The sequence below is a fragment of the Eretmochelys imbricata genome, chromosome 7 (genome assembly GCF_965152235.1).
Source record: "Eretmochelys imbricata isolate rEreImb1 chromosome 7, rEreImb1.hap1, whole genome shotgun sequence".
In the NCBI taxonomy this organism is placed as follows: Eukaryota; Metazoa; Chordata; order Testudines; family Cheloniidae; genus Eretmochelys; species Eretmochelys imbricata.
Window position 1 is genome coordinate 85,262,975 of NC_135578.1, and position 71,747 is coordinate 85,334,721.

Below are 71,747 nucleotides of genomic sequence, written 5' to 3' on the forward strand. Positions count from 1 at the left end.
GCTAATACCAGTGCAGCTTTGGCAATGGCAGTGTTGGCATAGACCAGCCACTAGTGCTTTGTCTCAAGAGTTTCAAGGATACACAGCATATAGCGGGGTGGGCAAACTATGGCTCATGGGCCACATCTGGCCCATCAGACCTTTTAATCCGGCCCTCAGATCCCGCTGGAGAGTGGGTTCGGGGGCTTGCCCCACTCCGTGCGGTTCCCAGGAAGCAGCCGGCATGACCCCCCCGCAGGCTCCTACGTAGTATGCGGAGGCACGGCCAGGCGGCTCTGCACACTGCCCCGTCCACAGGCGCTGCCCCCGCAGCTCCCATTGGCTGCAGTTCCTGGCCAATGGGAGCTGCAGGGGTAGTGCCTGCGGACGGGGCAGCGCACAGAGGCACCTGGCCGTGCCTCCGCATAGGAACCAGAGAGGGGACATGCTTCCGGGAGCTGCTTGAGGTAAAAGCTGCCTGGAGCCTGTGCCACCCGGAGCCCCCACCCCTGCACCCCAATCCCCCTCCCAACCCCTTGGTCTCAGCCTGGAGCCCCCTCCTGCACCCCAAACCGCTTATCCCCAGCTCCACCCCAGAGCCCCCATCCCCAGGCAGAGCCCTCACCCCCACACCCCCAACTCCCTGCCCCAGCCCAGAGCCCCCTCTCACACCTTGAACTCCTAATTCCTGGCCCCTCCCCAGAGCCCGCACCCCCAGCTGGAGCCTGCACCCCTACCCCAAATTTCATGAGCATTCATGGCCCATCATACAATTTCCATACCCGATGCCCTCAGGCCAAAAAGGTTGCCCATCCCTGTTATATAGGAAAGTCACAAGATAAAGCTGCATCGTATTTGAACAATTAACTTCAAGTGGAGAAAGATTAAATAAAAGCAACTGAAAACTTCAGCAAATGATTTCCTCCCAATTAGGAGTTTCCTGGTTTACCAGCATTCAGTAGTCAGGCCTCCACATCTGGTTTTAAGTGAACACATGAGAAGTGGAATGTGAGACCAAAGACACCCTAAGATTTAAAGGGCAAATATGACTTCTCTGTTGTTGTTTTGCAATCACATACAGGGGTGAGCTAGGTCCTGGATTATTTCTAGCAGAGGTACGTTAGAAATCCTGGATCTATGCACCACTGGCCTTTGACGTGTGGATCCAGTTTTGAATTTGGTGGCTTGGTCCAACCGCAAGGGCAGCTTTTCTTTAATAATTTTAATTTGGTTTTCTGTTAATTGGGTATGATAGCCTTTAACATTTATCTTTATAATAGTTATAGGTTTCAAAGTAGCAGCCGTGTTAGTCTGTATCCACAAAAAGAAAAGGAGGACTTGTGGCACCTTAGAGACTAACCAATTTATCTGAGCATAAGCTTTCGTGAGCTACAGCTCACTTCATCGGATGCATCTGATGAAGTGAGCTGTAGCTCACGAAAGCTTATGCTCAAATAAATTTGTTAGTCTCTAAGGTGCCACAAGTCCTCCTTTTCTTTTTACAATAGTTATAGTCCATCATTCTCTTGGACTATTTAATGTATTATTTATTAGCCAACTCAACTTTTTAGAACAAAACAAAAAACACACACAACTTTTATAAATTGCGGGGGCAGACACAAAAGAGGCAGCTGGAACACTGAAAGGGTATTTTGTACAATCAAGGCAACAACAACCTGGCAGTTTTTACGATGAGCCAGAAAGGGAGGGAGTTCAGGGAATTTAGGGCAGCTGTGAAATCAGACTCTCAGTCTAGCAAAACAGGATGATGTGAGCAAGGGGTGAGACAACATAGGGGAAGCCTCGCCCTGGACTCGCACTGATTGGCTTTTCTACTCCTCACCTGAGGCCTGATGTATGAGCGACACACAGTGCAATTCAGTGCAATCTCCATGCAGTGCAGGCTGCCTCTTTCATCACCCTCATTGCAGCAGACGCATACATTAACAACTGCCAGTTCTGCCAGCAGCCCATCCCCAGGCAGGAAACACGCGACTCATCCCACGGCTGCTGTACTTACAAACTGAATGCTTTGTGGTTTCCTTATAAGACATTCATCTCGCAGCTGCAGCTTATGTTAGTTCTCCACAAAGGTCCGGTAACTCATGTTAGTTCTCTATTGAATGCTGTAAAATGAAAGAGGCTCCTTCCTTGGGAGAGCCAAAGGTCACGGTGTGGTAATTTTAGAAATGGGAGACTAGGCAATGGGGACTGATGGGCTCAGGGAATTTGGAGTTGCCAAGATTTTTAACTTATTTCAAGAGATCACTCTCAAATTGTGAAGGAGAGTTGGGGCTGCTTTGGGGCTGTGTGTTATTCTGGGTTATGAGATTAGCACCGCCCCGTAGCTCTGCCTCTTTCCACCTTTCTCACAGTAAAGAAACAACAGTTCCTTTTTAAAAATCACTGTGGACTTGATTTCAGCCTGCAGATAGTCCCTCTAAAATTTCAGGCAGGCTGTGGAGTCCTCCGTGGTAGCTTGTTTTGTCCATCAGCTTTGGTATCTAAACTGGGTATAGCAGTCAAACATGGCTGCTTTCTTCAGCCTTCCTGGGGTCGCTCTAAGTTATGAGTGCAGAGGGGAAGAGAATAGGTCTGTCTCCTGGGTCTTCTCCCCAACAGTAGTCACTCCATATTCCACCTGCCACCCAGACCCTTAGCAGTCATGGCAGCCTGTAGGGGCAGGGAAGCAGTTTGATGTGAGGTGACTCTTCTGGCCTTGCATTTCCTCATCATTTTTGCCCAGTGTGCACCAAAGCCCTGTACGTCTGCTAATCTACTCCTTCTCAGGAGACCGGGACATTAGTAGGGACTGCAAGTTTCTGGGATAGGTCTCTAGAACTAGTAACTGTTTTGGCCAAACCAGGAAAGTTCTAATCGGAGACTGATAAAGGCACAGGAGACATTCTCCTCAAGGTTTCCACCTCAAATCCTGCCAGTATCAGAAATGATTGGGCTATCTGGTGGTCAATGGGACAGCAGTTTGTGAGACAACAATTCCAAACAGGCAGGTGTCACATCACAAAAGCACAACCAGTGGCACTAGTGAGTCCACTTGCTGGGTGTCCCAATAAAGAGGGCAAGTACTGAATGGCCTTAGAAAATAAAATCTTCCCTTATCCTTAGATATAGTCTGCCAACTGCCCCAACATCCAGGTGGTCAGAGTTGAAGCACATCAGGAGGACAGCCTGGGAGGGGCAGGGGGAAGCTTGATCTTTGGTGCCACGCTTACCTGTTCTGTACAGAGCTAGAGAGCTTCTATCTCCAGGTTGTTGATCCAGCATCTGTTACCAGCATTAAAGTCACCAGCCCATTTTAAAAGAAGGGGGATTCTTCAGGTACAATATACCAGAGCTTTCAGGTGTTAACAGTCCATGGATCACTTTACCATGTTTTAGGGAACCACTGCTTGTGTCAGGACATCCTAGTGTCATACACTGTCTCCCCAGTTAACCTCCTTAGGACACGAGTCAAAAACATGAATCACTGCTGCAGAAGAAGGGCACTGACCTAAGGAGACCTACATACTGTCCCCTAGTTGCCAAACTTGGACTTTCTTCGCTGCCATTTTCACGGATAGGACTAACATGATAGCTTCCTCCACAATCAGATCTGCTATTGGGTGGCAATTGGTAAGTCTGCCAAAAGCCAATCCAGGACAAGACCTTAGCTGAAGAGAGACATTTTCTTACAGCAATCAGGAGACTGCTGGCAACATTTGGTTGGGAGTGTAGAGAGCAGGACTGCAGGTCAAAAGCTCGGGGGTTTCCAAGCTGATATCCTCAGTCCAGGATAGAGCCAAAGATTTTAATCTTTAAATATTTTTCTTATCTGTCAAGTCAGGGAAACGCTCACCTGCTGTACCTCATAGGGATGTTATGAGGCCTAGTTAATTAACTGAGGCTTATAAAGAACTTTGAGATCTTTGGATATAAGTGCAAAGTATAATTTTTATAACTCTCACTGTTTGGATAGAGACTGCCTGAAATTAGCTGTGTGCACATTTATACCACATGCTTGGAGCAGGAGCCTTCTGTGGCAGGTGCTGTAGAAAGAGCTCAAATAGCAGACAGAACAAGTTACAGAAGAAAACAGGATTCCAAAAGAGAAAATACGTAAATAATCCACTTGTGAAGTCACCTCAAAGGGGAGGGGAGAGGAAGGTACACATTTTTCTTCAAAATCCGTGGGTGGTTCTGCAAAGACCCAATCCTGCTCTCACTGTACTCACTTGTGAAACTCCCATTGCCTTCAGTGAGAGCAGGAAGCCTAGATCAAATATACACTCAGCTAGGTTAGAGCAAATGCTACACTCTCCCAGACTTTCCTGAAAGTATCTGCAATGTTGGAACCCTGGCTGGGCTGAGGGCAGGGGAGCCGGGAGAGGGAGGTTTTACAACGGATGCATTTATTTATTCTGGATTTGCCTGACAAATGTGAGCTGTACGTCACTGAGCAACTGTTACGAAAAGCCAATGATGCATTCCGTTTTCTAGACACTCTCCAGACAGCTCGGTGCTGAGTCATCTGTGAACGTGCTTGCAGATGACAGGAACTCGTGATGTAATGTTAGTCAAAGATTTTATCATAACCTACATCCTTAAAACCCCCCCTCTGAGCAGCAGTTTGTGGGACTGTGGAGCATACAGTTTGTCACATGCACAATGGGGCTGGGAACTGACACAGACGCAGCAGAGCTCAGACCTGCTGAATCCTGCCAGAGCTAGTTCAGCAGTTATTTGACACCTTTCAAAAACAGTTGCTTATTTAGCCCAGTTGACAGCTGGTTTACAAGTGCTCATCTCATTGGCCTCTAGGATATCAATTAGGGTTTATCTGGTCTGCTAGACAAATTATGCATTTTCAATGGGGATTTACAGTTTTAAAAAGTAGGGAAAATCCTACCCACAGGTTGTCAGTTTCCATGGACAACCTAATAGAGGGAAACTGCCAATAGACACCTAGAAAACTGAAAATAATATTAAATGGAAAAAAAGAGCGTTTCACAACGGGGTCACTGGTTCCAATCTAGCAGAGGTTGATAGTCACTGAAAGCGGTTACCACCTGATAGCTGCTTGGTGGTTAATATGAGATGAGAGGATGACTGTCCAGTTTTTATCATTTAAGACTCATAGACACACCTGGTACCTGTCTTTACAGACACCCAAGACTGAACCACTCGTCACCTATAGAGATAGCCCCTCCAGTTCTGGGTTGAATCACATTGGTGGAAAATCGTTGACTTGGATACCTATTCTATGGCTAAAGGACTTCAGTCTCCAGGGTGGTTGATCCGGTAGCTTTCACCGACACTAAAGTCATCTTAATGAAAAACAATCACAAGTGCTCTGAGCCACGGGATGTGGCTGCTTCAGGAGAAAACGTGGTTAGCTGGGAGTCAGACTGTGCGCCACACTGAAACAGCCTATTTTTAGGCAAGACATTGGCCACTCCCTGGCAAGAGGAAAACAATCACTACAAGGATATTAGTGAATACTACACTACTGAAATTCTGAACAGGTGATCACGGAATAAGTTAATTCACTTGTGCCCTTTCATAGCTACTCCCCAGGAAGGCTTTCCAAGATCCCAGCCAGCGAACAATCCAGGGGCTGACAGTAGAGGATACCGCTTTGAATCTAGCCTGGCATACGGTAGTTTTTTATGGCATTCCAGTGTCAGGGAGGCACCAAGCACAGTGAGCTGTTCTGTCTGCTGAAGGCTATTAGGGTATCAAAGCCTATGTTTCCCTTAAATCTTGGAGTGTATTATACCTGTGCAGTCTGTTCGGGGATTGGTGATGTTGCTGTTCGTATGTCTCAGAATCTGAAAGACTAACTAGGGACAGCAATGGAGTAAACCAAGGCTGTGTCTCTGCTGCTGTACCCTTCCCTCCATTCAGAGTGCACTGAACTAGCAGAGCTTTTTAGAAACACAGTGGAAAAATGGCACGTATATTGCTCAAAATATAACAACTGTCCTCTGAACAGGGGATGGCTGGTATGCCCCATATGTGTGAAGTCACCTGGTAAAGGCTGATCTATGGCCATGTGGCTGTGTGGTCTCTACTTCAGAGTAACTGAGCACATCACAACCTCAGTGAGACTGATCTCCAGCGACCCTCCTCCTGCAACCTGAGAAATCATGCCTAATCAGGGGAGCCCCCTATTGCATATCAGCTCACTGTGACAATGCCATTAGTCTAGTAGAGGTAGACCAGCAGATAGATTGGTCTCAAATGCCACTAGTACAGTGATTGTTGTCCCTCGCTCCTGTTTTTCCTGGCGCCTCTTCCAGAACATTTTACCATAGCCCCTGAGCAGCGCTTGTCTAAGCCCTTCTTGCTTGGGCAGTATGTGTAAATAGACTGACAACACATTCATGCAGTGCATTTACACTGCGAGAGAAAGATTCAGCGTTCGTCGGATTGGTGAAGACATCATTCCAACAGAATTCTAGATTTGACTCTTTTGCTTTAAAACTAGAGCTCAAATTTTCAATCTTGACAGCTGCCCTCTGCCCCAGAGATAGCTACATTTCAGTGATGCTGTACGTACATCTGTAAAGTGCTTTAGGTCCTTCAGAATGAAGGGTTTAGTAAACTATATTCAGTCGCTCGTGTGGGATGTGATAATGTCTGAAGTTTTATCACATAAGGACTCTAGCTCAGTGATGAGCTGCCAAAATCTTAACAACGGGTTCCCTCCTCACCCCACAAGGGGGTCGTTGCCCACCCCCTCCCCTCCGGGACTCCTGCCCCATCTAACCCCCCTGCGTTCCTTGACGCCCCTCCCAGGACCCCTGCCCCATCCACCCCTGTCCTCTGACTGCCCCCAGAACCGGGCAGGAGGGTCTCATGGGCCACCATAGTGGGTGCCCACCCCACCCCTAAGAACCAGAGGGACCTGCTGGGGTGAGGTGGGAAGTCCCGGTGGTGCTTGCTGGGGCAGCTCCCAGGAAGCATCCGGCAGGTGTCTCTGGCTCCTAGGGGCGGGGGAGCGTAGCTGGGGGGGTTGGGGGGAGCAGGGGGAGCGGCCGCTTCCCCACTGATCACATCAAAAGTGGCGCCTTAGGTGCCGACTCCCTGGGTGCTCCGGGGCTGGAGCACCCACAGGGAAAATTGGTGGGTGCAGAGCCCCCACTGGCAGCTCCCCGCTCCGCGCCCGATCCCAGCGCACCTCCGCTCTGCCTCCACCTCCTCCCCTGAACCACCCCGCTCTGCTTCTCCGTGCCCCGCCCCCCCCGCTTCCCCCGAATCAGCTGTTCGGCGGGAAGCAGGGGAGGACTGAGAAGCAGGCCACGGCTTCTCACTCAGGCCGAGGGTGGTGGAGGTGAGCTGGGGCGGGGAGCAGTTCCCCTGCGGCCACCCCCCCACCCCCGGGTTACCTGCTGCGGTGCAGGCGGCTCTCCTCGCCCCCGCCCCCGCCCACCTCCGCCTCCCTGGGCCTGAGCGGGAAGCTGCTGCTTGTTTCTCAGCCCACCCCAGCTTCCCACCGAACAGCTGATTCGCGGGTGACCTGGGGCCGGGGGTGGGGAGCTGCCGGTGGGTGCTCTGCACCCACCAAATTTTCCCCTTGGGTGCTCCAGGACTGGAGCACCCATGGAGTCGGTGCCTAAGGCGCCACTTTTGGCCGGTTAAATTTAGAAGCCCTTTTAGAACCGGTTGTCCCTCGTGGAACAACCGGTTCTAAAAGGGCTTCTAAATTTAACAACTGGTTCTAGCAAACCGGTGTGAACCGGCTCCAGCTCACCACTGCTCTAGCTCCTGGGCCTGAAGGGCTGCAAAGGTGGAGTGCTCAGATCCTTGGAGAAGGAAGCACCTCGCCTCAGTCCATGGCAATTCCACTGGCCAAGTAAGGAGCAGCATTGATGGGTTCTGGATGCCCAGCCCTCTCCCTGGAGGCATGGGGCAGGAAGAAAGGTGAAAGAGCTGAGAAGGGCTTGAAAGACCCATGATGGGAAACCAGAAGCCAGTGGCCTCAGACATTGAGACATCCCCTGCCCCCTCACACACCTGACTATCTGGGGAGAGTGAGGAAGGGGAGGAGGGAAGAGAGAGGTCTTGCCTGACCTTAAAGAGAGCCAGGAGGAGGAGTGTGACCAGGCCAGAGGGTGGGGGGAAGTGGGGAGCAAGTCAGTCCCCCAAGTTTAGGAGATGAGAGACAGGTGAAATGCAACCTACCCCAACCTCAACGTGAGTCAGAGCCCCTTCGTTTGATCCATGACTTGTTGCAATTTTTCAGAATATTCCAGTTGAAGTAAGGTTGCTTTGCTCTACTCTCTCTCCCCTCTCGCCCTTGCTCCATAGGTAAACCATGGGTCATGAGGGCACCCAGCAGGTTCCATTTATGGATGAGCTCTATTAGCTCTAGAGAAGAGTGAGGAGTGTGTATGCAGCCACAGAGAGAGGGTGAAAGAAGGCAGAGCAGGCATCCTCCACCATGCACGCTCTCCATATTTGCCCAGACTCAAATAAATTGCTTCTGTGTCATCATTCCCCTTTATGCATTGTGTCAAATAATTAAATCTTGAGTTTCTGCTGCTTTATTTGTGACTTTGAGAAAGCTGCTCAGAAGGTGACCTGTCTTATGTTATTAATATAAAAAGTACTTCACCATTTGTACATTTGCTATGTCACCTCAGGCTAGGATCATGTCTTACACATTCAGAAAGGTCATACTGGGTCACTCCTGGAATGGGAGATGTTCAGGAAACATCTAGGTATTTCAGCACATGTGCTGGTGATTCATAAGGTGGCACTTTTCCCTCTGAGGCAGTGCTGAAGTAATGTCTCAACCTGCTGCTAAGGACACCATCTTTGAGATGGGTCAGAGGTCACATAAGCGCTTTCAATCATTAAAGATCCTATTTTTTCCGATTCGCACCAGTGGGGTGTTGACTCCAGATATCTAGCTAATTACTTCTAACTGCCTACATTCTTCCTGTAGGTGGTTCTTCCTTTCCTGTGTGAAGTGCTGATATAGTGTTGCTGTGGCTCACCCCAGAAGTGGCAGCATTTCAGAGATGGGTGATGAGTCATCTGTATCTGTGGCATACATACACAATACTCTGAGATTAAAGGCCCCAGATAAATATAAGATGTTTGCATGAAATATAACCTGACCTAAAACACTGCACACAAGAGTAGTTTAGAACCATAGAAATGTAGAATCAGAAGGGGCCTTGATAGGTCCCTTGCACTGAGGCAGGACTAAGTATTATCTAGACCATTCTTGACAGGTGTTTGTCTAACCTGCTCTTAAAATCCTCCAATGACAGAAATTCCCCACTCTCCCTAGGTAATTTGTTCCAGTGCTTAACCACCCTGACATTAGGAAGTTTTTCATAATGTCTAACCTCAATCTCCCTTGCAATTTAAGCCCATTACTTCATGTCCTGTCCTCAGTGGTTAAAGAGAACAATTTATCACTCTCCTCTTTATAACAACCTTCTATACACAGTGCTGGATTTCCAATTAGGCACAGTAGGCATGTGCCTAGGGGCGCTGCATTCTCTAAAACTCTCTAAAACTATGTGCAACACGAAGGTCAGCTGTAGGCGGGGTGGTGGGGAGGGGAGGATGGAAGATGCTATGCCTAGGGGCACAGAAGGTGTAAATCCGGCCCTGTTTATATACTTGAAGACTGTTATCATGGCACCTCTCAGTCTCTTCTTCAGACTAAACCAACCCAATTTTTTCAATCATTCCTTGTAGGTCATGTTTTCTAGACCTTTAATAATTTTTGTTGCTCTCCCCTGGCTTTTCTCCAATTTGTCCTCATCTTTTCTGAAGTGTGGTGCCCAGAACTGGACACAATTCTCCAGTTGAGGCCTTATTAGTGCTGAGTGAAGTAGAATTACTTGTTGTATATGGCTTACAACACTCTGCTAATAAATCCCAGAATGAAGTTACCGTTGCAAAAAAAGCTATTATATTGTTGACCCATATTTAGTTTGTGATCCACTATAACCCCCAGATTATTTTCTGCAGTACTCCTACCTAGGCAGTCATCTCCACCCATCTACAAGGCTTGTTACCTTGTCAAAGTAGGATATTAGGTTGATCACACAAACAAGAGCTTAGGAAGACATGGGGAATTTATTTCCCCCCTGTTGTACATGTGTCACGCCTGTGATTGTGATAGGATACCCTATAATTTGGAATGGTTTTCAGACACTTCGTTGCCAAGAACCAGACCCCCCAAAAGTGCACCAACTCATCTCAAAGGTATGGAGCGCATGAGTTCTAAGTGCTAAGCAGGATGGATTTGATCAGCATGCTCTACCATATTTGTTAACAAAGGCTTTCAAGTTTAAGGGTTTGGCTACATGGTTTCTTAGCACATGGCAAATCGGGGTATAAATCTACACTGCACTGACCTGCAACACACTAACTCAGCATGTGGACCCTGCTGCCACACACTAAAAGTTCTGTACTGTGTTTTGACTGACCAGTAGTAGAAGCCGCTGAACAAGAGCAGGAACAAGCAAAGGTGGAATAGGAGATCATCACTGACTGAAGGAATCAGCATCCCTCAGAGCACAAACTCAGCCAGGTTATTAAGGAATGGTGACGTGCATTCAGCCAAATCCAGGGAGATGCTGGCAGCATAAGCAGGGAGTGGGGAACGGCAGGTTGCCAACTCTGGTTGGATGGATTCCTGGAGGTTTAATCAGATGACAATCTTGAAAATCAAAGATTAATCTTTAATTCCTGGGGATTCCAAGAGAATCCTAGAGGGTCGGGCAACCCTATTTTTAGAGCCCTGTGTGGATAAAAAATTTGTATCCGCATCTGAGCCGTAATCTGCAAACATGGTCCGTGGATATCCACAGATTTGCGGGGCTCTACCTATTTTCCCCTCATACTCCCTCACTTGCTTCTTGAAATCCTATTCAACAAACAAAACAATTGAACACTTAGCCCTCATTAGAGACTGCATCAAACACCTCCAAGATTCACATGCTAGGTTTGAATTCTGTCTATGTTTTCTAATTTTGACCCATCGTATTTGACTATTAACTAGTTGATCCACACAAAACCCCTACTAGGGGGAGTGATTAAGAAAACTGAAGGCATCAACCTTCGTGAATTCTCTGGGATCAGCCTGGAGGAAACAGGGAGACACACGGCTTTGTTTTGTTATCCTATTCTGAGTAGGTGATTGTCAACGGCACCTCTCTGGTGCCTCCTCCCACCACCGGTGTACCCTGGAAAACTTGCAGGGGAAAACAAATGACGATGAGACAAAGAGTGTGGGGCTCCTGGTTCATTAGCTCTGCAGAGGCCCCACTGCTCCAACTGGAATTTGTATCTGCAGTTCCAATGCAATTTAAAACCAGTGTTCTGATCCCAGAGCCTGCCCAGCTGGGTTCACAAAGCACAGAGGCGGCATGACGCACTGTGGCATCTCCTGCTGCACTCTGATGTGTGTTTATTTCTTTACTTGCCTCTTTATGTGGAGCGGAGTGTAGGGGTGGAGCTGTTCCCAAAGCTTTCTGAGAAAGAAAGAACTAATGTGTCCCTGCTGCCAAGACACAAGACAAGAACAACGAGTTCTCACTGCTCTGAACAGTAGCTTAGTAATATTGTACAATGAGGTACCTATAGCAGGCAAACATATTCACAGCAATTATAACCAAACACATACACAGAAGGAGGTGGTGGAAAAGAGATGCACAATCCTCTTTGTCAGGGTTGAAAACAACACCTCCCTGGCCGCTGCTTTTAGTTCAGGAGTTGGTCAAATTACCCAACTGAAGGCTGTTTCCTGCATTGGCATCTTGCCAGGTGCCCTAGGGCAGCACGTGTGTCTTTAATAGGGAGAGAGGCATGATCTGCTAGAATGGTAATTCCCAGCATTCCTGCAGCGAGGTGCAGCGCACTGATACTACAGCTCCCAGCTTGTAGTTTTCTATCTTGATCAGAGTTGCCAGAGTACGGTGCTCCAATGGCCAACCTAGGTGAGTCCCATGGGACTTGACTGTCTTCTACTAGTCCCATGAAGAGTCAGCAGATAACAGAGCTATGGCAGTGTGAGGAGAAGCAGGCCTACTGGCTCTGTGAATGTCATGACCATATTGGAGATGAGGCCATGGGCCATTGCACTGAACAGCAGAGACTGCCCTTAAGTCTCAAACGTTATTAATAGTAAAACTCCTGTTTTGAGCCAACACAGTCCTATGAACTTTAAAGGAGGGAGCAAAAATGGTGGGCTTAGGGCCAAAACACAGAACCCAGACTCCTACCTCCAAGCCTACCAGTCTGTTATGGATGTTGTCACCTTAGGGAAACCACTTAATCTGTGTCTCAGTTTCCCATCTGCAAAATGGACCACTGCTCAGGCTGCTGAGAGAAAATAATTAGTGTTTAAAGAGTGCTTTAAGTTCCTTGTAATTCTTTATCCCCTGCATCCAAAATGTTTTTATGAAGACAAATTTTGGCTGCTTTAACTGTCAAAGGAATCGTCCTTCCTTCTCTCCCTGTATTGGAAGCATGACACAAACAGTTTGCTCTGAATTATGTCAGCCATATTTATAGATCCTTCTTAGAATTAAGATAATATTGAGGTCATGTAACATGATCCTAGCTTCAGGAAAAGAGAGCGATGGGCTTTGGTTGGATTGCTGTTTGTTGGCAGTAGTTCTTAGTGACTCTTGGCAATAAGAGAGCTGGGCTTGTGTGTAAATTCCTGACTCCTGATTCTGAGCGAGAGAAAGGAGATCAGGCAATTGTCAGAGGTGACTGAGCCAGAGCCTGGGTGCTATGCAACAAAAACATATTCCAAAGTTGCCAGTGCCATGTTTCTCATGGTCTATATTAGGCAGTTGCATTCATCTGACTTTCTGACCAGATGTCCATAGGTTGGGTTTTTTTAAACTGTGGCTACCTGTGGCTTTGAGGACAGCTGCTTCCTGCAGCTTACTGATATCAAAAGTCAACCTCTCAGGAACACATCAGGAGCGTCAGAGGCAGGGTCACCATGGGAGTCAAACAAGCAATGGAAATACATTGGATGGGTGGATTCAAAACTCAGGCAGCTCCCTTTGTTCCAAGGATTCAGAACAGCTATTGGAGTCAGCAGGGTGAGCTGCCAAGAGTTTGTTCTGTTTAAAGGAAACACAGTGTAGTACAAGATATTCTGCTCACTGCACCTACAGTGCAAGGAAAATTGAGTAATTACAGCTGTTTTATAAATGGGTCTTAATTAATCCTGTTACAGTTATATTTAACAATCTTGAAGGAAGATGCTATCTGACTCCCTAATAGTGGAAAATAGGACTCCAGGAATGCAGTTTCCACCTTTAAAGCAATCCACAATTTCTATATGAGCTTATCATGCAGCTTTGCAAGTCTGTTATTTCCAATGCATTTAAATGGGAGCTGCAGTCAATCAATAAAATGGCTGCTCTTAGACTCCAGTACCATTCGCAATGCTGGAGAGAGTGAACTAATAACAAGTATCCCTAAAACTTGCTTGGAATAGTATTTTGGCACTTCCATTCTTTAAGGTATTAGAGGCATTTTCCTTAGAATGTGGGTGGGTGGGAAGGTGTGCCTGCAAGAATTGGTCAGTGAACCTTTTCGGAAGGTACATGGTTTGGGCACTGGCACCCACTCTTCCAGTTATTAGTATTAGTCCTTGGACAGTGAAAACATGCACCACACAAATGGTAAATCTCTCTCTTGTTTTCCCAGGACTCCCACCTGCAGTTAGACTCCTGAGTCCTAGCAGGCAACCTGGAGCCTATGTACTATCAGAAATTGCAGCCCCTGCTATGGCACATGCAGGGCAAGGTCAGACAGCTCCTTATGTCCAGGTGGGACATTCCTCTTCCCTGTTATGGCCAGTGTTTACAATTCAATTGCTAAAACAAGTGTCCCCTCCCTCCAAAATATTGATTTGAATTGAGGGGGCTTAAGATTTCCGTATGAGCCAACAGGGCTCTTGCATTTAATCCCCCGTCATGAAGTTCCTTCTTGACCTACTGGGGCTCCATCCTGGCATAATTCCACTGGTCACTATACTGCAAGTCAGGAGACTGAAATCTGATAGCAGCTTTTCAGAATCCATTTCAGGAAGCAAACAGGGCTGTGTATGCATGTGTAGGGAGGGACTTTAAGGAACAGGAGAGGAGAGCTGAAAGCTGGACTAGATGGAAGACTGGCAATGGTGAATAGCCTGCAAGACAACAGAGAGCTGCTCTTACCAATAAGCGTACAGAGCTAGCAGCAGACCCTTTCCACCTGTTAATTATTTGTATGAGGGTAGCAACCAGAGGTCCCAATCAGGATGAGCTGAGGGCACTTATGCAGGGCACTGTAGGAACATGTTAAAATGTAAAGAGCCCAAAGGCTCAGGTGATTTTCAATTGCCTTCGTGTTCCCCTATTCCTTAGCCCAATACAGAACTGGACAATTCCTCCTAGAGGTGAGAATGTTACATTGAAGCCAAGTGAAAAAGAGTTGAGAGTTGATTTAGAGCAGTGGTTTGCAAACTTTTTGAACTGAGCCTCCCCCACCCTCCTTTGAATTACAATTTTTGGTTGTGCTCTCCCCAACCCAGAAAAAAACAGACACATGCAAAAGTATGCTTGTTAGCCTACTCATAAACCTAACAGAGACCTTAACACAACTTTAATTACATTACCTACACCTTTAAGTTTCAAATACACAGATACTTACCAAGGCTTTCTCAGCAATGGGCTGCTTCTACCTTGCAGCCAGGGTGCACTGCTAGGACAGAGCCACTATTTGCTCCTCCCTCCTCAGGTTTTCAGGGTGGGGGAAGGCGCATGCAACAGTCTCTGAAGGCGCAGCCAGTGCTGGAGCTGCTGGGAGTGGAAATCAGCAGAGCCATGGTGAATGTTGACATTGACCCACGGGCTGGTTGGCCCACTGAGGTCAGTCATGGGGTGCAGGGTTGGCCTAGGCCCTGCTGTGCGTAGCTAGCATAAGCCGCCTGGCCTTGCTGCTTGCCCCCCAGAACTTCCCTCCATGGCCCACTACGGGCGCATGCCCCCCAATTTGAAAACCTCCGATTTCGAGAGAATGGATGAAAAAGCACAAATGTGTTAAACAATTTGAAGTTTAAGGACAGGGTGGGAATTTTAGCCATCAAACATGACATTCCTTTAAAAGCCAGACTATCAATATAATTTTTAAAGATTGCTTATACAGCATCAGATGGTAGCAAAATAAGCCAGGCTTAAGTGGAACCCAGATGCTCCCTTCCACCTGGGAATTAAAATCACACCAATGAAGAGTAAAAAGACCATCTCTCAAGGACAAATACTGAGCGATTTTCTAAAACCTAAAAGGAACAAAACCCCACACAATGAAGTGTGGAGGCCCAACAAGTGCTCAGAATTCGGCAACCCTAGGCTTTCCTGGGAGAGTTGGTATTCCTGCTGCTGCAGCTTAGGGCTGCGTGGAGATCTGGAAAGAAGTGAGTTATAGTGGGGTTTGATGCAGATGACCACAGGGTTTCTGAGAGGACACTTGGCTCCTGTCCATACAGAAAGGCTTGGAGTGGGGGAAGGGCGGTAGGCAGTAAAGAATGACAAAGCCCAGAACAGAACTAAGAGCTCTGCAACAGCTGGCAAAAATCAGAGTCAGCACATTCTGCACCTACAGTGGGAAAGGCAAAAGGCAGCTAGATTCCTCACACAGGGTCCTAGCGGGAGCAGGGTTTACACCTGCTCAGTGCTTCAATCAGTCTTTCATTCGCTTGCCTGAGGCCTGGTCTGCACCCAGATTTAGTACCAGTGTAATTATTTCCATTTAAAAAAATAAAGAAAAGAAAGGAAAAGAAAAAAAGACACTTCCCTCCCCGCCTTCCAAATGAATTATGCCAGTAAAATACCTTGTGTAGATGCAGTTATATTGGTATAAAAGATGCCTTATTCCAACATATTTTATTCCTTTTCCATACAGGAATAAGCTATATCAGTAGAAGCACCCTTATACCAATATAAAACTGCCCACAGTAGGAGTGTACCGGTATACCTACATGGGGATCATTAAAGCAGTACACTGATGTGGTTAGACCAAGGGTTGGCAACCTTTCAGAAGTGGTGTGCCAAGTCTTCATTTATTCACTGTAATTTAAGGTTTCGTGTGCCAGTAATACAATTAAACGTTTTTAGAAAGTCTCTCTCTAAGTCTATATTATATAACTAACCTATTGTTGTATGTAAAGTAAATAAGGTTTTTAAAATGTTTAAGAAACTTCATTTAAAATCAAATTAAAATGCAGATCTTATCAGTTTAGTGTGATCCTTGCCCTTGCTTTTCCTTGCTGAGTTTTCCAATGTCTGGCACGCTTTTGGATAGTTTAAGCTGCACACAGGCTTCTGAGTGATCAGTTGTTAACCGGCTCCGAGAGCGATAGAGGACAGATTTCATGTGTGAAAATACCTGTTCTCACAGGTGTGTAGATCCAAATGCTGAAAGCATTGCAAACTCAATTTTCTTCAAACAGTTAAATTTCACTGGCAGGGATGTCCAGCAGGTCAGAATAGAGGCCCCATGATCTCTCTCTGTAGCTTAAAATGCACTCCGCAGATCTACAAACCTTGATGCCCACAATTCTGAGCTTTTTAACTGAATAAACTGCATTTCGAAATCTTCAACACCCATCCACTGAAATACAGACACATCCAGGTTGTTTTTGTTGACATTTTCAGGTTTAATTAGAAAAGAAAGCACTGGGCCAAATCACCGGAAATCTTGAAATATGTCAGAAAATTCTGATTCCAGTTCTTGCATGTACATTCCAATCTCATCAACACTGACAGTGCAATGTGTCCATAGCTCTTTTATGTGTTGGAAGTAGTGGAAAGTAGAAGTTTGACTATCTGAGAAAAAACTGCTACTTTTACAACAAATGTCTTCCAGATTTTATAAAGATCCAGAACCGTTTGCCCTGTACCCTAGAGACAGAGGTTGAGTTTGTTTAGGTGAGCGGTGATGTCAGTTAGAAACATGAGCTTACACAGCCATTTGTCATCATCCAGTTCAGGGTAGTTTTGTCCTTTTTCTGACAAAAAGGCCTTGATTGCATCAAAACAGTTTACAAAGTGCACCAAAACCTTGCCACGACTTAGCCACCGAATGTTGCTGTGAAGTGGGATGTCGTTATAAGCACTGTTCATCTCTTCTAGCAGTGCTTGAAAATATCTGTGAGTCAAAGCAGATCGAGCAACAAGGAAATTCACAATTTGCACCACTGTATTCATCACATTATTAAGCTCTGAAGTAGAAATTTTGGCACAGGTTTTCTTGATGGATGATACAGTGAAATTTGACTGTCGGGTGGCCAATCTGATTTTCAAGCAACTTTACAAATTCCTTCTGTTTTCCAAGATGCAGGAGCACCATCTGTTGTCACACAAAGTATTTTTCTGATGTCAACTCCTCGTTATTCAAAATGGTTTACAAAACTTTCCACTATATCTTCCCCCTTTGTTGTGCCATGCAGGGGTTTTAGGCAACAAAGTTCCTCTTGGATTTCATCGGAAGCACAATATCTTGCAACAACTGTGGAATGTTGTTTATCTCCATGCCCTCATCAACTGCAACACTAAACACTGCTGTGTCTTTTAATGCAGTCATCTGCTTTTCATTAATGTTTTCTGCCATTTCGCTTATGCGTCTCTCAGCTGTTCTGGCAGAGACAGGGAATTCTTTTATTCTAGATATGATTGTATCTTTATTTGGTAAATCATTGAACAAAACCTCCGAACTGCTGACAAAAACTTCTTTTATATATTCCCCATCTGTAAACGGCTTTCTGTTTTTTGCAATGCACTGTGCAATCTTGTAACTTCCTTCTGTAGCTTGATTTTTAGTTACACTTAAGCTTTTAAAAACACTGCTTTGCTTCTCATATCCTGCCTTTTTGATTGATTCAGTCTTGTCTGCTTTGTCAAGAAAGGTTTTCTCGTGCTTTGTTTCAAAATGTCATCGAACGCTTGATGTGTGACAAACAACACTTTCACAACAGAGAGCACAAACAGCATGGTCCTTCTTTTGAATAAATCCAAATGTGTCTGTCCAAGAAGGTTGAAATGAATGGACATCTAACTTTGCTTTTTTAGGAGCTGACATTTTGTCAAATGTACCCCTCAACTCACAGTGGGAAAAAAAATTGTGACAGAGGGCATGCACAAGGTCAAACGCAGTACGCTGTTCCAAGTGGTCTGATATAAGCAGCAAACCAGGACTTACAAATATCCCAGTGGCCTGAAACAATTTTAAAGGTGGGGGTGCTGAGCTGCGCCCCCTCTTGCCTCTGTCTGTACCCCTCACTGCCCCAGGCTGGGGCCAGTGGGCCACAGCTGGGAGTAGCTGCAGAGTGCCGGGCCAAGGCCAGGATCAGAGCACCAGGCCAGCGGCTGGTACCCCAGGCCGGCAGCAGGCTGAGCAGGGCCAGCGGCTGGGACCCCAGACCGGCAGCATGCTGAGCGGCTCAGCCCTCTGCTGGTCTGCGGTTCCGTCCATCCAGGCAGGCAGCAGGCTGAGCGGGGCCGGCGGCCGGAATCCCAGGCCGGCAGCAGAGTACCACTGAAAATCAGCTCGCGTGCCGCCTTTGGCACGCGTGCCATAGGTTGCTGACCCCTGGTTTAGACCAACCCTCACTCTGGGCTAGATGGTGCAGCCCTTATGTGAGTAGCCCCTGGGGGACTTCTGATGTGAACAGATGCCCAGCAACATGAGTAAGGGCTGCACGTGCTAGCTCTTTGTGTGCAGCTTGGTTGGGTCTCACACGCAGACCGGGGCCTGGTCTATACTAGAAAATTAGAAGTTTAGTAATTAGTAGTCGGCTTAACTACATCGCTCAGGGTGTGAAAAATCCACACCGCTGAGCAGCGTAGTTGAGCTGGTCTAAGGGCTTGGCTACACTTGCATGTTATACCGCAATAAAGCTGCCCAGAGCGCTCTCCCTCACTCCCCGTCCACACTGGCAAGGCATGTAGAGCACTCTGAATACTGAACACTGCTGGTACTCCACCTTCCCGAGAGTAGGAGGGTGGAGTATTGGGTGAGACGCCTCAGTGTGAACGAGGAGTTAGGTTACAGCGCTCTGAGTGACCTCCGGAAACGTTCCATAATCCCCTGAAATCAAGGGGCCTCTCGTCCATTGTTGTGAAATCGGCAGGAATGCAGAAGTGCCCTTTCAAAGCTCCATTTCAGACCCCCGGCTGCTTATCTGGTCTGAGAAAAAACAAACAGTTACTGTTTGCTTTGAGTGAGTGAGAGGGGGGTGGGGGTGTCTGAACTTACCAGATGGCACGCTGACACACGCTCAGCACCCCAAAAACCCCACTCCCTCTCCCCCCACATACACAAAACACACTCCACCCCACCCACTCCCTATTTGAAAAGTATGTTGCAGCCACTTGAACGCTGGGGTAGCTGCCCATAATGCACCGCTCCCAATGCAGCTGCTAGTGCCACAAATGTTGCCACGCCACTGCGCTGTCAGTTGTCAGTGTGGACAGATTGCAGCGTTTTCCCTACTGCGCTGTACGAAGGCTGGTTTAACCCAAAGCGCTCAACACCTGCAAGTGTAGCCATGCCCTTAGTCCCTCTGTAGACAGTGCTAGGTTGCCAGAAGAATTCTGCCCTTGACCTAGCTACTGCATCTGAGGGAGGGGGATTACCTACGCAGCATGTCTACACTTGAAGCATGACAGCAGTGCAGCTGTAGCATTTCAAGTGTAGACAAACCCTAAGTATAGATGTACAACAGAGAGCAGAAAGCTGTAGGGCTGAGTCTGTGCTGCACCTCAAGAGTAGGGACAGGATCAGAGGACAAAGGAGGTTTTATGACCCCTTTGCCTTTCTTGGGCTTTGGGCTGATCCAGGGGTTGGTGTGTCCCCCCACTGTAACCTGGCTCCAACTTTTTTTTGTTTTTTAGAATCAGGGGTTTATCGGTGAAATATAAACTAATAGCAACAGGGTAGTCAGTGAAAGAAAAGAAATGCGGAAGGATGAAGTCCAGGTGTGGATGAAACGGATGTCATTGCATTGGAAAGGCAGTTTTCCAAAGACTGTCTCAGATTTGATCTCAGATTACACTATCATGACTGTTTTAATAGTCTCCTGCAAAGGAGATGTAACAGCAAACCAATGTATAGGTATAGCAAACCAATTGTCTGTTAGAATTGTATTCATTTAAAAGGATAAACAATTGCTGGAACTCAGCTTTTAAATAGTGCCTTGTATACACTGTCTACCCATTCCTCAGATGGTAAATTGTAATTATAGTAAAGAATAGCAGCAAGCTATTAAGTACAGGCAAGAGAGAAATCAATTTCACTCGGCAGTAGATTGTTCATAAGTAAATGATGGGAAGAATGCTGTTGAAAACATTTCTAATATTGCCAGCTTGATCACGGTATTTGTTAAAACAATTTTGTTTTATTGTTTTGTTTTAACTAGAGATGATTTTGAATTTCTCAGACAAGGCTTTTAAGCTAGAGCCATTTTAATGAGGGAATTTTTAAAATATTGCATTGAACCACATAGCCAAATATTCCATGATAGCTAGGGTGGCCATATTTCCCCAAAGGAAAACGGGACACCATGTGGGGCTACCCCGAGGCGGTGGCCCTGAGCCGCTTGTTTGAGCCTCCCTCCTCACCCCCCCACGTGGGGCTGTCCCAAGCTGCTCACCCGAGCCCTGCCCCCTGCCTGCCCTCCGCCAGAGCCTTGCCTCCCCTTGCTGCGCGGGGCTGGCATCACCCCTCCCCTTGGTCATTTGTCCCATTTGCTGTTGCCAACTGATCAAATTGGCAAAAGCAAATGGGACAAATTGCCCACTTTTGCCTTAAACGTTGGGACAGTTGTGATAGGGCTTAAAACAGGGACTGTCCTGGCCAAAATGGGACATACGGTCACCCTAATGAATAGAAGGGGAAATTCTTTAATTGATTTAAAAGGTATCCAAAATGAGAGCATCTCTTGCACATGTGTGAGGAGTGGCAGGTTTCACTCCAAGAGAAAACTTTGACCAGCCTCAGACAGAGTGAATGGCAGTGTTAGCGTGACCAGAAGCACCAGCTTTTTAGCTGTCTCAGGGCCATCCACACCTTTTAGGAAACATGATGCAACGTGGCTTTGACTGGTCTCCTTCCTACTCATCGCCACTGGGATTGCATTCATCAGCAGAGCTCTGAACATAGTTTGTTAAGCTGCCCTCCCTGCTGCTGACTGAATATGTTTTACTAGTCATCTCAGTGAAGGGGTGTGGTGTGGACATCACTGAGTCCTTTGTGTCCTTCCCCTAGTTGTGCCTGGGTGGTCTCCCATGCAGCCCTCAAGCTGGAAGTCCCTTCCTTACCCACCCTGACAAGCACCCCTCCAAGTCCCTTCCCCAAACCCACTACCTTTGAAAGGCCTAAAACTTCTTAGTTTGCTCTGCACAGATTGAAGAGTCAACAAGTTAGACTGTAGAAGATGGAGAGTGTAGAACTCACACGGTTGGTCACCTTCCCTGCTCTATCTTTTTTCATTTTTTTGGTATTCCTTCGCCCATTCCTTATCTGCTACAACCTCAGCAGGCAAATAAGTTGTTTGGAGCAGGAACTTTGTCTTGTATACATGTCTGAAGTACCTGGCTCATTGCTGGCACTATACAAATAAGGAATAATAATCATAGGTCATTCATGAACATGGGGTATTGAAGTTTGCTTAGCAAAAGCAAGCACGCACACCTAGTCCTCTTCCACATACACATTTAGACTCCAGAGTCCACTCTCCACAAGACTATATCAGTTTTACCATAGGTCATATTTAGATTGAACTTCTTAATTGTTTAGAAGACAAACAAAAGCGAGCCCACAAAAAGAGTAAGTAGACAAACCTAGCTTCAAATGATCCAAATGCAGTGTTTTTAAGAGTTCTTAGGTCCAGCCTGGAGGGTCATTCTTGAAATGCCACTTTTTGAGCATCTCTGGATTTTTTCTTCTGCTATTCCAGAACAATAAGCTTCTATGGTTTCCAGGCACACTTCTAGGCAAGGGTTAACATGAAACAGGAACAGGCAAGGGTAAAGAAGCAGTAAGATATGGCACTTGTAAGTGTGCTCTATTCATTTTAAAATGCTCTAACCCTTCTTTTTTGTGCACATATGTTTTAAGCTCTCTTGACTAGGTATCTATAATCTCATACGTTCGTAGAGCACCAAGCATATTTATAGGTCTATCATAGGCAAATAACTTACCTCTCACTGTCAGATGTGACCACTGCCTCACTTTCTCCTGTCTCCATGGGGTAGTGTCCCCTCTTGCTGTGTATAAATTAGCCCTCCTGCCAGACTAAAGAGTCCACATGAAACAGGAAGACAGTCCTTTACCTTCCCCAGCCCCAATTCTGTCTGTCAGATCCATACAATCTTCTTTGCTTGGTTGCAGGGGTCTAAAGTTATTTACCTTACCTAGACCACAATCCCATCTCTAGGGCCAGCATGATCTTTTCCCTTTGTTTGCATGGGTTCACACAATGAAGTCCTTCTTGCAGTCAGAGATATCACCAGCCCACCCCGAGTTACAGGAGACAGCCTTGTTCTTCCTCTACCACAAGTTCAAACCCTGGGGCTCTAGACTATGAAGCAGCTCTATACTCCAAATAAAAACCACCACTGCTTCCCTTCCCCCACATAGCTCTCACATCTCTAGTCTCCTGCCTTCTATCAGTTTCCCTCCTAGGCTGTTCTCCACACTTATTCTTAGTCCCTGCTCACTTCCACTTCAAGGAGCCCCAGCAGCAGTTACTAATCTCTCCTCTTCATGATGGAAGGATGCTTATTTATATCCTGCTTCCCCCTTCCCAGCAGCTTTCTCTTCCCATTGATGCCTGGGAGCTATGAACTCCTGAATGCCTTGCTACTTGACCAGGGTTATAGTGAGCCATAAGAAACACTATTATCATGAGCATTGGGGCCTACCAATTTTACCTCAGGCTACCACAGGGGCTAGTCTATAAGGCTCCTTATCTGCTTTTGCTACACAGAGGAACAAATTAACTGCAGGTACTTTGCCACTGGGAGGGACTGAGCGAATAAAACCTGAAGCCTATATCACCGAAGGAAGTCTGAAAATCCAGGCTCATTCCATGTACTTCAATATTACCAACTCTCCTGATTTGACTGAGAGTCTTATGATAGTGGGTGTTTTGTTAAAAGCCTTAGTTCCTGGAGGCATGATATTTCATGAGAATGTCAGCTTTCATTTAAAAAAAAAAGCAAGTTTCTTCATTGGTCCGTAGAAGAGCTTAAAACGGGAGCGGAGTTTAAAGGCAAAGATAAAGGACCTACAAGACACTGATTTTTTTTTTTTAAATTTTTAAAAAAATCTCATGATTTTGGTGGTTTGACTTAACTTTTGGACATTCGGGATTGGTAACACTAGTGTCTTCAGGGTTGAATTGCACTACTGAAGCTTCCTAGCTACAAAAGCTGATCAGTGAGACAGTACACAATATAGGCCAAGTGCTACAGTGGACCACCCTGCACCAGCAAGGAACCTATCTATGCCGTGTGAACAAAAAGCTGGACACCAGTTGGAAAAACCTTGGGGTGTATCTGCCACCTCCGTGCCAGGTGACAGTGCTGTGAAAGAAGTTCAGCTTAGATCCATGACCCCCTGAAGTCTATTAATCATAGATCTAGAGTTCCATAAGGCCATCCAAGAAGTGTGGTCCAACGGATGGTTAAACAGTTGTTCAGATGGGTAGGAGCACTGAAGAGAAAAAGTAATGCCAGAGAAGGCAACAGGCAAATGTGTATGTATGGCCCCATTACTGTACTATCTGACTGTCCCACCATCTAACATATTTGTCCTCACAACACCCCTGTGAGACAGGGAAGTGCTATTTTTCTCGTGGGGATCCACAGCAGAGAGATGAAGTGAACTGCCCGAGGTCACTCCCGAGGCCTGCAGAGAACAAGGAACTGAACCCCTCTCTCTAAAGTCCTAGGCTGATGCCTAAGCATTAGACCATTCTTGCTCTCACCCACACCCCTCTAAGCCTAGAGTAACACCATTGATTTAACATGCATCTTAAGAAGTTGGGTTTTTACCCGCAAAAGCTTATGCCTAAATAAATCTGTTAGTCTTTAAGTACTACTGGACTCCTTGTTGTTACCATTGATTTAGGAAATACTGTTTCACTAGGAGGGTGGTGAAGCACTGGAATGGGTTACCTAGGGAGGTGGTGTAATCTCCATCCTTAGAGATTTTTAAGGCCTGGATTGACAATGCCTTGGCTGGGATGATTTAGTTGGTGTTGGTCCTGCTTTGAGCAGGGGGTTGGACTAGATGACCTCCTGAGGTCTCTTCCAACCCTAATATTCTATGATTCTATGATTCCCAATGTAACTGAGCAGAATTCTTGTCTCAGGGAAACCCAAGACAAAGCATGAGACAGGTCAAATGAGGGCATCCCTTATGGACAAAGAAAAGGGGTGGGAAAAAGGCCACAGACTTTCATATTCAAACAAAAAGCCCTGAACACACAAACCTGACTTCAGGTGAGCCAGATAAGGTTATCAGTGGATTAAGCCCTCAAACAAATAAAAACCAAAAGGCAAACAAAGTGATTTCACATTCTGTCAAGGCATCTAGGGCACACTACAGGACCCCATCATAGGAAAAAGGGGGTGGGAAAAGATATCATAGCACCATTGTCTGGCTACAGAAGCTCAAGAAAAGCCCTGCAATAAACTGGCTGCTCCCGGAAGTTCAACCAGTCCTCATAGAGAAGAAATAGACTGATTCAGTCACATTCACAGGGCACATTCAGCCCCAGGCAAGAAAGCTTAACGCCATTGTAGTCAATAGAATTACACAAAGACTGAGCGGTCTTATGGAACTAATTTGAGTTTATTCTATAACTAAATTTCTTCTGCTGATTATTTTTTTTATTATTATTCATTACTATTAGTGACAGGAGAATGGCCAGAAGTCTTTTTGTTGGGTGTGCATTTTAGTGTTATCTGCCTTGGGCATGGGTCATATCAAATCAGCATATGACAAGCCTGAATGAGCTTGCAGGGCTTCTATTAGGTGGGAGGCAAGAAGTTCAGCAATGAGATCCATAAAAAAGGCATGGAAAATAGGAAGGCTCTTGAGCTAGGTTTGGATCATTTCACTGAACCCTTAATCCCAGCAATCCCCAGTTCCTTGCCTCCCACTACTCCTTCTGCTATCTCTTTGCTACAGTTTACAGCAAGCTCACACCACCAGGAGGAAGTGCGTCTTATTCACAGCTAACTAATTTCCCCTCATAACAAAGGCAGGTCAAGAGCCTCTGCTTCTCCACCCTTCCAGGTCCAATCAGACACAATTCACAGGGCGACTGCCTTCCTTGACCTGGGTCTCACACATTGTAGTGAGTTAAGTAATAATGCAAGTCACTAGATTACTGCCATTTATTCATCCCCCCACTACACTGCAGAGAGGACAGATTAAAATTAGTTTCTGCACGTGTGCATGCATGCACGCACTTTAATTAGGTGTTAACATTGCATAAAACTTTTCATTTAAAATATAAAATGAAGTAAACTACAAAAATGCATGTTAACACTTCACATCAGGCACAGAGCTCAGGATGTTAATACATCCAATCAGCAGCTTTTAGAGCTGGTGTAGTCAATAGGCAGATCATGGGCCAAATCCAGACTGCCACACACTTTTGAAGGGACTGAAAAATCTTTTTATTTATGTATCATTATTATTATTATTGTATTATTTTCTCTGGAGTCTGGACCTTGACCGAGAAATTTAGACCTTGACAAAAAACAATTGATTACCCATGGTTTAGACTTTAGAGGCAGCTTTAAAGGAAGACTGTTGAATACTCTTATCTCTGCATCGCATTACAAGGAATGTAATAAATCACTGACCATACCTTGAAAAAGTGTCAAATATAATTTTTAAGACAGAGCTGTCATTTTGCCATCCTGGGAACAGGAAATGCAGCCAGGGAATCGATTGCATGAAAGGAGGCAGCTTTCAAAATTGCTAGTTTCCTCCACATCTTTTGGTCAATTTAACAAAAGGCAAATCTCAAGCCCCCTTTTTTATATTCGGTAGCTTTCTCCTGTTTTTCAACCACCATTCACTGTAGCTAACTACAGCACTGGCTCCAGGCCTTAGGCATACCAGGAAATATACATTCCTCCCAGCCTCCCAGCACTTGCATTTATATCTTTGTTAATGTTTTGAAAGATAGGATAAACAAACAGCACATGAAGTTCTCAAAGAACACTAAATTGGGAGGGGTGATTAACACCAAGAGTACAGAGAAACAACAGGAGGGATTAGATATACAGGCAAAAATAGAGAGAGTCAGCCTAGAAAAATGCAAACACACATCAGTGTAATAATTATTGAAGACAATACACAATAGAAGGGTGACACCTGGAAAATAGTAAAGTGGAAAGTAAGTCAGATAGCAAAGCAGGTTATTTTACAGCATAATATGGTGGCAAAATAAGGCAATGTAATTTTGGGCAGTACACATGGTTTGAGCATTGGCCTGCTAAACCCAGGGTTGTGAGTTCAATCCTTGAGGGGGCCATTTAGGGATCTGGGGCAAAAATTGGGGATTGGTCCTGCTTCAAGCAGGGGGTTGGACTAGATGATCTCCTGAGGTCCCTTCCAACCCTAACCTTCTATGAAGTCAGGTACACAGTAGCGCCTCACAGATCAGGCCTGTACTGACACTGCATATAGAATACTACAGTGTGAGACAGAAAGATGTTAATAAGTAGGAAAGAATTCAGAGAATGGTGAGTGTGTGTGTGTGGGGAAGTGGACTGGATTATTAATTAAAATAACTGAATATGTAGATCTTAGCTATATGGTGGAGGAGAGATGATAAAGTTGCCTTTTTTTGACCTGAGTAGCTAGTCACAATTCAGGGTTCTGCCTTCTGGGGATATTCCAGTTTGAAGTAGAAATTGATGGAGTCTGATACTTTGATTAAATCTTGTTTATTTACAAGGAATGTACAAAGTCCTGCTTCTCTTAACACAGGAGGAAAAACCAAGAACAAAAGGAACATTTTCTTAGTTTATAGCCCCAAGCCTCTTTAGCCAGATTTCTCACTAGCTTTTTTCCTGGGTTACATTGTGCTCACTGGTTACTGCTTGGTTTTCTTGCTTCTTGCCTCTGCCTGTCTCTTGGGCTGGCGCTGGTAGGGCTTGTTTTAGGAGTGGTCCCTTAACTGTCTCCCAACTATCTTGAGAGAAAGGTACATTCACACATCAGTTTCAATGAGGTTTTCACTCAACCCACAATAAAATTTAACTCAGCTCCAAACACTAACTTTCTACAAGTATATCAACACCATGGAGGGAGAGGAATAGTTCAGGGCAGAACAAGGCACCTTTGTAATACAAATAATAACTAAATAAGTAAACAAACAACAAGGATTAGGAGTTCTAGAATGAACTTTGGCAACAAGAGACATATGTTGAGCATCAGGGAGAAGTTCCCTGCTTTATGCCGTGGAATAGTCTCCTCAGGGAAGTAAGTGTGAGTTTAAGTTTTTTAAAGCTGGACTGAACATAGCACTTGAGCATGTATCATGGGAACAAACTGCATTAGCAGGGCGATGAGCTGAATGACATGCTAGGTCTTCCATCTCTAGTTGGTACAGTTCAGACATTAGACACTCAATATTTGCCAGCCTTTGGCAATTTCATGTACGAAAGTCTTTAAACTTGTTTGAAGTTTCTTTTCAAGTACATGGTGAGAGAGATAAATCCTAAGAGACATTTTAAAAATCTATAAACATCACCTGGAAATTAAACAGAGCCCATTATTTCTGTAACGTCTACAAAGAGCAATGGTCGTGCTCCAGCCACAGGAGTTCAGTAATAAGTACTACTCCCAGACCCGTATTAAAGATATGACACAGACAAAAGAGATTAGTACTTTTGAATTTAACAAAATAGACACAGTAAAGTTCAGCTCCATTTAAACGGTAAAAGAAAAATTTGCTAAACAGAAAAAGACAAGATTGAAAGGGAGAAGGTACATTAACATTGTTTAGTCACTCTTCTGACTACCAATGTCACCTCCCGCCCCCATGCTCTCAATGTCCCTTTTGACCTTTAATGTGCTTTGGTCAGTCTGCTTTTTCCTCTAGTCTTCATATAAGAAAGGTGTGTATACTAGTGTGCTGTTTATAATCCCATACTAAGGGCCAGCTCAGATACCATGGTGATGGGAGTAGCCTAAAAACCTAACTAGAACAGAAAGCTTAGTGAGATGCCTCATACAAGTAGTCAGTTTGGGAGCTAAAGAAGAAATTAACAAAGCAACCTTTCTTTGCAGATTTTAAAAGTGGTGAAAGAATGGTCTTTGAATGACAGCTACAACTTGGTCTGTAGAAAAAGCTTAAACTCTCTCATCACAACCCCATCCAGCCCAATTTGTTCCAATGTGTGTGCATTGGATTGCTTTACATCAAAAGCCAAATGCAACCTGTGTGTGGGTGTACATCTTACCACTATCTGCATGTTTATCCATCACCCTAATAGATGGATTGAGTTTTATTCAGATGCATGTGGTCATGTCACCCTCCAGTGGCTGCAGCCTGATGATACCTTTTTATTTCCTTTGTAAAGAGCTTTACTATATAAGAGCTAGGTATTATTATTATTACAAAGGAGTTAGGGCCTGATCCAACTCCCTCTGAAGTCAATAGACAGACACCTATTGATTGCAGTGGAAGCTTGGTCAGGCCCATGAGCACCAATATGTCTGCACAAATGCAAACATTTTACAGGATACTATTCATTATTTTTAAATCACGCTGTTGATTATGTTCTGATTAGTTGGGAACACTATGTTGGTATGTCAGTGAACAGCATGTCAGTAACCTGCAATTTCAATTTTCCTATGTAGATCCTAAAGGCTTTAAACAGGGGAACAACATTTTAAGAGAACAGGGGCAGTTTTTTCTTCTTGTACAAACAGAAAGGGAGTAAATCCCATCTTTTGTAGAATGGGAACTCTCTTATGGTTGTGCAAGTGATGCAGTGTCCAGCACTACAGTTCCATATAACCACATTCAGCTTATTGCTTAACCATGGATCAAATTGTTCCCGGTGTAACTCCGGTGAAGTTAATGGAGTTATGCTAGGATGGATTTTGATTCCTTGGGCCTAGCTGTAATGTTTGAAACAAACAACATCAGAGGTGTCATTCTGTTGCAAGAGGTCAGGGCAAGGTATTAGAACTGCTCCTTGAAATTGTGAAACTAATGACTACTCTTTCCTTAATGAATTAGTTTTCCTCTATCATATAGTGGTACTGATTTGTTATTGTCAGGTTGTTCATGAATGCTGAACTGCTGAGAATTAAATATTTGTTCTTTAAAGTGCTCACTGTTATTGAATATAATAGCACTAGTAAAATGCTGTAGCCCAAGGCAAAAGAGCAGTATCTTACCGAGGGAGTTTCTTCTCCTACAAACTAACTAGTCATTCAGCAGCAAGATACTGTAATGGGTGGCTCAGAAGTGTTGAAACAAGTTATAACCCAGAACTACAATGGTCCCTTCTCTACCAAAGGTCATACATTTCCCTCTGCTACTTATAGGAGCTCTGGGTTGAGATTTTCAAAGCCAACTATGGAATCTGAACAGCCAATTCCCATTGAAGTTAATGGTAGTTGTATCTAAATCCCAGAGTCAGCTTTGAAAAATCTCAATCCTGATCTTTAAATATTACAGCTTGACTTAATAGTCACAAATTCCTGGCTCCTTTTGGGGAATCTACATGGTGGGTTTTTTTTGTTTTTTAAAACCACATTTATCATAAACAGAAAACCATTGAGGGAGGATGAAATTGCTAATGGCAGAACTGGACTTTGTATGGAAAACTGGCATATTCAAATTCACAGTATAATTCCCCACAAACTAGACAGACCGGATCATTTAAATTCTAATTTTTAGTATACAGTAGCTTTCCACACACAATACTAGAAAGCTCTCCAGCTCTTGCTGTCTGTGCCTGCAGAATGCTTAATCTCCATTGCCACTGCCGGTTGGACTTTGCCAACCTTGGAAGGCAGCAGTTGTGGTCAGCAGAAAAAAACATCTTGCATCAACTCAGCATAATTCATTGTTAGGGGGCATTCCTCAGTCTCACAGGTGACATGTCAGAAACGGTAACTGGCCTCATCTCTGACTTGTTTCCCCACTCATTACTTCTGTCAGCACACAACACAGCAGACCCAGAGGGGCACAAACGCAGTCAGAGTCTCTCACATAATAAACATTTATTTATAGATGTACAATTGTATAATTAATTATAAATCAAGAAATACAGATTCTGTGAGTATCCTTTAGGATCTATGCTTTATTGCACATAGCGCTTACCATCCATGGATATCTACTTGAGAAATCAAAAGATTTGGTTGGATGGGCACTGGAGCAGGAGTGCCATTTTTACAAGATGTCAGCACCTTTTGCAAACATGAGTTGTCTCTCACATTTCCCCTCCAACATCTCTTAATGCTGGGTAGCTCTTGTGCCTCTGTAAACAGCACTTATTCCAAAATATTTTATTTCCACCATACCCCTCTCCAAAAATCTGGGGGATATCTTTTAAAACTTGAAATCAGATCAGATACACCACAGTCGTGGATAGTAAGGCTTGCAATGAACAGGAGGGCTCAGAACCATTTTGCTACATAAATATCCAGTTAAAAAATAGAGCTGGTCAATTTCAAACAAAGAGAAATAAACCCATCTGGCCTTTCACTTTTCTCCCAGCCCTTTACCACCTTACTTGGCAGCCATTGCTATTTTGATAAATTACACCATAAGGGAACTCTGAAAACTGTTCTTATAGGAAACGTCTTTAGGCAAAAATTAACATCAGGGTAGAGAAGAATCCAGTTTGTGCCATTAATGGTAACTTAGCTCATTCAATTTTTGCCTCTCCCACTTCATGTGTCAAAGAGATACGCTGGGTTTAGAATAACCTTGAGCGCTATCCTGTTGCTCTAATCCAGGTCCTGCTTGCTCAAGCAAGTAAACCTAAGGCTTTTAGCAGCATAATTTCTTCTTCTAAAATGAATGATGGGCAAAACCATTGCTGTAAAATGGGTAAAATGTAGTGTGATCTACACTACACTGTCAGATGCGTCAAAGCCCAATTAAGCAACTGAAAATTAATCATCCCCCTTTCTGATCTCCCCACCAAAACTTCTTTCACAAGAATCAAAGACTCTGTTTTTTTGGGATGTCAATACAGGTTGAAACATCGGAAGTGTTATGGCAAGGTAACAGCCATATTACAGTTAGCAGTCTGCTGGATGAGGAACTCTGAGTTCAGGAACGAGAAGAACAAAAGGATATAGCTCGTGGCAGGCCCTGTTTACAGAACTAATGCTGCACACTGATTACAAGGCAGAAATAAAGCAGACTCTGGAAAAAAAAGTTACACGCACACACACACAAACCAAACTGAACACTGATGAGCTAAGACCATTTACGATAATCCTCTCCTTGCCGTACAAGAATCCAGCACTCAGTTGACTGCCACCAATTAAATTAATATAGCAAAAACAAATCAGAAGTCTGGTCAATTTTAAGAAATCTTCTTTCTACAGATTTTGAGATTCTTTTATAAAAAAAACTCAGTCACAAAATTATATTTTCCTCAACAACATAAAAAAAATAAAATAAATGTAAAGTGTCATCAAATGACAACCTGAAATTGGATAGTTCTGCAGGGCTGGATGGCCCCCCAAAACAGGTTAGAGTTCACACTTTACAGTTTACTAAATTGGGCAGAAAACTAAATAATTTAATCCAATCCCTGCATAGTTTAAAAGTACAACATACATACAGCTATAAATTAATTCTAAATAGATAGATTCTTTTCTTATTAATTGGTTTTTAGTCCTAAAAAAATCTTCCAATTTCTCTCTCCGTTCGAAGTGACCAGTGCAATCATGGAAGGGTCTCCTTCTGCTTCACGGCTTGCTGCAGTTTGTTTTTTTATTCTACACTTGTTCTCATGGTTGCTGTATCCTAGGAGAGACTAGACTGTCGCACTCTAGTGGTGTTGGAAAGAAGGGGAGAAGACAGGCAGCTTTATTTCCTAACTGCTGCCTGCTGCATCTAACATTGGAGAGAGAGAGAGAGAAGAGAGAGGGCAGTTGTGCGTTGCTAATTCTCCAATTCCACTTTAATTTAAGGTTTGATTCTTTAAATATAAAGTCTGTCACCTTGGCTCAGTGCACTTCGCCAAAAGTCTTCAGGCATTTCAAGAGTCTGGGAATAAAAGTGGTAACTGTGTCAGTCTCCAATCCATGGTAACCATTTAACAGAAAACACCTTCCCCACCCACCTCCCCAAATTACAGGTAACATGTCTAACTGAAAAATGCTAAAGTAGTTCTTTATTTTACAGCTACACTCTTCATTAGACCATGGATACACAGAGATATGCTGAGTTAGAGAGAGAGTGACAAAGTTAATTAAAATATTTCCATTTAATAAGAGGAACAGTTATCAAAACAGGGTACAGGGCATATAAAAAAAAAAGAAAAATCCCAAATGCAAGACACGCTCAAAAATGGCAGACACCTGAGCTCAGAACTGACTTGAAGGACTAAATTTTCAAATGTGCGCCACTTGCCGAAAAACAAAACAAAAAACCCAACCCTAGCCCTCCTAACTTACTTGGGTACACAACTTAGGTGACCAGATGTCTGACATACAAGATAACTAAGGTGTAATGGGTGTGCGTGCATCTGAAAATATGGTGCTAAGTGTCATTTTGTTCCCCACTAACAAGCCCCTGCTTTTAATTAAATTTGTGAGAGATGGGGAAAGCCTGTGTGTTTTACATTCATCCTGTTAGTTGCTGATGGGTGAAGCCTCCTGCCTTTGCAAAAAATCAGACCTAATAATGACCGAGGGAAGAGACTCCATACCCTGGGCCAAATTTTAATTTATTTGCACACAGCACTCCTGTGAGTAATCTAGTGCTACGTTCGTTTATGCCATTTGAACTGCCACCATACCACTCTGGTTCATCAGGTTTACCACGCTATTGTGCTGCGAAGACACCATGAGTCTCCAGCACTCTCAGCTGGCTTCTCCCTGACTCCCAATTCAATGAAGTGAGTTACCTTTACAACCTGCTGCATAGAGTGAGAGTTTGGTTTGGTTTCACTGAGTGTCTAGGGAAGACGACAGAGGGACAAGAAACATCTACCTTACAGAAATCTCTTCCCTGTTATCGTATTTCTTCAAGTGCCATGGTACAATAAAATAGGGAATAGAGCAACAAAAACGGGCATTAGAAATGTGACTGCCAGTTGCCCAATCTGATAAATGCTTGATAAAGGGAACAACTTCTGACCAGCCAAACCAAAAAGTGACATTGTCTCAAATGGATGCTTGACAAGAACTCAGCTGACTCGCAAACATAGCCAGGCCTTTCACTTTGCTCCCAGAGAGCTGACACCAGCAATGCTAAGAAACAGATGTGAACTGGAAGAGCATTTGAGGTGCTGGCATGCAAATTAAACCAACCATCCCAGTGAAGGTGTATATGCTTGACAGAGGGTTATGCTTTCTCCTTGTTACACATGCACATTGAGAGGAGAGACACATGGAGATCTAGATCTCAATTAGACATTTAAATAAGTATGAAAATCATTGATGTGTCATGCTTCAGTGTCACAGGAAAATCACCAGCTCGTACTTAGACCTCCGCTGAGTGGTCTAGTAGTGACTATCCATGCATAGAGGCTTGAACTTCAGACAGTCTGCTACAGCTTGGGGTGCCCATCCTCTGTGCTCTTTGATACAGATCTGAATCTCCAAAGTAACGTGCTCGATAAAGCAAGCCTTCCTCTGAAAAGGAAAAATTCCAACATTAAAAACAATCATTCACCAAGATGTGAAGTGTGATGTCTCAACTCCTCAACATCCCATTGATTTCAATGGGAAAAGGATCTGTCCTCAACTTCTTCAAGGCCAGATGAAGTACAGCGAGAGGGTACGGAATAGCTGATGTCCTTTGGAACAGAACAAAAGTGATCTTTGAGCCCTTCAATGGCTCATCCTAAGGGAAGTTTTAGATATGTGCTGGGAACTGGAAGTAGCCCTAGTGTGAATTAAATGAGTAACATAAGGGGTAGCCTGGTAGTGTGGGAAAGAAGAAATATGGAGGATCAGAGTTTATCACTCTAGCTTGGTCCGTTGCATTGCTCTGCAGCAACAACTTTGGCTGACTCAGAATAGCAATGTCAGGGTGTCACATTCAGCACTTCTTGGTGAGAAAGATAATTCGCATGTTGTGGGGATCCAAGAAAGCTTTGGAATCTTTTTTATCCCATACAAACAACAGTGCCAATGTATTTACACACAAATCCCAAACTGAGCATTAATTCAAAGCAGCTGTAATCACCTATCATACAGGCATTTGAGAAAGGGGCCAATCGAGGGTGGAGTCAATAAAATGTTATCTTTGATGATAACTCTTTAGAGTTAAACAGTCATAAAAAACCCTTGAAAATGACGAGGATTCCATTTTTCACTTTGTAGACTCTCTGATATGGCTTGTTAGACATAACGGGGCTGTAAAGATATACACTTCGTAAGCACTAAATCACTTTTTTCTAAAATGAAATGATAACCCCAGGGCAATAAGGAAACATCAGGAAACTCCTGAGAGTCTCCTGGCCCTACCTTCCTGATCCCTCAGGAAATCAGAGAATTCTGTTTATATCCCACTGACATGGCAAAGGAGCTCCACAGAATGGAGCTGCTACACTGATCATTTCTAGAATATTATTGTTTAAAAACATTATACGGGACAGAGGTGACCGATTTGTCATCAAACCGTTGAAGACACAGGGCCGATGGGCTGCCTCAGGTCCTACACAGCAATGAAATTATGATTGAACTATCGGAGATTTATGTATCTCAGTTCCTCCTCAAGGACTTTTTTCTAAAACAAATCAGACTTTTAAGAAAGTGTCCTCAAAAGGTTTCCATTCCTCCCACCATGCCACTCACTTTGTTGCTTTTCCTTCCAGCAGTTATTTCTGAGGTTTGCAATGTAATCGTCTTCCACGCTCCTCTCAACATTTTTCAGGTTTGTACCAGTGTACTCTTCTACAAAGTTCTCAGCTACATAGTAAGCTACTTTCAAGTGCTCCGTCACTCTCCTGTGTATGTGACCCACAGACCTAGTCCAGGGAGAAAAGCCAAAATAATAAATGTTATTCAAACACAGAATAGAAATTTGTGGACAAGCAACAACTAATAAGCATTATTAATCTACTCAAAGGACATATCCTTCCTGTACACTTGCTGTTTTGGTAAGGAGAGTTTTATCTCTGGTGGAATGGACATAGTGGAACATTCTACCAGGTGGAATAAAACCTACCTACCCAACCAATCAATTCTTCCCTGAGCTACATGGGTGTGCTTCAGAACATTGGTGTATCTTGGGTGTTGACTGCCAGAGGACTCCATATATGTTTTAGAATTAAGTGCTCATTACAATCTTCAGCAGCTAGTGTTTGAAATACTTTTTGCTACTTCCTTCCTAAACACACAGCCCTTCTCCTTCAGGATGTGCCCCAAAGATGCTGTGTGTGTCTGGTTATGAATCTCTGAAGCTGATGGATCTCGAGCTGAAGACTAAGACAAACCAGTATTTCAGAAATATATTTGTACACAGCATGAAGTCATAATGTAGGTCAAAGTAGAACAAAGACACTGCTGATAGCTAAGCTTGCTCAATAAGGCTGTCTGCTTGATGAATACAGACCCTCAGCTCCTCTCACTGCAGATTACTGTTAACCCCAAGAGTGACACATTGCTCTACCTAGCAACATGCCGCAGTATCCACTATTGCTGCAGGAAAGGAGCTACGTTCCCCTCTCCCCGTGCCCTCCTCCTCTCCAATTCCTTCCCTCTTTATTCAAGACAGAGCCAGGACAGAGAATACCTCCAAAAGGTATTCTCTTCTGATTCACTGACCAGACACTTCAGACAGTGCAGATGTACAAATACATCCCTCAGTAGGGTCACCCAGATATACTAAGCAAGGGCTTGTCTAAACATGAGGTTGATCCTGATTAACTTAATGCGTTGGCAGACTTATTTCAGAACAAGAGTGCCTTGTTCCTGTTTAGCTTAATGTAATTTGAAAAAAGGGAAACCTAAGCATACCCTTCTTGCCACTCAAAACAGAGCCCTAGGTTCTTCGCAAGCTTGAGCCCCATGCCTGTGTGTTATGTCAAGAAAGGAGATGACATTTTGGGCACATGTGAAGAGAATCAAAGCATATATCATTTGACTGTAAAAACCAGAGGAGGAACATGACCTGAGGAGCCTATAACCGAGTTAGACAAGCAATACAATTCTGAAATGCCTGGTGGCATGTGTCTGTCTCCTAACGTGGCTGTTCAAGGCCAGGAAGACAGCCGGGCACGAAGAACATCTCTTGAATCCCAGCTTCTTCTTTTCTTCAGTCCCAACATAACCCGGAACTGGGCTACTAAATAACTAAACTATCTATATTTATCACTTAACTAAATTATCATGACAGCAAGAATGGAAAAAAACTGGATCTGAATGGACTGGAGTAGTTCACATCCATCTGGCACAGCAGATAGAAGGAACTGAGGTAGTAGAGGGCACTGTACCTTCTTATATATCCTCAGAACATTCAGAGACACCGACAGCAGAGGTAGGAGGGGTGCGTGAGTGCTCTAATGGCTGCTTCTTGGAGAAGGTTCTACTGTTAGGCACCATGAGGTGGCACAATATCCATACGTGGGAATATGCATAGCCACTCAAAGAAGAAAAATGGGATTAAAGGGGTTTATTTTTGCTCATTGATAATGGGTGCTGGCAGATCTCCAAGTCATCCTTCTCAACAACTACAGGTGTTACACAATGTTATGGGGCATGTGAAAGCAAGAGGAACATTAGGAAAGGAAAGGGAACAAAACATACCAAAAAGTGAAAATAAAACACAAAGATCCCAACCACTAACATACCAATTCTTGTTTCCAATTTCTCCCCCCGTTCCCAGCCCACCCCCAAGCTAAATATATATGAGAGTTATGGGTACTAACGGCCTGTGGCTCAAACTGTAAGGTGGACTGGAGACCATCATCTGGCTGAGAGCTGAAACAATGATCAGGATGAGAATAGGCATCAGCTGGACAAACAACCCAAGGCCACCCTAAGGGGGAACAGAAATATACAATGGAATGTCATCAATAAGTTTACATGCATAAGACTATTTAGCATCTCACCCTCCCTTGCAAACCCAATCATACTGTGTCCTTGATCCCACTGATGTGAGCGGGAAATGTGTTTTGCATTTTGCATTAGTCAAAGACGCAACAGGACTGACTGTTCAATGAGGTTTAAAAATAAAAATAAGAGTAAAGAGAACACTTCCAAAGCAGCTTGTGGGGATTTCGCTGCCCAGTGATTCCCTCCAACAGTGATGGCAGTCATGGGGTTAAATCCCTGAGCATTACTTTGAAAGCATACCTGAAAGTACTGAAGCCATGCTACACATCCCAAACAACCATCACGTTTTGGGGGTGGGGGGGTGGGGGGGGGGTTGGAAAAAAAAAGCCTTGAATGTGAGTTTGGAAGGATTCATGACATTGTTATATTTAAAGATTTCTAGGACAGTTGCTAATGCGTATTTCATATCCATGTCAGTCTGTAGAGACTAGTACCACAGCACTAGATAGATTCCTTAGAAAGTGCTCCCCCTTTACAATGATATGCAAGATGAGTTTGCCTCCCTTTCTGCCTCATCTCTTAAATTCCCTCCCCACTCTAGTGCAGAACATCTGGCCCCAAAGACCTAAGAAAAAACACCCAATACCATTTTTTAAAATATACTGTAGATCAGCCCAGAGATTAATGATCTATACTGCTGCGAAAGAAATCTGGGTTAGCTCTATGGCCCCTCTGTCTTATTTCCCTAACCAGATGGGGCTGGGAGCATTGTAGAAGCAGTACATTTGGCCTCTGTGACAAAAGGAGACACAGAAATGCCTCCTGTCACTATAAAAGTGTCTTCCTTGACTAATTAGAGACAGGAACAGATTGGAAGTCCTGCCCTGTCCAGTGCTCAGTGGAAAGGTAGTGGCATGGTAATTTGAGATTCAGGAGCAAGAAAATCTCAGAGTTCAGAGAGAGGTTGGGGACAGAAAATGATCACAACACTCTGTTTATTTTTCTGGCATTCTTAGATTATAACAGCTTCAAATGGGCCTGAAGTTAACACTGTGGTATCATGCAACAAGCAGCACATCCTGGGTAGCAAAATGAGGAGGAATGGGTGTAGATGTTATGAGGACTCACATATAAGGTGGGTAAACCCTCCACTATTCAGTTAATTTCTGCTCATTGTTTCAAGAGAAATCTGACTTTTGGAATTAAGTGTTTAGGTAAAAAAGAAACTTCAGTTCATGCTGCATTTGGCTGATGCTATAATTTTATTTCAATATGACGCTATGCCAAAGAGAAAATGACATTTATTTTCCCACTGTGTAAATGGGATCCAGTCTGATAAGCTGCATCTGCATATGTATGAAAGTCATGGGAATTCAACTGTAAGTAAGTTAAACAGGCAACTCTTCTAGAAAAAAAATAAACTCACGTGAGATTACAATAGAAAAGCACTCCACTTATCTAGGAAAATGGAAAACTAGGTGGCCAATTTCATACAATGGCTACAACAGCAACCTGTTTTTTGGGTTGCACACATTAAAGCCTTTTTACTTTCCCCTTGCTCTTGTCTCCACTTACATCACCCTGATGTTCTCGTCTGTCATGCCTCTGATGGTAGGTATATCGCATCCTGCCATTGCTGTATACGTGAACATTACCTGTGGGCAACAGAAATCCATTAAAAAGAATCCAGAACACGGGGACTTTCTGACAGCTAGCCTGGCAGATGATGAGATCAGAAGAATTGTGCACATGCCACATCATCCTACCTGATTAAGGATGCAACACATGAGCAGATTAGACATAGACATATCACAATTAAATTCAGAAATTTTCACCTAAGCCACCCTGTGATGTTGGTTGGAGTTTTAGCCAGGTGTCACCAAGTAATGACATTGCAGCATCACTCTAGAAAATAATAATGGAGGCATCTTTAAAAAGTGTACCTGACCAGGTGGGCTGTGAGGGTGAATGCCAACTCAGCAGGGATGATAAAAAGATTTTTTTAAAGGAAGAATTTGGATTCACTGCCTGGTAAGCATTTAAGAAATGAGTGGTGAGCCCTAAAATGAACAATGTTACTGCCAGAAAAGACTTAGTCCCAAGATGGGAGAGTGCCAAGCAGACCTGCCTGAAGGGTAATTGGTGGATGGTCCATACTATTTGTGTAGCCAAACTGGAGGACTTCAGGGCGGGTGGAGACATTGTGCAAGTCTCTTCAATACTGTGTAGTGTTGAATTTTAGATTATAAAACTAAGAAGTTTTTAATAAAATAATATTTTTTCCTAGTTTCCTGATCAGAAAAAAACCTGCTCTCTTTTATAATTAAGTGTAGAGTTCCTACAGCTGTCATCTTTACTTAGCTGTAGTTTTGAATAATAGAAATAGCCTTACTATTAACCTGTTTATGAATTCACATGGTAATGGGGAAGAAGAAATTATAACCAACCCCAATAGTCATCTTTCTCAGTTGTCTCAGTGGTTTCTTCACTCAAACACCTAGTCCATTATAGCTAGCACAATGAATACTAGTAAAAGCTTTACCAATGCTTCTGCAAGTACTTACTGTTATTATGCTATTCCTAGGTAATTCCTCTACTTAGGAGAGGGAATAACACAGTAACTTTACGTGCTTGTAAAAGGAAAACAGTAAATATTTTAATGGTGACCACTAAAATGTGTACAAAGGAAATTAGGGAGACAGCTTCTTGCCCTGATCAATTTATATAGACAAGATACAGATTTACTTTCAATCTGAACAAATTTAAATCATGTACTACAGAAGTCCCTAAAAGTTCACTACGGTCAGATTTGGCTAGCGGGGGAGGCCATGACTACTCAACACCTCCTTGACACATATACAGAAATAAATATTTTTGATTGATTTTTCTGAGGGGAGAGATAGGAAAGTAGGGTGAGAGAAGTGGAGACTGATACCTGCTACTTTTAGTGTCTTAGTTGTGCAGCACAGCAGAGGTTGAAGACGCAATTTGGGTAAGAGATCTCTTCTTGGTGTTTAGTGGCCTAGAAGTTAGTATATTTATTCTGATGAAGAGGGTTTTAATACTTCCTCAAAACAGGCTTGTAAAGCTAACGTAAAAAAGTGACTTAAAAATGTTCAAGACAAATTAAAAACGGTGAATATGACCAGTATGCAAACATCCATTTGAGGGTCCTAAGAATTCCAGCTCTGATGACACTACCTGCTGGTTCAGTAAGCTATTTGTCCTGTGGGCTGAGTTCTCAGAGCTCTAATTTTAACCATTTAGGAAACTGAGATGTTTACATCAGTAACGGACAGTCACTTGTGAAGGAGAACTCTCATGTACTTCAGCTGTTGAGAGGAACACAGCTTTCAGTATCACCACAGACTGCCAAATAAACCATTACTGCATTATTGTTCTGTCACAAAAGTGGCAGCAAAGATAGCTGAATGGAATCACCCTTGCCCACAGAGAAGATTAAAACTTGACAGGCTTACTAGAAGGAAATCCACCACCAAAGAACATGTTGAAGAGATCCTCGGGTGAGATGTCTGCTTCGAATCCACGGTGGAAGTCTGTATGACTGTGTCCATGTCTTGAAGGGTTGACTTTCTCATCTCCAAACTGGTCATATTGCTTCCGCTTCTCTGGGTTGCTCAATACTGCATATGCATTACCAATGGCTGAAATATTGGCAAAAAGGAAGCACAGTTAGCCTATTTCTCCTGGTAATACATTCCCCTCTTCTGAACAAATTTTGAACCTGCAAACTGACAGGTCCCATTACATAGATTCAATTGTCAACTACCCACCCTCTTTAAAAGGTTATTTAACATCCCTGATCATTAGAGGAATGAATCTCTCAGCTGGATGCAAAAAGAAGAGGAGAACAAGGTCATTTGATGAAATGATTGAGACCTTGATTAACTCAAACCAGGATCAATACACACAGTGCTCCTTCGCTCAAATCCTGGGGTGCCAGAGATATCCTTCCAGATGAATCAGAAACTCGAAATTCCTGGAAGGATACTGTCAAGGATAATGGCTCTACATTTTGCTGAGTTTAAAAGTTGTTTTTTTTACTTGAGACACAAGGTGGGTGAGGTAGTAATTTTTACTGGACCAACTACTGCTGGTGAAAGAGACAAGCTTTTGAGCGACACAGAGCTCCTCTTCAGGTCTCCCCTATACCTAGAAGTTTCTGTTCCTGACTCTGCTGAATACATTTTTTTTTTTAATGTGTAAGGATTAATTTTCAAATTAACTTCTTGAGCCATGCGAAAATATATACTGAAGCATGGCTTTACTTGGAAAATGTACTCTAAAAATGACATTATGCGATTCCAAGTTTATTGTCCAAAAACATAACTTCACAGAAGTCACAACATGGCTCAAATCACTGAAAGGCCCAAGGCACATAAATAAAACATCTTAAAGAAATCCTGGGTAAAGGTTTTGTCCATGCAGGTTACAGGTCTCAGAAATTTCCACATACCAGAGGGAAGGGGGACAATTAAGAGGAACAGCTTACATAGCATTGTGACAATGGAAAAGTACTGAAACTAAACCCTAGTCTCCTTTCTTCATGACTCCCTTCTTCCACTCTTGCCTCACTGTAACCAACCTGCAAGAATGCTTACTTGCAGCTTTACTGCTGCTAAATTTGCATTTGCTTCTACATTTGCATTTTCTTTTCTTTACACACCTCCATTTGTCAACTCCCTTATCTACCTACCCATCTACCTGAGAGTTTCTGTCCCTGACTCTGCAAGAGTCCATTTTCTCTCATCATCTTCAACTACATAGTGTGATATGATAACTTATGAGTGAGGAGGATATATACAAGTTAATTGTACTGGAGTTGATGGAGGATTTTTCAATATAAGCCTTGCAAGGCTTTCTCCTTCAGACAGATTCATCTAACTCCTCCTTTCCTGTTGATGCACATGTAGCCAGAGCAGCAAGAGGGCTTATCTATATGGGAAAGTTATGCCAGTATAAGTTAAGGTGCAAGGAACATTGGCAGGAAATTCAAATGGAAGAATCTGAGGTCTAGGTTTTGTTTTCTGTATGCACTTTTATTGACATTAAAACTCAAGAGATATTAGCAGTAGCGTTCCCAATATGTATTTGGCACTGTATTGCTGCTAGCTCACTCCAAACCGGAAGTTTAGCTAAAGTGGTCAGGTTTAAATTTTTTTCCCCAAAGTCTGCCAGATCTAGAGATAGGAACTCCAAGGGACAGTGTGGGCTACTGCAACACTGATTAAGACAAGGTCTCAAGGCAAAACATAGCACTTTATCAGATGTCACTGGGAAGATGAATGTTAAGGCATCAGCTAATACGTCAATGTAAGAAAAAAACACTAAAATTTGCACTACATATTTTCCCTTCAACCTCTGGAACCAAACAGCTGGGCTTTAATGGGCATTATGAGAAAAGTGTTAACATCAGAGGCATAATGGAATGGAGAATCAATGAGACATGGCTTTGAGGAGAGATAACCTGACAGTTGATAGCCCAGTAATGGAGGATAAAGTGCACCTTGCTTAATGCAGTTTTGACATGTAACTTGCGTCTAAGCCTTCAGTAAATATGATTATTTAAGATTACTGGTGAAGAAACCTGCCTTTTGCCACTGTTCAAGGATTGAAGAGTAAACTGTTGAAGAAAGGTTTATGATAGCCACTATGTGGATGTCTGCACACACATGCAGATTTGACCTGAACCCAATGCATAAAAGGTCTCTCCCAGGTGGCTAGAGGCTCAGCCCACTATTTGCTAATGGCAATACACTTATCAGTCATAGACTTAAGAATTAATAGGCCTGAACAACCCCTGCCTCTGACTTTTGCTCCTCAATTTATGCCTATCTATTTTTTAAAAAAAACATACCCTAATATCAAATAACATAGCAGTATACACTTGAAAACAGACTTTCCAACTCCCACCGGAACCTCATGTATTTCACTCACAAGCTAGCTAGTTGAAACTGGACATGATACTTTTTTCTCACCATCGCCCCTAGAAACTCATCCTAAACTCAGAATCAAGCTTGGTGGCTTTCTTCTTAGCCAACATCACCAGTATTAAACACTCTGCAGGTCAAATTATGCCTTCAGTGACACCTATACAATCCCACTGGCTTCACTCTTATTTGAATAGGTGCCACCAAGAACATAATTTGGCTTGCACAGTCTTTATTATTGGTGGTCATGAGTGAGAAGGACACCGAGGATGGAACTTGACTCTCAGGTCCCAATTCAAGGCAATGTTCTAGCACCTCTATGCAATTTTTGTGCTGTTAAAAGGACAGGAAAACAGCTGGAGGCCAACTCCAACCTCCCTGAAAATATTACCCTGGCAGGTGCAAGTTCCCTGGGTGGTACAGGGAAAGAAGGGAGGGTCAGAGTGCAGATGGCAATTCTGGGCTGCTGGACAGTCCTTTAGCAACTGCTGCAGCCCAGGCACGAATTAGTAGCCTTTGGGGTTACTCTAGTTTACACTAGAGGCCAAAATGGCCCCCAGCAGCCTCAGAATCTTAAACGACCTTGGCCACACCCAGCTGTGCCTCTGGAATAGGAAAACTCAGGCCCTAAAAGACTGAGGGCTAGTCTACACTATAAATGCTACATCAGTGCAGCTGTGCCACTGTAGCGTGTCTGGTGAAGACGCTTGATGCAGACAGGACAGAAGCTCTCCCATTGGCATAACAAAACCACATCCAGAACCAGCAGTAACTATGTTGGTAGGAGAAGCTCTCCTGCTGACATAGCACCGTCCACACTAGCGCTTAGGTCGGTGTAACGTACACTACTCGGGGGTAGCTTATTCACATCCCTGAGCGACATAAGTTAGGCTGACATAAAAGTGTTAGTGTGTACAAGCCCTAAGATAAGTTAGGAAGGTTGTCAGTTGGAAAAATCTTATTTTATTGGTAAACTATGTCATTTTGACATGGCATCAGTGAAACACCATGAACACAGAACCCCAGGAAACTTTCACTAGAGATGTTTTTCAGAGTAGACCTACACTTAAATTTAAGGCTTAATATTAGAGGGAATATTTTCTAGTAAATAGACTTTTAAGCCAGTGAGCCCACCTTTTCAAGCGTTTGTTTTATCAGGCTTGTCTAATTTGATATTATCAAGTACTTAATGTATACAAAAATAAACCTATTTTTCTTAGCACACTGCTTTTTTCTACAGACCTTAACATAATGAGCTAAACTCATTCCTCATGTAACGCTACGGATTTTCCCAAAGTGACACCAAGTATTTACCTGGGCCACAATCAATTGTTGAGTATTGATGCTCACTTTGCAAAGTCCCCTGAAACAAAATTGACAACGCAAGCTTTCTAGTTCTTTCTGCTCAGATAAAATTAAGATGCAACATTAACACAAAAGAAAATGTTAAGAATCATGGAAATTAGAAGTTCAGTAATTTAGCCCTTATCCCTAAAAATCAGGACTACACCCTTTGTTCTCTAGCTACATTTAAGTCTAGTTTTAAATATTCCAAGTGACAGGGCTTCTCTTGGTAAACTATTCCACAACCTAATAGATCTCATTACCAAGAAAATTTCCCTTTTCAGTGCCTACAATAGTTGACATAGGGTCTGAGAATCAGGATCTTTACATTTAGTTATGTTTTGTTTTAAGTTATTGGGGATTAAAAAAAAAAAATCTTGGCTGGCATTAGTTACATAATTGGTTCAGGTGCACAACTGAGTTTGTTATTTGGGGTTTATATATAGTAATTCCATTTATGATATTTTTGTTTAACTGCAATATTGATGTGTCTGCTGAGAAATCTGAAGTCTTATTAGAGGACTGCTTGGAAAGCTCATTGGGTGGGAGAATTTAAACTATGTAACTGGTTTCTCTGATGCCAGCTCAGAAGAGGGCAGTTTTCCACCAGACACTTTTTCCAACCCCCGCCCCCACCCACTTGTGATAAATTCAGTTAAACGCTGTGCCTTTTAGAGTTATACTAAGGCACTTTCTGATACCTGCAGTTATAAGAGACAAGGGTTACTGTCCCAACTGCTGACTCCTATGCTACACACCCTAATGAGTCTGTAACAGGTTGCTGGTCCTTAGGTACAAGTGCACATCCCTGCCCTCCGTTCCAAGCCCTGTCTCTTTAAGATCGGGAAGGTTGAGGGGAGTTATTGTCTCCAGGAAGAATTCATGATGGAGAAGGGTCAGCTGACTAAGCATCATGTAACTGCTTGCTGAAAACTGTATAGGATTTCTTCTAGCTCAGTCTGCTGAACATGAGGGTTGAGGGAAGTTCCTTCCAGGAGGCCTAAGAGATAGCCAGGAAGGGCTACTTAGGGGGAAAGATGTGTCCTCTTGCTTTGCAGTTAGTTGGTGGAAAGTGGACCAGGCCTTTTCTCCCCAGTGTTTGTATTATTTTGAGCCTTGTTAATAAAATGAGCCCAGAGGAAAAGGACATGAACTCAGTTGTTTTGGGAGCTTTATTCTACTTCCCTGGCTGGCGAGTTTGTTCACTGGCTTACAGGGTCCCCTCTTTATTTTTGTTTAATACACACACAGAAATTAACAACCCATCAGCCTTCATTTATCATTTTAGTATCTTTTAGATGAGGTTGTACTTAGACTGTCACCCCAATACACGACCGTCAGCTTGTGAGGGAGTTGAGTTCAAGAAACAGGAAACACGTTTTTACCTTTGAATGCTTCTGTAGCACCTGGCGCGTGGTTCTTATCTGGGTGAAATTTCAGTGCTAGTTTCCGGTAAGCCTTTTTCAGGTCCTCGTCAGAGGCCTCTCTGTTCACTCCTAGAATTTCATAGTAATCTTTACATTGCTTTACCCTAGAAGTTAAGAGAAATTAGGTGACGGGGCAGTTAGTTTGAGGTAAGGAGGCTTCTTACCTTTGTATGCATCAACTTTTCAGCATCCCTACATCCCAGTTCTGGTTAATATTGTCCTCTGAACTTTGGTTTACTCAATTTTGATTCCTCGGTATGAACCAGTTTATGTCACATATCTGTTTGCCCTGTGCTTTTATTACCAGGTATCTACAGTCCTTAAAGAACAAATGACTCAACCCAGTAAAATGACTGTGCCCTCAAGTGGCCCAATGTCACCTTGCATTGGTGTGGAGGCAATTTAAGAAAAGGTTTAACAGAATTAATAAGCATCACACCATGCTTTGAAACTCAATAAATTCAGGTTCTAAGGGCTGGTTAAGGGAAGCTGAGTCCATGGTTTGAGAGCTCCCCCCAACAACAGGGACAGACAGCAAGAGTGATCCCTCAAACGCTGGGACAGGATCTGGGGAAAACAGTTCTCTCGGATTCAATTAATTCACAGACCAAACTGACTTTTGAAATAGTCTGTTGAAGATTTCCACAGGAAGGAAAAAAGCCTGTTCAGGGCATGGAACCCTGTGTTACAGTGGTCTGGTTCATACTACTGTTGTTCAAGGTACATTAGCAGTTCCACAAGGAATTCTCTCTTTCCCCCCAACCTATACAGCAAAAATTCAGAGCTAAAATATGATATAGGTCACAGAATGGACTCTTCTTAAAAAATGGATTAAGTAGTAAAAATATCCAGAAGCTAATCAGCTCAAGATGATGAGTGTTCTTGTGCAATTCAAACATACCATAGCTTTAAAAAGAGTTTAGCAACTGATTATGCCTAGTTAGGTCTATCTGCTCTTAGTATTTACAGGGTGCGGGATAAATGCCAGCTGAAAACCTGTTTTCAAACAGTATACTGCACATACCAGGTAAACTTGTTCCAGGCAATTTTAGCAGGAGTTTTACTAAGCATATTACAACATGAAAGTGTGATAGAATGGGAAACCACCACACAATACCACTACCAGGCTCTCATCAAGAGAGACTCAGGACTGGAATATCAGCAGGCACTACAAGTCAGGCCCGATGTGCACTGGCAGAATTTACTTAATATTAATTATCTGTATTAAGATGTCTAGAAATTTGAGCCTCACTGTACTAGGCATACATATTGGCGGGGGGGGGTGGAGGGGGGAACCTTATGCACAGGACATCCAATTCCAGCCAGGGCTATTAAATCCCTCTAACACTTTTATATTATAATCCCATTAACAACTCTCCAATTACCCAAAATTCTCAGATAATTCAAAATCAATCATTACAGCAGCACACATCACACACAGTTTCTCCAGGTATTCAAAAATCTGTGTTTCTGCATGTTTTAAATGTCTTTGAAACACTCTGGAGAACAGACTGATACCATGCAATAAAACCAAACACCATTGGGGTAGATCATTAATGTCACCGGACAAACTATTCTGTCCTATGAAAAATGAAGCAGTGACTGCCTACCTCTTAACTGCATCCACCTGATCTTGGGTGTAACCTTTGTTAGTTTCCCCACCTGCCTCCCCATTGGCTGATGGGAAGTCTCCACTCATTTTCCTAAAGTGGGCATTTGTGGACTCTCTGGATTTGGACTGGCCATTGGCAGATTGTTCATTCTTGGTGAGGGATTCAATCAGCACTAAAATTAAAAACAATTGAAAAAGAGAAAAGTTTAGAGATCATCCAAATCACAGAAGCTGCATTGCCCCTTTACCCACTGAGAAAGAGGGAGCCCACTTCATCTCTGTCACAACCATAAGGATCCTCCATTTGTTCTTCCCCCTTCATCAGACACGCCATCTTTTCAGCCCAGGAATGCCAGTGTTCCCACTGCTTCTCAACCAAAAATAGGGGGGCACTGCTTACTGATTCCAGATACTACTACTTCAGCAGGGGCAAAGCACACATCCTCCACAGCAATCCCAGGCCCTACCAGCCTGGGAGACAAGTGTCTGGAAGTCACACCAGGGTCCCCAAATTACTAGACATTTGTTTTCTCATTTTCACTTTTTCCTGCCTTTCCTTTAGGAACAATTATTTCCCAGTTTGTATTCCATCTTCAGGGAATGAATAACCTTTAGAGAATGGTACCCTTGGAACAAGTTCACCTCCATCCATTTAACTCAACTAACCTCCTGACTTTCAGTCCCACAATGCTCGATAAGTTACAATACAACATTGCTACCTACGAGGTTTAGAAAACAATCCCATGGGATAGTCACAAATTTGGTAAAAGGGGGAAACAAATAAAGCTTCCTTCTAATTTTCCTCTGTTCTAGAGACACTGTAATGATTCAAATACAGTATGTGCTGAATAACTTCCTTTAAGCACGGACAGCCACAGTACACAGCAACGGTGGTGGGGTTGTGACTATAAAGTCTAACAACATCAGATCCAGAGCACTTTGGTTTAGGGAACTGTGTCTCATTTATTTGCAGGAAAGCTATGAGATATAGAGAGGTTTTTCAAATTCACATTTTAAGTGGGATGTGCAAGTATTTTCTGTATATTGCTCTAAGGCTCTTCTGTTTTAAAACCTCTCCTTCCATCCTCAGGACTCCATGCTATGCCTACCACCTTTCAGACTGGGGCATGGCAGACATAATAATTTAGACCACAGCCCAACAATGCAGCTCCGTAATTGGCCAGAGCAGGGAGCTGAAGATCATTGTGCTCTGCAGACATAAAACCACCACCCAAATTCACTTTTTCATCTAATTTTGCAACGTTCACCTTTTTGCAAAGTATCTTTTTACTAAATTTCAGACAACTCTTCAAATCTGTAGTTTCCGTATTTCATAAGGCTTGTCCGTACTGTATAAAAAGTATACACACTTAATAAAACTAGAAATGGAAAATAGTATTTACAGGCATATCAGTAACTTGAAGAGGTTGCAATCCTTTATCCAGAATCTATACCAGAGAAGGACATTCCATCTATTGCAGTGCCCAAGAGTCTACTTGAATGCACATTTAAGACCTTCTACCACAGGGATATTGCTTTCTTTATGTAACAGCAAACAACATATGCAAGCCAGCAGCTGAACCAAGATATCATATCTGCTACACAGAGTTTATGTTTGGGCAAGAAGAAACAGATCAATAATCCTACAACCAATAAAGAGAATCATTACAGAATGAAGGATAAAAAAGCAAAGAACACTGAAGGCTAAGTACCTTGCTGAATTGCCTGTTGAGATTCTGAACCTTAAAATATTTCTTCTTTCAGAAAACGTTGTTAAATAGATCTGGCTGTTACAAAACTCCCCATAGATTGTAGTTTACAGGCTGCCTCTCTTGACCTTATAGGTGACACCAGATAGGCTGCCTCATTCTTTTTCACATTTCCCACACCAGTTAAATGCAGAAAATCTCAATTAGATTAGACAGTCCCCCTCTCTACAAAAGCAGGAGTGTTTCTTATATTACATTTTCAGATATGTTGTTCAGTTTAGTTTTTAAAGTCCCAAGCAAGAGGGCTACCACAATTTATTTTGTTCCAGTCTAATACACCTCATTGAATATCTGGAGAAATTTCTTCACAGTCTAAATTCTCTCTCAACTTCATCTCACTACTCTTATACCTAGAATTCTACTTGATATTAAATTTATCTTCCTCCTTAATATTTACACTACTGAAATATTTGTAGATCTATGGTCCTCTGCTATTCCTTAGCTAAACTATACCTATTTAGCTCTTCAAATATTGTCTCAAAAGGCAATCCCTCCATCCCCCTTATTTTTTGTTGTTGTTCTCTGAATTCCCTTTAATTTGTCAATATATTTCCAGTAATGTGGTTCCAAAGCTGAATGTTAAATTCCAGGCTCAGCTGCAGCAGAGTCACATGCTGGGACTACTACTTCTCTGCTTCATAACATGGCTCCTTTCCATATGCATCCCAAAAATCACAATGGCCTTTTATGCAGCCATAGCACATCGCAAACTCGTGTCAAACTTGCTGTCCATTATTACCCCTGTAGTTCGGTCAGCATTACTTCCCAGCTTTCTCCCTCCCCATTAGCATGTGTGTTTAGATTACTTTTTCTCAGACGTATTAGCTTGCATTTTTTCAAATTAAGTTGTTTTAGCAAAGGCAACTAACAGTTGTAAAACTACCATAAGCCACTGACACTTTGTCTATGCCAGGGCTTCCATCATGGGTGGTGTTTTTTTGTAAAATTCCCTATTGTAGACATTAATTTATATAGTGATAGCACATAGAGAACCAAGTCAGAATCTGAGCTATATAAGAGCTAGGTACTGTTATTATTGTGCTAGGCAGTGTACACACATGCTCTACACAAATGACTTTTTGATCTTTGCTAGCACTGATTTCACTAACAGAGTTGTAAGTGAGATTTTTAGGAATCAGATTAACCATACAAAGTCTAAATTAACATCATGTAATTACAGAGACTTCAAGATTTCTCCCCAGCAGCATATTACTAGGCATGTCACAGAATGTAAAGAAATAGAGCTTACACTCAGATATGGGCTGTAGGAAGGTGAGAGACATAATAATAGAATGGTTGGGGTTATGGTAGGAACTTTTAAGCGGCACATTAAAAAAAAAAAAAAAAAATGGACCCCTCTTTACTTGCATCCTAGGACTCTGATCTGCCCATTTCCACTGACCCATCCATTATTCCACATTAAATAAGTCTTCTGTCTATTCTGCCCTACCCAAGCCAGATATTTAGGCCTGAGTATAACTGCTCCAGGTGCAGGTAAGGATGCCCACACATGATGAGCAAACTGGTATTTATTCACCCTTCAGCATCTGTTTTCCTGATCAGCACCATAGCAAAACTCTTCAAGAAAGCCACGGCATCTCTGAGGGTGATCCATTCTTGCTGGAACAGAGCTTCTCAGTTTCTAGGATGAGTTTTTCCACAAAAAGATTACACTTTTTCCTGGGTAATTAGATAAGAAAGGTTAAACACCAACCTTAAGGCAAAAATCACATCTGAAACAGAACAAGCCTATTCATCATGTCTGCAGTTGTGGGAGGAAGCCAGACAGGACCAGAGAGAGGCATACAAACAGCCTAGAGCTCCACACTGGGAAAGAGTTCGCAAAACAAATGATCCCCCCAAGATTTTCCCCTCCCCCCCAAAAAAAGTTGAGAAATCAAAGCCAATTTTGGTTCTGTCTAAAAAATTTAGAGCAGGAATTCACACAAGTGACAATAAATATATACCAATAAAATAATTTCTTTCCTCTTTTCTTTTCCTTTTTTATTTTTTAACTATTCACTTCCTGGTCACTTTTGATAAATGTCAAAGGCATGTGTTTACTCTTTATTTCTAAAGCTTACACAGACACACATCTGGGATGCTGCATAGTTCAAAATAGTTAAACAAACCCAGTTCATAGAATCAAAGAATATCAGGATTGAAAGGGACCTCAGGCGGTCATCTAGTCCAACCCCTGCTCAGAAAAAAAAAACACAAAAAAGCAGGACCAATCCCCAAATAAATCAGTTCAATGGGCCAGATAGTCACTTGCAAAATAAAGCAGGCGAGAAGGAAGAGCTGTTTAAAAACAAAACAAATTAAACCCAACAATGTAGAAATGAGATGAATAGACTTTGCAGAGAATCCTAAAGATAGCTACAGAGGGATGGACTCTGGTGCATATGCTCAATGAGGGAATTCTGTAGCTTGGGTCTGTAAACCAAGAAAGCTCTACTTGCAACACAGCTAATGGAATCTCAGGATAATAATAAAGGCAATTATGTCTATTGCAACTTCCCCAGAAGAGACATTAGGGGACAGACCATCACTTGTATATAGCACCCTCAGGCCTAGATCACAGAGGACTTTATGGAATCTCAGCAGTGCAGACTAGGAAGGGCCAGTAGCGTGAGACTGTTTTCTCCCACCTACCCAGGCTTCGTCACCTTATTCCTGTAGTGATATCATAATGCAGAATGCATCATCAGTCATCTCATGACCACAATATCATAAACACAGGGAGATGACCTCACAGCCAGAAGAGATGCCAGGAGAAAGAAAGCAATGGGAGTTTGGAAAGTTAGCTGCAAAATACAGAGCTGAGTAATGTCATTTATCCCACCTTCTCCCTGCATGCAAATCCCTCTCCGTGACTCTCAAAGCCCACCCTGGCCACTGAAATAACAGGCATGTTACTAATAACTTGCTCCCAGAGAACGATAAAGTGCACTTCCATAGCACCTTCCAAGCGCTCTATAAACAGTAAGTCCCGTGTAACCTCTGTGAAGTGTATTATCCTGGTTTTACAGATAGGGAAGCTGGAGCAGAGAAAAAAATATCTTGTTCAGTGCCATTCACTGTGAGTCACTGAAAGGGCCAGAAATAGAACCCAGTAATTCTCATTCCTGACTCTAACCATTACATAACACTCTCTCTTAAGTAGTCTATGCCATCTTCAGGCAGGTCTATACTACAGACATTACAGAGCCATAGTGTAGATGCTTTCTACATCAACAGATAGGATTTTTCCCATTGATGTAGGTAATCTACCTCCCCGAGCAGCGGTAGGTAGGTCAGCTGAAAACATGGTGTAGACATGACTAGACCAGGGATCAGTTTGGTTTAACCACAGCACTCTGGGATGTGAATTTTTCACACATCTGAGTGACAAGGCTGGTTTGATATACATTTTAAGAGTAGACTAGGGTTCAGTCTCCCTCCTCAATTAAAGAGCATCCTCAGCCTTAGGATACGGTGTAAAGCAGGTGTGAAATGTGGCCACTCTGGGCTGTCAAAGGCACAAGGACTCCTCTCGGGGAAAAATACGTAGGCTCTGTCTGCTGCTGGGTTTCAGTACTTCTAGGTACATGTCTACCCAGCTCAGGTAGACATACACTCACTAGCTCTGCTTGAGCTAGCACACTGCCAAGTGGCTATGGTAGCATGAGCGAGCTGCCCAAGTACAACCCCATCCGAGGTCCTTGACATGTATTCAGGCAGCCGTGGCTGCACTGCTATTTTTAGTGCACTGGCTCAAGAGCATATGTCTACCTGAGCTGTGAATCACACCCCGCAGCCCTGGTGGAAAACAAGTATGGAACCAGAGGGGGCAGGTAGAATTTTTGTTTTAGTGTGTGTTAAACCTAAGAATTTATTCCAAGCATCTACCCTTATTGGGTGAAAGGTCTGGTAATGCAGGAATTGGATTCCAGTTTACCCATGTATGCTGATTATGATGGAGGCAGCTGTACTGCAAGTTTTCCTCCTCCACCCTACCAAAGATTTCAACATGAACTTGTTCCGTCATACTCCGGATGTAATCATGCCTCTAATTTGGGTGAGGAGCAGGGGATACTTTATCAAACCTTTCATTTAACACTCTGCTTCTGTCCTAGTCATCTGCTTTCGGGGGGGGGGGGGGGGAGAAGGGGGCTGAAAATGAGCTCCCTGAAGACCACAAAACCTCTAAATTGTGTGTGTTTGGGGGGGGAGAGGGGGACCGACTAGATATTGCAATGAAACAGTGGCAGGACAGATGGATTTTTAAAAGATTGGGGTATTTTGTTCTGAGTTGCTTAAAAAAAAATAAAATAAAACCAGACAAAACTTACAACCTGGTTACGCTACCTCCATCAAAAAAAAAAAAAAAAAAGCACTGTTTACAAGTTTATTATGTTTCATTGGCATGACAAGCTATGCAAGCATTACTTAGGTCTTGTCTACATGGGGAAGTCACAGCAAAGTTCATAAGAAATAGCTAGGGTGTGAATTCAAAGCACAATAGCTGTTCAGTACTAGCTCCCTGTGTGGACACTCTTATTCTGCACTAAGAATGTCTTTTTGTGGATTTGGTTAATCCAATTCCAAAGTATGTACACAAGGAGCTAGTCTGGAATAGCTGTTCAGCAACAGTTTTTCTGCACTAGTTATTCCGGGCTTTTTCCCTATGTAAAAAGCTGTAAAAGTAGAAGGGACAAGATCCCCCGGGTAACTGTCAGTGATAGATACCATCTACTTGGGACAGAACTTCACAGTGTCTGGTGTTTTTATTTCCAGTAATTATTTAACACTACTGCCTATTCCTGAAACAGTGGAGAACAGTCCATTCCTGAGTGAAGCTTCTATGAAACATGATGCCATTTCTGCTCTCTCTTTCCTTTCTTTCACAGTTTTTCCTCTCAGCACTTTTCAGGAAGAGTTTCATTATTCATTATTTAAATCCTCAAGTGAGAGCTTGATGGGAAGCAATTCTAGGCCCTATATATTGCCAAATAACACGCCACCAGTGCTACACCCTCAAAACCTACAACTCCATGTCCACATATAATCTGTCTAACATCACAATATTTAAGACACAATAATTTTCCAAGCACAATTTCACTCAGAAGCTTATCAAGTGTCTGTCTTCATACTTCACCAAACTGAATTAATTAGACTTTTTCAGCAGAAATACTGCCTTTTCACTGTTAAGAAAGGGACGAAGCTTAAGCACGTAACATTTTTTACAATAAAGGCTATTATATTGAGCAAAGATGCTCATCCTAAAGAAGTATGAATCATCTCAACAGGAGTTGATCTTTACACATAGGAAGGACTCTTCCCTATTTCTCTATTATACCTCATTATGTGAAACATCACCTCGTTCTAGACTCAAACTTCTGCACACCCAAATCTGGTGTTATTTCACTGTCCAGCTTTAAAAGCAGTTTACACATTTTGTAGGTCCATAGTAAACCCACATTTTCAGAACACTTTACATAGAGGAAAGGACCCTAATAGAATGCCTTGTTTCTTCCATCACTTCTGATTGAGAAGTTCAGTTTTGGTCTGTCACATCTTTGGCAGTTAGAGGACAACATCACCCCAAAAGTGTGCAGCAAAATAACACATACAGGATTGGGAAACACGTACTGACATAGGATGAGCTGCCCCATGCCTGGGTGCAAAGGCCTAGGGCAACACAGACAGGGCTAGGACAGCAGCTTTCCCCCGACCCCATTAGCCAGGCTGGCCTTTTCCCCTGGCAGGCTGGGGTGGGAGGAGCTGCGAGGGTTTAGGGGCACTTCCAGAGGGAGAGGCAGGGATGGGGAGCGGTCTGTTGATGGGTGAGATGGGTCTGCAGGATGATGGGGGAAGAGGGAGAGCTGGGGGGATGGAGGAAGTTGCGCAGGTGGGGGCTCCCTAGGGGCAGGGGAGCGACGGGGTCTCTGGGGGCGGTCAGGCAGACGGGGGGGGTTTCTGCCGGGGGGCTGTGTTTCGCTGGGAGGGGGGCTATTGCCCCCCCAGCCTGACAACGCGGTGCCCTCTGGGAGCTGTAGTCACTCAAGCCCCAGTAGTGTGGGGTTCCGCCTCCTGTCCCAACGCAGAGGGTCTCGCTTCCGCCCCAGCTTCCCCATGACTCCCCGCGGTCACAACCTAGCTTTACCCACGGGGGGACTCATACTGCAACCCCCGCCGCCCTTCCTGCCGGGCCAGCGAGGACTCCATGTCCCATGAATCCCAGCGCGGCGGGGCTCAGTGCGCAGGCGCAGTGCAGGTGAGAGGTCAGTAGCGCCGCCGTTCGCGCCGCAGGCCCCGGCTCCCCCGCGCCCCGGACCCAGCTCACCGCGGACTCGCTGGGAGGGGTAGAGGCGCTGGGCCTTCTCCAGGAAGCGGAGCGCCTTGTCGGGCTGGCTGGCCTTGATGGCGGCCACGGCGATGGCAATACAGCGCTCCGCCTCGTCCCTGTTGGACTCCATGGCGGCGGCAGTGGCCGAGACGGGAGGAGGGGCCGGCGCGCGGCGATGGCGTCACCCACCGAGTGCGTGCAGCAGCCCCCTGCCGGAAGTTCTAAGAGCGACCGGAGAACTACGTCCTCAGAGCTACCGTGTGGGAAGGAGTAGCGGCTGAGTTACCGTATTGGCCGGTATATCAGCGCAGACTCTTAAGCTAGGTGACCCCATAGGCGCTACTGACGAGACGCGTTGTCTCCAATGACAGGTTTCAGAGTTGCAGCGGTGTTAGTCTGTATTCGCAAAAAGAAAAGGAGTACTTGTGGCACCTTAGAGACTAACCAGTTTATTGAGTTGTAGCTCACGAAAGCTTATGCTCAAATAAATTGGTTAGTCTCTAAGGTGCCACAAGTCCTCCTTTTCTTTTTGTTGTTTCCAATGTCTAGCGAAGGGCTGCGAGTCAGGAGGCTGCAGGGCCTGAGCCGCCCTATGCGTTGCAATGGGACCCTGCCCATATCCTTGCCCTGCCTTATGCCTTGGGTCCTCCTGGCCGCAGAGGAACAGAAAAGTAATGAACATTCTTGGCAAAACTTATTTCTGGTTTTGTCAAAATTTAATTCTCATCAACACACTGGGGCAGCGCTAACTTTGCTGCTGCCCTCACTGTTCAGGGGCCATGCCCTGAGTGCTATTTTGTTATTAATGCTGGGGGCGAGAGACACTCACACACACACACACCCCATACGTTATTGTCATGAAGACCCTGCTGTCGCTAACATGCTGTACTTTGCATTGCTGTGTAATATCAACATCTGATGAAGTGGGTTCTAGCCCATGAAAGCTTATGCCCAAATAAATTTGTTAGTCTCTAAGGTACCACAAGTCCTCCTTTTCTTTTTGTGGATACAGACTAACACGGCTACCACTCTGAAACCTGTGTAATATCAGTCACCATCCTCCATCTATAGAGCTCTGCAGAGACTGGGCTAAGACCCGCACAATGAGTCACTGATAGAGCAAGGCTCAGAACCCAACCATCCTGACTCCCAGGGCCAGGGCTTATGGCTGAACAGCTCCAACCACTGCACTTCTAACAATGCCTGTTAATCACACTAAATGTAATCATATTTTTCTAAAAATAAGTGTTTTGCTCTTCTTCTTATCCTTCACTGAGATAAGAACACTGTAGAAAAGCTTCTGTAGAAGCCCATCAACTGTTTTCTGCTGTCCCTTAAAATGCTGTGTAGCAGGCTGTAAACACCGTTCTAGTGATTCTCTATTCATAGTCCTGACTTCCGTCTCAACTGCCCATCCTTTTATATAAGCCCAGATTTACTTTCGTGTTATCAGACACTAATAAAATTACCTGTTCTAATAGCTAATCTACTAAGACTGTCTGCTGTGCCAGATCCTTTCCCCTTATTTGAAATTTAGATCCCTCAAACATATGCTTAATTTAAATCAATGGGACTATTCACATGCATAAAGTTAAGCATGGGTACTAGCACTTGCAGGAACAGGGCCTTATAAGAAATTCTCTTTTTTGTTTTGCTGTATGCCATTACCCTACATTCCTACAAATTTAGGACTTCAAGTTAACCTAACATTTAGCATCATATTATTCCCACTAAAGTGTATTGATGCATGAAGATAAGAAAAATATTTGTGCCAGCTGCAGGTGAGACATGTAAGCATTGGCAGCCAGGTCACATTAGGAGAAAGAAAACTCTGATTTCAAGCCAAAGGTGTCAGATATGTTCATATGTCCATGCCAAGTGTTCCCGAGAGGGCGAGGGCATTCCCTGCAGGTGATGTACAATAGCCTTGCCTGACTGTTGTACTTGGGCCAGGGCTGCTACAGTTAAAGGGGTGAATAAGTTGAGAAGTGTGTGTTGGAATGTAAGAACACTAACTGGAAGAAGTCTGAAGCTAGGCAAGGACTTAAAGAGAAGAGTAAATGTGACATCGGTATAAGAGACCAAATGGAAAGGTTGCACAGCCACGATACTGGTGGAAGGTTACAAAATCTACAACTTATGGAATTCAACTTCTCCAGATGGTGTTAGAGTTATTCTGGATGAAACCATGCCAAGCCATGTGGTAGAAGTTACCAGAAGGTTGGACCAACTGATGGGGGTTAAATTGCGTTGGCGAGAGGTAGCTATCTACATAGTAAATAGGTATGCATTACAGTTAGGAGAGGATCAAAAGGTAAGAGTTTTTTTAATTATTTGTTTTGCCTTATTGGAAACATACCCTTCAACAAGGAGACAATTATTGGAGCAGATTGAAATGCACAAGTTTAACTGTGAAGACTGGATCTGAAACAGTCCATGGAGGGTATGGCATTGGAACCAGAAACTCCAAGGGGGAAATGGTCCTACAGGCTTGTCTAGTACTGGACTTTATGATTGCAAACTCACACGTTCAAACGAAGGGAAGCCTTCTCAAGACCCAAATTGATTTATTTTTTAATAAGAGGAAGAGAGAGATCATGAATAATCAGCTGTAAGGTAATACCTGGCAAGTGCCTTGTAAGACAGCACAGACTTCTCCTTATGAACTTCAGAATGCAGAGACCTCAGAAGCAGCAGAACCTCTGGACACTGGTGGAAAATCTTTAAACAAGCAGTAATGCACAGACTTTGTGATTACACAGGGATGTGTAGAGACTGGCTAGTTCAAAATAAAGTCAACTTTGCTGGAAACGGCACATGAAGTCATAGAAGTGATGAAACCATTGCTGAACAGGATAAGAAGGGAGGCTTGGGAGTTGAATCCTGAAGTTAAATAATTTGTTGAGCAAAATAAAAGGTAACCTTAAAAAAAGAGGGGGCAGGTAAATGGCTTCAGCAGTGATAAGATGGAGACATGGAGGCAAAAAAAGAGGCCAAAAGATGCGTTGTGACAGCCAAAAGTATGGCCCGTGTCAAGCTGTATAACTGAGTAGGAGGATATAAGGGAGAGAAGACCATCTATAGCAGGGGTCGGCAACCTTTCAGAAGTGGTATGCCGAGTCTTCATTTATACACTCTAATTTAAGGCTTCGCGTGCCAGTAATAGGATTTTAACGTTTTTTACAAGGTCTCTCTGTAAGTCTATATATTAATTATATAGCCAAACTACTGTTATATGTAAACTGTTATATGTAAAGTAAACAAGGTTTTCAAAATGTTTCAGAAGCTTTATTTAAAATTAAATTAAAATGCAGATCTTATCAGTTTGTCTTATCTGATCCTTGCCCTTGTTTTTCCTTGCTGAGTTTTCCAGTGTCTGGCATGTATTTGGATACTTTAAGCTGCACACAGGCTTCTGAGTGATCAGTTGTTAACCGGCTCTGAGAGGGACAGAGGACAGATTTCATGTGTGAAAATACCTGTTCACACAGGTCTGTAGATCCAAATGCTGAAAGCATTGCAAATGCAATTTTCTTCAAACAGTTAAATTTCACTGGCAGGGACGTCCAGCAGGTCAGATTAGAGGCCCCATGATCTCTCTCGGTAGCTTCAAGTGCATTCCGCAGATCCACAAACTTTGATGTCCACAATTCTGAGCTTTTTAACTGAATGAGTTGCATTTCGAAATCTTCAGCACCCATCCACTGAAATACAGACACATCCAAGTCGCTTTCATTGAACTTTTCAGGTTTAATTGGAAAAGAAAGCACTGGGCCAAATCACTGGAAACCTTGAAATATGTCAGAAAATTCTGATTCCAGTTCTTGCATGTACTTTTCAATCTCATCGACGTTGACAGTGCAACATGTTGATAGCTCTTTTATGAGTTGGAAGTAGCGGAAAGTAGAAGTTTGAATATCCCTGGAAAAAACTGCTAGTTTTACAACAAATGCGTTCCAGGTTTCATAAAGATCCAGAACTGTTTGCCCTATACCCTGGAGACAGAGGTTGAGTTTGTTTAGGTGAGTAGTGATATCATTTAGAAACATGAGCTTACACAGCCATTTGTCATCATCTAGTTCGGGGTAGTTTTGTCTTTTTTCCGACAAAAAGGCCTTGATTGCATCAAAACAGTTTACAAAGCGCACCAAAACCTTGCCACAACTTAGCCACCGAATGTTGCTGTGAAGTGGGATGTCATTATAAGCACTGTCCATCTCTTCTAGCAGTGCTTGAAACTATCTGTGAGTCAAAGCAGATCGAGCAACAAGGACATTTACAATTCGCACCACTGTATTCATCACATTATTAAGCTCTGAATTAGAAATTTTAGCACACAGGTTTTCTTGATGGATGATACAGTGAAATTTGGCTGTTGGGCGGCCAGTTTGATCTTCAAGTAACTTTACAAATCCCTTGTTTTCCTACCATGGCAGGAGCACCATCTGTTGTCACACAAAATATTTTTCTGATGTCAACTCCTCGTTCTTCAAATGGTTTACAAAATTTTCCACTATATCTTCCCCCTTTGTTGTGCCATGCAGGGGTTTTAGGCAACAGAGTTCCTCTTGGATTTCATCGGAAGCACAATATCTTGCAACAACTGCCAAACGTGGAACATCGTTTATATCCACGCTCTCATCAACTGCAACACTAAACACTGCTGTGTCTTTCAAAGCAGTCGTCTGCTTTTCCTTAATGTTTTCTGCCATTTCACTTATGCATCTCTCAACTGTTCTGGCAGAGATGGGTAGTGCTTTTATTCTAGATATGATTGTATCTTTCTTTGGCAAATCATTGAACAAAATCTCCAAACTGCAGAGAAAAACTTTTTATATATTCCCCATCTGTAAACGGCTTTCCGTTTTTTGCAATGCACTGTGCAATCTTGTAACTTCCTTCTGTAGCTTGATTTTTACTTACACTTAAGCTTTTAAAAACACTGCTTTGCTTCTCATATCCTGCTCCTGCCTTTTTGATCTATTCAGTCTTGTCTGCTTAGTCAAGAAAGGTTTTCTCATGCTTCGTTTCAAAATGTCATTGAACACTTGATGTACGACAAACAACACTTTCGTAACAGAAAGCACAAACAGCACAGTCCTTCTTTTCAATAAATCCAAATGCATCTGTCCAAACAGGCTGAAATGATTGGACATCTAGCTTCGCTTTCTTAGGAGCTACCATTTTGTCAAGCGTTCCCTTCAACTCTCAGTGGGAAAAAAAATGGTGATAGAAGGCAGGCACGAGGTCAAAACACAGCATGGTCTGATATAAGCAATTTTAAGATGGGGGTGCTGAGCTGCACCCTCTCTTGCCTCGTGTGCAACCCTCATTGTCCCAGGCTGGGGACAGTGGGCCACAGCAGGGAGGCTGCAGAGCACTGATCCAAGGCTAGGAGCAGAGCCCAGGGTGGCTTGCTGCGACTTCAGGCTGGAAAGCAGGCTGAGCAAGGCTGGAGATCCAGACCCCTTCTGGCAGGAGGTCAGCGACTGGAACCCCAGATCGGCAGCTGAGGTGAGTGGAGCTGGCCGCTGGTACCCCAGCCTGAGCAGGGCCGGAGGCCTGGACCCTCTCTGGGAGGGGGCCTGAACTCCAACCGGAAGCAAGGTGAATGGGGCTGCAGCCAGGCACCCCTGCTGGCAAGGGGCCAGCAGCCGGAACCCCAGAGCTGCGACTGAGCGGCTCAGCCCATCCCTGCTCTGGGGTTCCAGCCCCCAGCTCCTGCCAGCTGGGGTCTCAGCCCGCTGCCAGCCTGGGGTTCCTTCACCCAGGCCTGCAGTGGGCGCTGAGTGGAACCTGCGGGGGACCCCGGCTGGCAGGAGCTGGTGGCGGAAACCCCAGAGCGGCAAGAGGGAAAATTATGAGGAATGTGAATGAATATGCTTACATTAGAAATGAATATGGTCTATTGCAAAGAAAAGGTGAATCAATCAAAGTTTGTAGTAATTATTTTGAAAGAATGATGAATGAGTAGAATGCAAGGGGGGAATTAAGAACATGTATGCCAAACCTGGGTGTGACAGATTATGTGCAGGAGGAAGAGGTTGTAGCAGATGTACTTAGGAAAATGAAAAGAAAGCACCTGGCCAGATAAGTACTCTTGGATGCATTGAAGTCTTTGAGAAGGGAAGGCATCAAGTATCTAACAAGCTTTTTCACTTATATTCTTAAGAAAGGGAAAATGCTAGATGAAAGGTATAAAAGCATTGTGGTGTCTATTTTTAAACATAAACAAAATATTACACTGTGTGATTGTTGCCCAATTAAGTTGACATCACATGATGAAAGCATGGGAAAAGTTCATTGAAAAACATCCATGTGGAATAGTTGTGGAATAAGGCAGGGAAGGGGAATGTGGGAGTGTGGGGAGGGGAATGGAGAAGAAAAGGGGAATCGTGTGGGGAAGCAGGAGCCCAGCATGTGGCGTCCCCTCAGCAACAGCTAGGGCTCCCCTGTTAAGCAGGCCCATTGAACCCTCACCCTGACAAGCCCTACCTCCCTACACCCAGAGCTCTCTGCTGAGCACCAACCACCTTCATCTGGATCCTCTGCAAAGTCCCATTGCCCCTGCACCCAGAACCCCCCAATGAGCCCTTGTACATCCACTGAGCCACCCGTATCCAGATTGCTCCACACAGAAACCTCTCACCCCACACCCGGATCCCCCCACAGTAAGCTCCTCCACTCTTGAATCCTGCCGGGCTAAGCCTGCCCACCCACACTGGTTCACCTGGTGCAGAAGGGCAGGACCCCAGGGTGTTTCTGGGGCAGGCCCAGTCCTTGCACTGTGTCAGGGTCAGGTACAGCCTCACTGCCGAGTCCCTGTACAGGGGGAGGTGGGGGCTTCAGGGTGATCTCCCACCTCAATGCAAACTGTGGCCTGTGCTCCCCACTGCCATGCTGGAGCCACATTTATTTATTGACAAATAAAATTTGCAGAATTTTAAAATATTGTGCACATAATTTTTATTTTTTTGGTGCAGAATTCCCTCGGGAGTACAGAATGCAGCTTTTGGCAGTCACTGTCCCCAGTGATGTATTCCCTCTTAGAGACTTTGCTTACCCATTGGCTCTTTATTTAAGGGCAGGTTTGTTGATTCCCTTTGCAGTATATTAAGCCTGTTAGCTGCTCAACTATTGACTGTTGACCCCTGACCTGATCTTGGAGGCTCTATACTTTTGAGTAAAATATAATCTATCTGCTAAGCGTACTTATAGAAATAATAAGGGAAGTTACTGAAGCAGTAACAGCAATCAGAAGAACCAAAATATATGTATTAAAAATAGGCTTGGGTTTAAGCATAAAGGCCTTAGAGTGAGCCCAGTAGAAGTTGGCAGTTGGCATAAGCTATCATGAGTATTATGTACTCATTTGAAGGCTATGAAAAGGTAGGTGTTTGACCTAAAGTTATATCATTTAGCAATATATATCTCGTGATTGTTTAGTAATGCATCTTGTGATAAACAGGTAAACCACAAACGAACATATGGTAGTATATTATGGGCTTTTTGCAATACGAGCTAACCACACTGACATATCAGAACTATTCGGAAAGGGACTGATACAAATGAGTGGGTTAACTGTTGGAAATGTAATTATGGTCAACTGGAATACTATATGGAGAGTTAGAACCCTAAAATTGGTCTCCTGCAATACCAAATATGAACAGGGGTGAGACTTAATCAGATACAGTCCCAGAGGTATGTGGGTGGAATGGAAAAAGGTGTATAGAAAGGTTGTCAGACCCATCCCTAGTTGGGACAGTGGGATGATAACATACAGCAGCCGGTCCAGCACCTTCCTCTTGTGGCATGCTGCACTGACTGTTTTTCCCTGCTTGCGTCAAATGGTCTCCATAAGGTTGTAAGTATGTACAATGTAAAAATGTAAGTATGAACAATGCAGGAAACCTCTTTACTGTTCTTATCTTATTATGTATATTTTTTCCTAATACAGTAGTCTGTATTAACTAAAACTCAAAGTTTCTGTGTGTGCTTCACCACTCTGATCTTCTTAATTAACTCTAAGTAGCTGCCTAAATAAAGAACCTGTTATGTGTGATAGGTGCACTTTGCACTCTCAACTAATCCCTGGCTACACAGCCTACTCTGGTTATTTCTAGGGGAAACCAGCATGGGAGGCGTGTGATGGGGCCCCACACTAGCAGCAATGGAGTTGATGGATGACGCAGAGAGGCTCCACACTGGTGACAAGAGGCTTAAGGAGATAGACTAGGTAGGCCAAAGGTGCTAGCATAACCCAGTTACAGTTCAACATTTAACAGAGTTAAACAAGGTTTGGTGTACGGAGACCTTAGCCTGCTGAGTACTATGGCAAACACACCATAAGAAATACCTTTAACCTTTTATTAAAGATACAGGAAAGAAAAACAATTAAAGCATTTGAAATGTAAAGTATTAAGTAAGGCTTTTATTTTAACAACATTGTATATTCCCTTTCCCTTTAGCTGGAGAGAGTTTTAGAAGGAAAACCTCCCTTGTTTGACAATCTCTTAGATGGCATCAAAGATGGTAATAACGGTCCTTTTGGGTAAAATAGAAGAAGTTAGTTGGTATGAGTTGGAACTGTTCCTGCTGCTGTTAAAGTCTGATCCCTTTTCATTCCAGGTGGTGGTTGGGGTTTAGCTGGAGCTGGTGCAGATGGCAGTGTCATTTGGATCCTTCTCTCTGACCTGATTCGGTCAGGACATCTCTCAGGATCAGGATGATGAGGGCGCAAGGTCCCAGGAGTTGGTGTGGGTGGCAGATATGATATTGAAGCTTGCTTCAGTAGCCTCTTTCTGTTATTCTTCTCCATCTCTTTTTTTAAGAACCCATAAAAGGGAATGGTGGGGTGGAATAGCCAGTCACCTCATTATTTTGTCCACCAATTAGTCCTAATATCTGACACACCAATTTTAGGTCATTAATTTCCGGTTCCATGACTTCTGTTTTTACCACGAATGATTTCAACATTGTCCTTAGAATATATCGATACAGCTTTTTGTCTGGACTAATTTAGTGTCTCTGGTTCTCTTGTACAGGGTGACCAGGTGTCCGGTTTTCGACCAGAACATCTGGTCGAAAAGGGACCCTGGTGGCTCTGGTCAGCACCGCCAAGCGGGCCATTAAAAGTCCAGTTGGCAGTGCTGTGGAGCTAAGACAAGCTAGTTCCTACCTATCCTGGCTCCACGCTGTTCTCCGGAAAAGGCCAGCAAGTCCAGTTCCTAGGCAGGGGGGCTACAGGGCTCCGCGCACTGCCCCCGCCCCAAACACCGGCTCCAGACTCCCATTGGCTGGGAACTATGGCCAATGGGAGCTGTAGGGCCACCTGCTGCGCCTCTGCCTAGGAGCCGGACCTGCTGGCCGCTTCTGGGGTGCAGCGTGGAGTCAGGACAGGCAGGAAGCCTGCCTTAGCTCCCCCGCTGCGCTGCTGACCGGGAGCCACTGGAGGTAAGCCCACGCCCTAACCCCCTGCCTCAGCCCTGAGCCCCCCCAAACCTAGAGCCTCCTCCTGCACCCCAAACCCCTCATCCCCGGCCCCATCCCAGAGCCTGCACCCCTAGAAGGAGCCCTCACCGCCCTGCACCCCAACCCCCTGCCCCAGCCCAGAGACCCCTCCCACACCCTGAACCCCTCTGCTCCACCCCCCAGTTTGGAGCCCCTACCTGCATCCCAAACCCCTCATCTCTGGCCCCACCCTAGAGCTCGCACCCCCAGCTGGAGCCCTCACCCCCTCCTGCACCCCAACCCTCAGCCCAGAGCCCCCTCCCGCACCCTGAACTCCTCATTTCTGGCCCCACCCCAGAGCCTGTAGCCCCAGTTAGAGCCCTCACCCACTCCTGCATCCCAGCCTACTGTAGTGAGCGGGGGCCAGGACCTCGGGGAAGGGGCGGGGCCAGGGTGTTCAGTTTTGTGTGATTAGAAAATTGGCAACCCTACTCTTGTACCTGCTGATAACATTTTTTTATTGAAATTAACTTGACCTACTTCCATGATAAATTCCAAAGTGGGTAAAAGCTATAGACCAATTGTCACAACAGATCCTGTGGTACCAACTGATTCTGTCCTGCTATAGCTGCAGCCAGTGTCAGGCATGCAGAGGGGGAGATAAAAGAAGGCCTAGCCCAGTTCAGTGCTGACCAGGAAGGAAGACAGAATTCTGCCTGTCTTGGTGGGAGAGAAGCCTGAGGGCAGCCCCGAGATGGAGCGTGCAGATCAACCTTTCTGGACAGGATGACTAGACCTTGAGAAGGGAATTGGCAGAAGCACAAATTGTTTGGAAAACCAGGCCTGAATAGAAGGGCAGTGCCCAACAAAGTTTATGGGACAACCCTGTTTTTGACTCATTTGTTTTGTTCCTGATTGCCTGTGAACCTTACTGCCCTGAAAGGGGTAGGACTGAATGGTGCTTTGGCCAGAAGGCCCAAACCACCACTACACAAGCCATCTTAGGGACAGAGACATGACAGTGGAGACCTGCAGCTGGGTGAGTTGTTCCCAAAAGGGCCCCAAGGGAGTGCCGCCACCCTGGCAACACGGATTTCTTCTCATTTCCAGCTGTCAGGCTAGTGTAACTCCATGGATTTCAGTTGAGTTGTTTGGATATGGGTAACTGGCTCAAAGGAGTTTCTAGACCCCTTTTTTTATGGTTAGAGAATTAAATGGGTAATTATAGATCATGGGTACTTGTAATTCAGACGTTAAATCATTATTCATCTTGGAGAAGTTCCCCATTTTTCTCTTCTACATTCAGTGAAGTCCTTCAAAGGGAATCACTGCTTTAAAAGTCTCTTGCAGATACTGAAAGTCTCTCTCTGCGGGTGGAGGGAGGGAGGGAGGGAAGTGAGAGCCCACTGTATTGGACCTTGTCCAATCTGCTGGATTTTGGTTCAACAGTTATTGTTGCTGCTCTTCAGACAGGAGGGGATGAGAAGTTAGAAAAGAAAGAGAAACTTCTGTCACCCAGATGTTTGCTTCATTCCCATGCTGCAGACAGGATATTGAATTGTACAGACAGCTGCAGTTTAGAATCTAGATTCCAGCTCACGTCTCTGGTGTAGGATGACATCCCCTCCCATCAGTTCTCCTTGACTCATGGTCAAGGGTGCTTAGGCTGTCAGCCTGTTGTGCTAATTATGGCAATTATATCATAGAATTAAATTAATTTCAAAGCTGATCAAGCTTGGAATGTATTAGACAAAAGAAAAAAGGGGTAGGAAACAGGAAAAAAAAAGGTATGGTGAAGTGACAAGCAAGGACGGGGATGTAGCAGGAATCTTAAATCTTATTATCTACTCCTGGGGGAATTCTGCGCTATTTCATGCGCATAATTAGTGAGCTGCACATACTTTTAAATTTTTGCACAGAAAAAAGCTTCTGCCGAAATAATGTTGCAGTTTCACCTTTTGCCTACCAGAAGGTGCTGTGGCAATAGAACACAACAGCAGCTCTCGGCCAGCGGGCAAAGAGAAAGAGCCCGCAGAACCTTCTTCACAGTGGGCCAGGTCAGGAGACAGGGGCTATGGGGAGACAGACAGCATGGGGTGCTGGGGGGGTCAGACAGGAACTCATAATGGCTAGTGGGAGAGGACAGACTAGGGCAGGGACTGAATAGGAGTGGAGGCACAGGGCCTCACAGGGGAGGAAGGTGCAGGGACACATAGGGACAGGGAGTGTATGGGTGGGGGCACAGAGACACATGGGACAGGGGGAGGGTACAGGGACACATAGGGATGGAGGAGTTGCTGGGGGGCACAGAGACACGGGGATGGGGAAGGGGGTACAGAGCCGGATGGGGAGGGGTGCAAGGCCACATGGGGATGGGGGGAGTGGGTGTCTGAGTGGGGGGTGAATCTTTTTTGTTGCCTGTATTGTTACAGACATACTTGGTATTTTTAAATAAATTACCAAAATAATTGAAATGGATATGATTATAGTGTGTTGTTTTGACAAATAAAATATGCAGAATTTTAAAATACTGCGCAGAATGTTTAATTTTATGGTGCTGAATTTTTTAATTTTTTGGAGCAGAATTCCCCCAGGAATATATTATCCTAAGAATTGCTTAGAATCCAATAAATCTGATGGTTTGTGGCCTGGACATATCAGAATTTCTCCCAGAATTGTCCCACAGGCAAAGGGGGTCTCTTCAGTAAGAGCCTGAATCTGAGGATCTTGAGGCCCCCTTCATTGTGCCTACATATTTATCTCAGAAAAATGTCCAGCATGGTCATCCTTCACCGTCTCATCAACATGTACAATCAAGACCACATCTAGTGCTCCCCAACAGTTCCCTATCTATCCTGGAATTTCTGGTCTATGGCAACTTGTGACCTGATAAGAGTTCCTGGAGGTCACTTTTTAGGCTAAACAGAAATTCAGTCATTTCTTTTGAATCCATTTTGTGCTTATTTTTGGCAACAATTTTACGGCATGTTTGCAGATTGAGAGGGCCCTTTGCTGCCTTTTTTGGCCACTTTGGCTCAGCAAAACTCCTTAAAATCCAGCAGATCTAAAATCCCCAAGATACAGGTTTCCACACAAGAGTTATTCCTGACTTACCTTGATATAAGTGAGAAGATTCAGGCCTTCATCACCTACCAGAACTCATCTCTATCACTGGATCAGTTATCAGTAGTCAACATCTCAGTGTTGGCTTGAGAGTAAGTTTTGATCCATTCAGAAATATCAGGAACTGGAATGTTGTCTAGGAATAGACCCAGATAATTAGCAATTGTTGCAAGGCAAACACAGAATCCCTAATTCACATTCTGGCAGGTCACCAAAGGAAGAACTGATTTTCAGATATTTTGTTGTGAAATATGGTTGGATTTGTAATGTTTAACTCTGTACATATATTTGGTTAATAACTTAGAATCAATTTTTTTGTTATAACTAAGTTTTGCAAGTCACTTTCAGTGATGCTGTGTGTTTTAATGTGTTATCCCCCCATCAATTATTGTTGCAGTTGTCAATATTTTTTTTATTTAAATTAATTTATATTTAATTTAATTTAAATTATTACTATCTCATTCACTTCACATAAGCCACTGCAGGTGATGCTCACTGTGAATGAAATTCATCTTTGTGCCAAGGGCGTAAGTGGGAGTTGGGTGATGCATAGGCCTTGGGCTGGCCTTCTGCACAGTGGGGCATTTCACCCTGTATGAATGAGACCTATTAATTCAGTCAGGTGCCTTCTTTGGTGCTTTGCGTTTAAATCTGTAAAAGATTTTGATCTGCAAGATAAGTGTGGTTAACTAGCAGGAGAGTGGGATGAACTTGTGTGTGTATTTGTTCTAATGCTCTTGTATGAGATAGGACAGCTACTATAAGAGCCTTGCAAACATCTATTCATTCTAGGCAAGTAACTCAGTGAGTCAGTAAAATGTTATTTTCATTAACTTCATAATCATGGTAAAAGGCAAGTGTGCAGATTTGATTCCTGGGAGTTGCCAAATTTTCATGATGACTATGTAATGCTGATATAGAGTTTTCTCTCCTGGATGAACTAGTCAGGCTACTGCTTTAGTTCACGGCATAGAGTTGGTGCACATCTTGAGTTCAGATTGTATTGATAATTGTTCAAAATGCTTAAGAGGTCTGGAATTTGTGTGAGTAATGAGTAAGCGAGTAATGATTGGGTAATTCTAAGGTCAGATTAAATTACCTAGACACTGAAGATTGTTGACATTATGAACACCGACTATGTTGGGAGATTTCAAGGGCATGGGTAGGGTTGCCAGAGAAGAACAGTTTTGTGAAACAGAAAGTGGATGCAGCAATATTGCTGAAGACCAGGTGGGGAACAACTCAGCCTCCTACCTCCACCCCTCTGGGAGACAGTGTTGCAGAGATGGATAGTGCTCCTCCAGTCATACTGGGCAGGCAGTCGCCTGCAGCCTTCCAGTACCACTTCATAGTCAGCCGCAGCAGGTCACTTCCAAGAGCACAGCAAAGTACGAGGAAATTGTTGACAGAGGCAGGAGCACTTAGCAGCAGATTTTAAGCACTGATGGATCCATAATGTCTATCATCTGTAATTAGAAAGTAATGACTGCACCTGGCACCTTGGCCAGTGCAAACCCAGCTCCTAATGCCCTTTACCAAGGGCTTTGTTAGAAGGGCATCTCTAGCACAAAGCCAATTTTTATTGCCTACTAGCGTTCCATATGTGGCAAGGGTTCTACTCATCTGCCCTCTTTAAAGCATTGACCTCTAGAGCGGGTGACTCAAAGATGCAGAGCTAGCGCATTATATAATGATAGTAATGTGCAAAACGTTAATGCCTTCCTACCCAATCCACACTCCAGCAGTGTTTCTTCACAGTACCACTGGTCTTTTGGAATGTCAGCAATCTGGCAGTGAAGAATTTGGGACACAAATAGGACTGAAGTTGCATTCTCCCAGATATGTGAGGCAACAAAGAACTGGTTAAATGGTCTTGGTGCCTCTTTACAACAAATAGACAATCATGAGATGGTAGCAGCATAAATCAGGCCATCTTCTCCTGGGGTCTGTAGTGTTGGAATGTGCAGTGCCACAGAAATTTTATTTTCCTCTCAGATCAGTTATTCTTTTATTAGTGAGATTATTTGAACTCCTCATTAGTTTAACAGTTTTCTTCCTCGCAGGTCACTATATTTGTAGATGAACTCCACACAAATGTCTCCCTTTCCTACTCTGACCTGTGCAATTCATAGGGTGACCCTTTGTTGTAATGAGCAGTTATTCTGAAATACAAGTCATCCTTGCCCTCAGTCTGGTGACTCTGGAAAAGAAGTAACTGACAGAAGACAGGATCAAAGGAGAAGAGCTTTTACGATTCAGTTCTGGTTTTACTACAGTGCTAGTATACAGCAGTTAAAAGTAATGGGAGTAGGTGAAAGGAATCCAAAGCACAGAGAGAGAGGGGGTCCTCCCTCTTCCTTCTAAACTCAAAACCAGCGTTCTGTGTACACAAACAGACGCACACGCTCTCTTTCTCTCATTATAGGTAGGGCTGGTAGCACTGCCTGTTAATGGCACTCAACACTTCCCATAAAGACCCTGTGTTCAGTTGCTTACAAAACTTTGCTAGACATGAACTGTCTAGGCTGAAGTTTTCCATACTGGATGTTGGCTGTATTTTTTTCTGGAAAATTTCAGCCATTTCAAAAAACAAGGATGGGGGAAAAAAAGTGGTTTTGCCCAGAGTTAAGCGATCTTTCTTCTGAAAAGCCCTAGCACCCCTATACTTTGAAGCAGAAACTTGAAATTTGGTTGTGGGACGGAGTGGCCTTTGTATCAGGGATGTGCCTTTCTCCCTCCATGTAAAAATCCACCTAAATTAGGCCAAATTATAAGCCTTTGAAAAATTAAAGTTTGCATATATGCTCAGTGTGGACTACTTAGCTTTTTAACAACTAAATTCCCCAAAGACTTTGTCCCCACTGAGCATGCTCCATGCCCTCACAGTTTCTAGAGCTGACCAAATTGTGGATGCTCCCCACAGTGCATCTGAGCATGCTCCCTGTTCTGACAGTTCCTACCTGTAACTGGGCTGTGCATTCTCCGGCCCAGGGCTATGGGGCAAAGCTGGACTTTCCTTGTAGTTGCTGTTCCCAGCTGCTGCAGGCCAGGGTAGGGCCAGGCACTATAACAGAGCAGGAAGTCTGTCTTTCCTAGGTTATGTCTATATTGCAATTAAAAACCCATAGCTGGCCTGTTCCAGCTGACTGGAACTCAGGCTAAGGGGCTGTTTAATTGTTTTGTAGATGTTTGAGCTTGCGTTGGAGCCTGGGCTCTAGGACCCTGCAAGGTGGGAGGGTCCCAGCCTTGGGTTTTTAATTGCAGTGTAGACATACCCTCAGTGACAACCTCTCCTCCCACCTCACAGGGCCCAGGCAGTATGGAGGAGGAAGCTGTCTGATTTGAATGCAGAAGGGACAAAAGCCAAACAAGGGAAAGGGAAAGGAGTAGATTAGGAGAAGTTGGAAACTGGGACTGGAGTTGCAGGGGTTGGGGTGAGAGAAACAGACTGGGAGATTGAGTGGGAGAGGGAAGGCTGCAACTGGGAAA

The 71,747-nt window shown here is 43.9% G+C and overlaps 1 protein-coding gene across 4 annotated transcripts; it reads right to left on the minus strand.

Annotated features, from left to right (window-relative positions):
• Positions 1-30,268: 30,268 nt before the first annotated feature.
• DNAJB12 (DnaJ heat shock protein family (Hsp40) member B12) lies at positions 30,269-55,860 on the minus strand. Of its 4 annotated transcripts, none has more exons than XR_013346661.1 (10): positions 55,683-55,860; positions 47,584-47,758; positions 45,932-46,077; positions 40,731-40,916; positions 38,827-38,906; positions 37,125-37,234; positions 35,050-35,222; positions 33,731-33,882; positions 32,245-32,290; positions 30,269-32,137 (listed from the first exon to the last, which is right to left on the minus strand). XR_013346661.1 is itself a non-coding variant. In XM_077822023.1 (10 exons), the coding sequence occupies exons 2-9, from the start codon at positions 50,899-50,901 to the stop codon at positions 33,761-33,763; spliced, it is 1,002 nt and encodes a 333-aa protein (XP_077678149.1). In that variant the 5' UTR covers positions 50,902-51,034; positions 55,683-55,813; the 3' UTR covers positions 30,269-32,290; positions 33,731-33,760. The 4 variants fall into 4 exon arrangements, 2 of the variants coding, with proteins under 2 accessions (XP_077678149.1, XP_077678148.1); XM_077822023.1 differs by adding an exon at positions 50,892-51,034 and having other exon boundaries at positions 30,269-32,290; positions 55,683-55,813; XR_013346660.1 differs by having other exon boundaries at positions 32,245-33,882.
• Positions 55,861-71,747: the final 15,887 nt, after the last annotated feature.

Excerpts from the sequence above, each read along its gene's own strand:
- DNAJB12 (XM_077822022.1), bottom strand. The coding sequence starts at position 55,815 with ATGGAGTCCAACAGGGACGAGGCGGAGCGCTGTATTGCCATCGCCGTG. Across the intron at positions 47,759-55,682 it reads CCCCTCCCAGCGAGTCCGCG|TGCTGATTGAATCCCTCACC; the intron begins GTGAGCTGGGTC and ends TTTTAATTTTAG. Across the intron at positions 40,917-45,931 it reads TGCTACAGAAGCATTCAAAG|CCATTGGTAATGCATATGCA; the intron begins GTAAAAACGTGT and ends CCAATATTTCAG.